Source organism: Oncorhynchus keta, chromosome 13 (genome assembly GCF_023373465.1).
Source record: "Oncorhynchus keta strain PuntledgeMale-10-30-2019 chromosome 13, Oket_V2, whole genome shotgun sequence".
NCBI lineage: Eukaryota > Metazoa > Chordata > Actinopteri > Salmoniformes > Salmonidae > Oncorhynchus > Oncorhynchus keta.
Genome location: NC_068433.1, coordinates 31704056 through 31774663, shown reverse-complemented (window position 1 = coordinate 31774663; position 70608 = coordinate 31704056). Strand labels below are relative to the sequence as shown.

Here is a 70608-nt window from a genome sequence, read left to right as displayed (position 1 = left end):
TTACAGCCTTTTTCTAAAATGTATTAAATAAAATTAATCTACACACAATAACCCATAATGACACAGCGTTAAGTAAAAAAAATATAAAAAAAATGTTAGCAAATTCATGTTTAAACCCATTTTATTTACATAGGTAATCAGACCCTTAGCTATGATACTCGAAATTGACCTCAGGTGCATCCTGTTTCCATTGATCATCCTTGGGATGTTTCTACAACTTGATTGATGTCCACCTGTGGTAAATTCAATTGATTGGACATGATCTGGAAAGGCACACACCTGTCTATATAAGATCCCACAGTTGACCGTGCATGTCAGAGAAGAGCCATGAGTTCGAAGGAATTGTCTGTAGAGCTCAGAGACAGGATTGTGTTGGCACAGATCTGGGGAATGGTACTCTAACATTTCTGCAGCATTGAAGGTCCCCATGAACACAGTGGCCTCCATTCTTAAATGGAAATAGTTTGGATCTACCAGGCCTTTAAGAGTGGCCAGACGGAAGCCACTCTTCAGTAAAAGGCACAACAGCCCACTTGGAGTTTGCCAAAAGGCACCTAAAGGACTCTCAGACTATGAGAAACTGGATTCTCTGGTCTGATGATTAAACTATTTGGCCTGAATCCCAAGCGCCACGTCTGAAGGAGACCTGGCACCATCCCTACGGTGAATCACGGTGGTGGCAGCATCATGCAATGGGGATGTTTCTCAGCGGCAGGGACTGGGAGACTAGTCGGGATCGAGGGAAAGATGAACAGAGCAAAGTACAGAGAGATCCTTGATGAAAACCTGCTCAGGACCTCTGACTGGGGTGACAGTTCACCTTTCAACAGGACAACAACCCTAAGCACACAGCGAAGACGCAGAAGTGGCATCTGGACAAGTCTCTGAATGTCCTTGAGTGAACCAGCCAGAGCCCAGACTTGAACCCAATCAAACATCTCTGGAGAGTCCTGAAAATAGCTGTGCAGCAACGCTCACCATCCAACCTGACAGTGCTTGAGAGGATCTGCAAAGAAGAATGGGATGAACTCGACTACAGCTTGTAGCGTCAAACCCAAGAAGACTCTGCTGTAATCGCTGCATATGTAAATATTATTAAAAAATAAAATGTCTAATCCTGTCTTTGCTTTGTCATTATGGGGTATTGTGTGTACAATGAGGAATAAGGCTAATGTAACAATGTGGAAAGACCTTAGCTACTGTCTCAAAAATCAATACTTTTTGAATTATCTCATTTTCTTATGTGTTTTCTGCTTTAATTTTCAAGGTTGGGGAGATCTTCTCAGCAGCAGGAGCTGCTTTCACCAAGTTAGGGGAGCTGACCATGCAACTGCACCCCGTAGCTGACTCCAGTCCCGCAGGGTGAGAATACACACACCAAGTTACAGATAGAGATAAATATCTGTATCGATTTATGTAGAGTTCTAAAATCAGACTAAACTTGGAAGTCTACTGATCATGACTTTACTTTCTGGGCTTGTGTCACTTGTAGCACACTGTACACATTACAATGATATGTGCTCCATCTTGAATATCCCCGCCAATAAGTCATTTTGCGTCATTACCAGAAAGCACTCGACACCCGCCCACGCCATGTCCACTCTCTTTTCGTCTCTGGACGTGTTCAAGGGCATCAATCGCTGATCACCAACTGACCAGACTAATCTACAAATTAATAATGTGTAGTTATTTAGGACGCTAGGTCATTTGTAGATCTGTGCAACTGCAATGTAGTCTAGTGGATCTGAAACGCCCTGTGTGTCGTTGCAGAGCTAAGTGGACGGACACTGAGATTGGGCAGCTGAGATCGGCCGTGGTGAGGTTTGGTGATGACCTGAACTCCCTCAGCGCTGTCATCAAGGAACGCACCGTGTAAGGCCCCCTCCCCCTGGTCTCTTTTCATTCCTAATGGCCCTCTATCATTGTAGTCCTTCACCCGGTCTTGGTCTCTTACCCCTTGTATGTCTCTTCGCTCCATTCGCGTCTGGGTGGCCAATGAGATGTTTTCAGAGGTAGCTCTAAAGTAATAGGAAGATAAGTCTATCAGTGACACAAGCCCTGATGAGCTAAACCATCACTAGATCTAAAATATCGCATTCAGATCTATTTAACCACACATGCATTGTACTATCCACATGCTAGTGCTAAAGATCTATCAATTCATGATGGTTTACTTAAAACATTTTTGTTGACAGGTTACTGGTTTAATCACCACCGCTAACCTGATCCTACCTTGTCTCCTCTTTCCAAAGGGTCCAGATTAAAAGTACAGTGAAGAGGAAGCTCTATGACGAGACTGGGATGCCCATTTCCACCGACTCCCCAAAAAAGACCGCCAAGAAGACTGCTGTTACCATAGCCACCACGGCAACCCCAACTGTCATTGCTGTGCCGACCTCACAGGTTGTCATGAAGGCAGGTGTCCAGGGAAATGTGACTCTGGCCATTCCCACCATGAAGAAACAGAAGTCTGCAGGTGAGTGGAGATGGATGAAGGAAGGAATCAATCAATACATTTTGTAGTTGCCATCTTGGCAATGATTTCTAATCAGTCCCACCTTCAGCCTTTTTTTAAATTTTACCTCAATATTGAAAGGATTATTTTTCAACAAAGTATGTGCAATGCAATTAGAAAAGTCCTTGCAGATCAAATTGAATAGTTTAACTGTGAATATTTAGTCTGTCTATTATATTTCAAACAATGGGATAAAGAAAAATACTTAGCTCTTCCTGCCTGTGTGTTCCAGCAGATGTGACTCTGAGTGCTCTGAATGACTCTGACGTTAACTCTGACCTGGTAGACATAGAGGGACTGGGAGAGGGATCCAACTCCAAGAAACTCAACTTCGATCAGGGTGAGAGGGAACGGGCTTATTTTGACTACTATCTAGTGATAATGCACAGCCTTTGCTATTGCCTGAATGAGGGGAAACCAATAATTACTGGTCTTCAAGACAGGAATCAAGAACTCTCCGGGAAGAAGAAAGGTGAGGGTGTATGTTTCATGATCAAACACTCATGGTGTGATTGTGATTAACATACAGAAAGTCCTTTTGTTCACCCGACCTAGAATACTACAATCAAATGCCGACCGTATTACCTCCCAAGAGAATTCTCTTCTGTCATAATCACAGCCCTGTATATTCCCCCTCAAGCTGATGCCACAATGGTCCTAAAAGAACTACACTGGACTTTATGCAAACTGGAAACTATATTTATTGTAGCTGGTGATTTTAACAAAGCAAATTTGAGGAAAACGCTACCCAAGTTTGACCAACACATTGACCATTGACTGTAATATTCGCGCTGGTCAAACATTGGACCGTCACTCAACTTTTCGAAATGCCTACAAGGCCCTCCCCCACACATTCTTCGGCAAATCTGATCGACTCCATTTTGCTCCGGAAATGTTCCGGGTAGCCTCTGAGAATAACATTGACGGATAACCACTGACTTAAAACCTACCCAAACCAGAAACTGGATGGATGGCAGCATTCGCACAGAAATGAAAGTGCGAACCACAGCATTTAACCATGGCAAGTGACTGGGAAAATGGGCGAATACAAACAGTGTAGTTATTCCATCTGTAAGGCAAACAGGCAAAACGTCAGTACAGAGACAAAGTGGAGTCGCAATTCAACGGCTCAGAAATGAGACGTACAGTTGAAGTCGGAAGTTTACATACACTTAGGTTGGAAATAAGAATTTCTTAACTTACTTGCCTAGTTAAATAAAGGTTACACGCACATCACACTGACCAAAAAGTTATTTTGTTGGCATTTACGTATATCCCCATTACCAGTAAAACATAATCAAAACCTATTTATTTCACTTACTTGCTTTTGTTTAGTCGTTTCATTCTCAACCAGCATTTCTATGGAATGCCGTTTTGGGTCTTTGCGTGTCAAAAAAGATATGACATCGGTTTCAGTAGCTAGGTGTCGTCTAAAACAACCCGAATTTATAAGAGTTCTTATTTGATTAATGGTGGCTGGATATCTGTGTGAAGCTAGCAACAATAAGGATGAGCCACAATAGTGGACTTTGCGGTTAGCCTTAGTATAATTATGCCATACTTTTATTTATCTGTATTCATTTGCATTACTGTCAATTACTTTTATTTTGAAGACAAATCTCAAATTCCACTAATGTGGCTAGCGTCACAACACAACCCAGTGCGGTCGAGCCTCACTAGCCAAATGAAGCTGCTTTAAAACGTTAGTTTTGGGCAACGGGGTTAAGTTGCTGATTAGCTATTTATTTTCATGCACAGAAGTTCAATTTAAATAGGTGAACAACAAGTGGCAACCAAGCTAATACTTACAAGGATTCCTAAATCATTGCTAAGAATAGTGAAACATTGTTTTCAGGCTGGTTGTATTGGTGCTCGCTACCCCAGAAGTTGCGGTTGAACAAATTATGCTTTGTTACCAACGCGGTATTGTAAACCCATCATTCGTGGCCGGTATTTGATTGTTTGGAGACTTTTGTACAGCTTTGACAGTGCTAGTCTTTTGACACGCAAAAACCCAAACGACCTTCCATAGTATGTATGTCGTGACGCTATTACCGCATAACTCCAGTAGGGCAACATCTGAAAAAATAGCATGCTTGGTAGTGTGTACCGGTGCTTGACCAGTCGGCGAAAGTCAACATCACCCACGACAGAGAACGGTTGATTGTCAAGGGCAATGAATTCCATTATCTTGGCTTTATTTATTTCACCAGGTAGGCTAGTTGAGAACAAGTTCTCATTTGCAACTGTGACCTGGCCAAGATAAAGCATAGCAAGTCGACACATACAACAACACAGAGTTACACATGGAAGAAACAAAAGTCAATAATACAGTTGAAAAGAAAGTCTATATTACAGTGAGTGCAAATGAGGTAAGATAAGGGAGTTAAGGCAATAAATAGGCCATGGTGGAGAAGTAATTACAATATAGCAATTAAACACTGGAATGGTATATGTGCAGAAGATGAATGTGCAAGTAGAGATACTGGGGTGCAAAGGAGCAAGATAAATAATGTATGAGGTAGGTAGATGGATTTCACCTTGGAGTTGCCTCGCTGAAAATGTCTTACTCTTTCAAATGACTGCTCGATCCACACAGCAGACATTGTGAGCTAGTTTAGGAATGCTGTGTTGCACGTATAGCGGCAAATTTTACATGGCGTCATTACATGTACCTACGTTATATAGGTTTGCACATCGGACGATTTCCGATATGATCACTGTTCATATATATTTTTTATTGTGCATCCCTAGTGTTTACAGACAATTTCATTCCCTCCCTATCCCATTCTGTCCCCACTTGCTTCAAGATGTCCACCATTGTTCCTGTACCCCAAAAAAGCAAAGCTAACTTAGTAATTTAGTTATCGCACCATAGCACTCGTCATCATGAAGTGCTTTGAGGCTAGTTCAGGACACCCTAGAACAACTTCAATTTGCTTACCACCCCAATAGATGCACTGCACACTGCCCTATCCCATCTGAACAAGAGGAATTTCTATGTAAGAATGCTGTTCATTGACTATAACTCCGCATTCAACACCATAGTACCCTCCAAGCTTATCATTAAGATGGGCTGCCCCCAGGTGGTGATGGTAGGAAACACCTCTGGAAAGCTTCAAGTTCCTCGGCGTACACATCATTATCTGAAATGGTCCACCCAGACGGACAATGTAGTGAAGGCGCAACAGCGCCTCTTCAACCTCAGGAGGCTGAAGAAAATGTGGCTTGGCCACAAAAACCATCAAACTTTAAGATGCACAATTGAGAGCATTCTGTCAAGCTGTATTACGACCTGGTATGGCAACTGCACCGCTCTCCAGAGGGTGGAGCGGTCTGCCCAACACATCACCGGGTGCAAACTACCTGCCCTCAGGGACACCTACAGTACCCAATGTCACAGGAAGGCCAAAAAGATCATCAAGGACATCAACCACCCGAGCTACTGCATGTTCACCCCGCTATCATCCAGAAGGCGAGGTCAGTACAGGTGCATCAAAGCTGGGACCAAGACAGAAGCAGATTTTCAACCTTAAGGCCATCTGACTTAAATAGCCATCACTAGCCGGCTTCCACCCGGTTATACAGCCCTGCACCTTAGAGGCTGCTGCCCTATACATAGACTTGGAATCCACTAGCCACTTTAATGGGACATGTCAATTTAATGTTTAAATACTGCTTTACTCATCTCATGTATATACTGTTATATTCTACTGTATTTTAGTCAATGCCACTGACATTGCCCAATCTATTTATATTTCTTAATTACATTTTAGATGTGTGTATTGTGATTCGTTTTTAGATACTACTGCACTGTTGGAGTTAGGAACATAAGCATTTTGCTACACCCACAATAACATCTGCTAAATGTGTATGTGACCAATAAAATTGGATTTGAAGCTATTACTATGAGGGGCAGCATATGTAGTTTAGCAGTTAAGAGTGTTGGGCCAATAACTAAGGTTGCTGGTTCGAATTCCAAAGCCCACTAGGTGGGGGAAAAATATTTCTGTCCCTGTGAGGAAGGTACGCTAAATTAAAAACTGCATAGGAAAAGTCTAAATAAACATGCCATAAATTGATCAAGAAGATATACCTTAGATCTTGCAGAAAATATGCTATAACTGAGTTTGTGGAAAGTCAGTTCTATAATCTTGCCAGAAAGATCCACAATTTTTTCCCCAACTAAAATGTTTTTCTTTGCTCCTCTCAAGACAACCTGAACCTCGACTCCAGCTTCATTATGAACTCGTGACCTGCCGCTCCTCTCTCGTTGACCAAGATGTTTTCATTAGCACCCTATTTCCTACATAGTGCACTACTTTTGACTGGAGCCTTATGGACCCTGGTCAAATGTAATCCACTAAATAGGGATTAGAGCGCAATTTGAGACGCAGCCCCCCGACATCTATGGACAACAGCCGAGATCCTTCAGATTTGATTTGGCAGATCTCTATGGGTGCATCTGAAATGGCACCTTATTCCCTGCTTTTTTTAGCCAAGGCCTATGAGGGGTGCAAATTTCTCTTGCATGAGGAATGTGTTGGATGTAAATAATGGTATTTTTATTTATTCATACATGATTGATTTGTACTACACAAAGCTAATGTGCAGAGCTGCATGGCCAAGGACTACAGTGTGTAGATTTTGCCATCTTGGTTTATGTCAATTATATGTGGGGTAGGTGGCCCTGCAAATTCCCATTTGACAATGCTGCAACTGCAAACTGTTGTTTCCAGAATCATGTACTTGTGAACCCAGTGTTGAGCTCACCAGCAAATTAAACTGGTATTTGAAAAGCATACTGGCTAATATAGATGAACACAATTGTATCAAAGGACAGGAATTAGTTTAGTGCCGTTTTCTGTTTGAAACGGTGGATTCTTATTGTTCAAAACATGACCCATGTAATTTTGGGGGGAAATATTTTCGGTAAGTTACTGAAACATTTGTAGTTTTATATAGAGGCGTACTCTAAAGACAATCAAATGACCTGTGCGATTTGCTGAATTATGTTGAATAAATTGACAAATTACCAACTAGAATTTTACTTTCAGGAGTCATGTCACTCAATGTGTAGTCTTTATTGAAATGAGATTTTATACAATTGAAAACACTGGTGGGCACAGTAAGTGTAAAAACAAAAACCACCAAATAGGTGCAGTGATGTTTTAGTGTCAGCCATATTAGTATGGCTCACACCCCTGGAGCAAATTAGGATTAAGTGCCTTTGCACTAGGGCAGAGATTTTTCACCTTGTTGGTTTAGGTATTTGAACCAGCAACCTTTTGGTTACTGGCTCAAAGCTCAAACTGCTAGAGTGATTAAATACTAGGGCTGTGAAATCAGGCCAATTTCCACCCATTTATGCTTACACTTTATAAAACGAAGTAATATATTCAAATTATCACCAGCCCTCAATAGTACACATGAGGGACAGCCAGGGACATAGTGGCATATTTTTAACACAGGGCTTCTTCTGATAAAACATAACTGAGTAAAATAAAAATGTCAGAATATGAACACAACAGGAATTGATGCCATTTTAGCTCCAGGTTGAGGAGTAGATAAAGATGTATTGTAGACAAGTGTGTGGCTGACTGGAGCAGCACAAGCCATACTGGCAGCCCAGAAAAGGGGCAGCTACCAGTAATGATGTGCTGCTAACGCCAGACACACTGGGGAGAGGAAGAGAGACCATCAGGCTGACTAAAGGAGAGCTCAACAGCCAGGCCAACTGACACACACTTAGAGGGGAGGCCAGCCAGGTTGACCACCCGGCCTTAGTCTGGAGACAGCCCACCATGCAGACTGACAGGCCTCAGTCACACAGACACTGCATTGGAAGGACCACCAGGCAGACCAAAACCCCTTGGTCCCTCCTACAGTATGCTTGGCTACAGACTAACAGCCTGGCTGGCCAGTAGGACCATCAGGCTCTTCTGGCTGACGCCAAAGGCCTCGCTCCAACATTAGGAAGAGACGTCTTTACCGGCATTTTGTGTTTTATGGCGACATATTTTTACACGTTTCACTCCCCACCACAAAGAATTTCCGCTTCAGTGATATATTCAAAAGAAGCTAGCAACTATTAAACAAACCAAAAGCTTCAGAAAGTATTCACACCACTTGACTTTCTCCACATTTTGTTGTGTTACAGCCAGAATTAAAAATGTATCAAATTGAGATTGTGTAAGCTACTGACACACACAAATGCACTGCTCGACAGAGACCGTACAGAGATGAGGTAGTCATTAAACACTTATTGCACACAGTGAGTCCATGCAATGTCAAAGTGGAATGATAATTATTAATTTTTTATTCATTCAAAGTGAAAAGCTGAAATGTCTTGAGTCAATAAGTGTTCAAACTCCTTTGTTATGGCAAGCCTAAATAAGTTCAGGAGTAAAAATGTGCTTAACAAGTCACGAGTTGCATGGATAATTGTGTTAACGTGTTTTTTTTTAATGACTACCTCATCTCTGTAACCCATACATACAGATAAATGTAAGGTCCCCCAGTCGAGCGGTGAATTTCAAACACAGATTCAACCACAAAGACCAGGGAGGAAGCACACCCACTGGTAGATGAGTAAAAAAAAAAACTTTTGGGTGGTGCAGTGATACCACCAGTCACGACAAAGAAACAGGCGTCCTTACAAACTCAGTTGCCGGAGAGGAAGGAAACCGCTCAGGGATTTCACGGGGTTAGAGCTTAATGGCTGTGATAGGTGAGGACGAACAACAACATTGGAGTTACTCCATAGTACTAATTTAAATGAGATATTGAAAAGAAGGAAGCCTGTACAGAAGAAAAAATATTCCAAAACATGCATCCTGTTTGCAATAAGGCACTAAAGTAAAACTGCAAAAAGTGTGGCAAAGAATTATGATTGGGATAAATCCAACAACACCAAGTACCACTCCTCATATTTTCAAGCATGGTGGTGGCTGCATCATGTTACATTTACATCATTTAGCAGACACTCTGTCCAGGATGACTAACAGTAGTGAGAGCATACATTTTTGTACTGGTCCCCGTGGGAATCGAACCCACAGCCCTGGCGTTGCAAACACCATGCTTGTCATTGGCAAAGACTAAGGAGTTTTCTTTTGTTGATAAAAAGAACAGAGCTTAGCACAGGCAAAACCTTGAAAATAGGAAAACCTAGTTTCCAACAGACACTGGGAGACATATTCACCTTTCAGCAGGACAATAACCTAAAACACAAGGCCAAACATACACTGGAGTTGTTTACCAAGATGACAATAATCAACAACCAACTTGACAGAGCCATTTTGTTTTGTTTTTAAGAATAATGTGCAAATCTTGTACAATCCAGGTGTACAAAGCTCTTAGATGTACCCAGAAAGACTGACAGCTGTAATTGCTGCAAAAGGTGATTTTAAAATGTACTGACTTACATACTTACATAAATGAGCTATTTCTGTATGACATTGTCCCTAAACGTGCTAAAATTTCTAAAAACATGCTTTCACTTTGTCATTATGGGGTACTATGTGTCGATGGGTGATAATCAATTGAATTCATTATGAATTCGGGCTGTAACAAAATGTGGAATAAGTCAATGGGTATGAATACTTTCTGTTGGCACTGTAAAACAGGCAAAAAACATGACATTGAGCCAACAGTAAAAGTGATAAGCTGACAACATTACAGGTTAAACTAACACTGACAACTGCCAGTGCAGATAAGGAGAGTTCTCCTTCAGAATGGAACATTGATAGACAGAATTGGAATCGCAGAAGTGTTCTTTTGGAATTGCAGTGATTCCAAGGGCTCCCAGCGGCAGCACATAATGATTTGGAGTTGCTTTTAGATACCTGCAAAACATGATGTGCTGCTAAAGGGTACCCAGGAGAGATGGCGAGAGAGAGAGAGAGGATTCTCCATGGTATAGAGCTGTGGAGATAAAGAAGAAAACAGATCATTAACATAACAATCTGACAAGATTCTCTCTCTCTCTCTCTCTCATACTTCAGTGGAAGAGATTCTTTAAATAACACAAAACCAAGATATTACATATCGGCCTATAACATTTTAAAGATATGTGATTTTTACACTCTGGTGGCAAATTGCTTCTAGAGTTTTAGAAACATGAGTTGTGAGTAGTACAACAATAGTTATGCTTTCTTAAGAAAACAATAAGAGACAGATGGTGAAATGATTTTCTTGGCAAATGCAATACCAAGTCAATTCTATGTAATTCATAGGAATTTAAATTAAACTGCAATTATAATACAACTTGATATACTTCACGTATTTGAGACCACAAAATGGATGGTGGGCAAGTGGACAAAATGGTGGATGATGATGAAAAAAAGAGAAGTTGGGGTAGAGAGGACACTTTCTGAACAGTTCACTAACTACACCAGGTGCATAAATGTATCTATTCAAACACTACATTGTATCAGAATGTTAGAAACCTAGTCTGTAAAAATATACTTAATAAAAATAACTATTTGTATAATACTTAGTCTTAATTTAAAGCCTGTCCCTTTTGCCTGTTTGACCCCATTTCTAGGTTTTACAGGTGGTATACTGATATGCTTCACGCAGAAGAACAATTTATACAAGACGGCCAAACAGGACAACATCCTCATACATTGAAAATAATTCTGATGATTTTAAATGGTTTTTGGTTTCTAAATAAAATATAAATGTCCCCTTTGCCAACAATAACACCCCCCAAAAAAAAACAAAATACATTATGTGCTGCAGATTGCCAAACTGAATCCCCAAAATAATGTGCTGAAATTAACGCGATTACCTCAATATGTAGAATGACAGTTATAAATTGTGCCATTTTGAAAACAGTGCCCATTCTAAACCATAGAGCATGTGAGGAGTCAGTTATTCTCATCAAGACAACTTCCCCACATCTAAAAATCTATCCCAATAGTAAAAACAGGAATAGGAGTTCATAAAAAAAAAAGATTTGACAGAACAGAAAAAAATGCCAGTTAAAACAAATAATAATTCATTTCATTATACTCTAATCATAGAAATGACAGACATCACCACAATAAATCACCCTATATGCAGCAGTAACCAATCGAACGTTTGGGACTTGTTGGGCCTCACTGTCATCAAGACAAGATTATCTTCAAACATGACTGTGCGGGTGTGTGTGTGTGAGAGAGAGTTTGTGAAAAGAAAATTAAGGAAAAGAGGGAGAGAGAATGGGAAAGGAGGGAGAAAAAAAGAAGAGGAAAAGGAGGGAGAAATAGAAGATAGAGGAAAAACAGGGCGAAGGAACCCCCAATAGAAGGTGTGACCTTGACATTCACGAGCAGCGATGCACCTGAGCTCCAGCTAACGTAGCAACCACAAGACACGCACACACACATCTCAGAGAGGAGGGAGAGGGGAATGAAAATAGGGGGAAGAGGCACAAGAGGCCTCGACTGTATGACTACAAGGGGTCCGTTCTTGGCACTAGCAGTTGAAATAGAACTGATGTGGCCCTCAAATAAGGCTAATCTTACACACAACGTGTTTAGTTGAATTTACATTTGAGACAAGACAAGAAATACATTTTTTGTGTTATCAAGATACAGAAGTCACTTGACCGTTTAAATAGAACTGATGTGGCCCTCAAATCTGGCTATGCTAACACGATTCCAGTTGCAGAACAGACAAGAGAAAACTCATACATAAATGACAATAGGTTTAGTTTTATTAAGACCTGTATATTTGGAATCCGGTTTGTGATCTGTTGAAAAGAAAGTAAAAAGACAAAATAGGAACAGACAGTGAAGCCAACTACTGAAATATGAACGAATCTGTAAAAATTGTGATAGTTGTTGTATCAAGTAAGAACAATATTTGTTTTTTTAGGAGGGGGGTCTCGCAAAAACTTTTTAGACTTAGAAAAGTTGGATTTCCAAGGCATAAAGTAGACCGAAATTAAACCTTTCACCAATATACTATTGATATGAATTCATATTAACAGAATGAACACCAATTGGCCATTATTTAAGACTTTAAACAAAACCACCACTTTAACCCTACAATGTGGAAGAGAGAAAAAGCATTTCAAGGTCAAATAGCATTTGTCCTAGTAGGACCAGACTAAAACCAAGCCAGTATTGATTAATGCCAAACTAATTCAACATTTTCATCAAATTAAAACAATGGAAAGACTAGAAGATAATTACATAGCCTACTAGCCTATTTCAGACTAGTGCCACACGACCACATTGATATTATTATTATTCATTCAGGAAAAGCAGGATGACATTATGAGTAGCTCATTAGAGATTTTAAAAAGCCAATGATCACGTCAGAACTCAGGCAGCAAGCATTTGTTCTCCCTCTCACTCTATATTGCCAGATAGGCTCATTCAAAATGAGTAAGGAGGGAGAGAGGGAGGGGGGGCAAGAGAGAACGAACGAAAAAGAGCGAAGCAGAAAGAGTGGTTGCAGAGGGACAGAAAGAGCGAGGGAGGGTAAGGGAGAGAGAATGAGAAAATGTGAGGCAGGAAGAGCGACAGACATACGAGGTAGTAGAAAATAATTTTCAGTGTTTCTCTCTGACATGGATAGGCTTGTCTCTCTCCATTCAAACCAGAGGCCATTTTAAAAGACCTGAAACAGAGGAGAAAATAAAGAAGAAAGGATTCACTTACCTTGGGTCCTTGTTCAAAATAATGGGAAAAGGAGGGAATGGTTGGGGGCCAATAACAGAATGTAAACACCCTCTTCAAATTAAATCTAGCCCACACCTTGTGTGTAGTAGCCTATTTCTCCTTATATTGATGCACCTCTGAAGGCCAATGTACTCTCTACACCCTCTCTCTCTACACACGCAAGCCTAAACTTCACCCATAACTCAATAAATAAATAGAAAATAAAAGAGAAAAAAATGACTAAAATGAGTCAAGGAAATGATCACTTGGGGAATAACAACATAGCCTAAATTAAGAAGAACAAAAAATGTCAAAGAAGCTTTGGGGGCTCCCTTTCCTAATGGGGAGGTTTTCTGAACCAAGTCCTAAAATTTGCCCCAAAAAACTTTAGTCCCCCTAGTACACCAGTATCTCTTCCTACGCCACACTCAGGTCTCCCTTGTAAAAAGAGGTCTTCTGACCTCAATGGGACTTTTTGGATAAAGGTTAAATAAATAAAAAGAAAATGCCTACTACACCCCAAGCCATAGTCCCAGTTACCCACCCTCCCCCCTTATTCACCTCCACCAGGCCCCAAGGCAGGCTCCTGTGCTGTGCTGTGCTGTGTGTGCAGTCTCTCTCGGCTCTACGCTGAAGCTAGTGAGGAGGCTTGGGGAACTTAGTAGGCATAAAAAGGCAAGGGGAGCCGTTACTCTTTTTCCCTCAGCATCACTTTCTACAATAAAAATTGTCATTTTCGGAGCGTGCGAAAAATCTGGAAAAAAAGCAGGGGGTCCTCAAGGTATCAGGGGTGATGGGTGTGAAATTTGGGGCTTGTGGGGGTAAAGGCCCGGCGGGAAAAAATTAATTTGCGAGGGTACGTTTGTCTAGTCTGGGCTGCACCAGTGCGAGCAGCAGCAGCCGCCACTCGCTTCGATTTTTTGTTGTCTTGCCAAGGCTTTCACTCCGCCAACGGAGGGAGAAAGAGAGAGGGAGGGAGAGAGAAAGGGAGGGGTGGGGGGCAAAAGAAGGAACAGGCTAGACTGCAGAAAAGCACAGAGAGCGAGGGAAATAAAAATTAAGGAAAGTGTCGTTGCGCGTTTGTGTGGTGGTTTTTGCCACAGCGACAATTCAGAGTTTTCGCACCAAAAAGGCATTAGCCACAAACCACAAATGAACGTCGCCGAGCTGAACAAAAAAAATAAGATACGACTACTTTCCAAGCTTGGCCCGAGTGCCATTTCTCATTAACAGAAAAGAAAAGGACGAGCACACAGGGGAAAAATACTAAAAAATGGCATATCCGAGTCTCTCCAATCCTTTGGGGTCTCTGGGCCAACATCATCGTTCGAACAGAAAAGCAGCAATCAAATAATTTGACTGGGTTCAGTGTAAGGAGTAGAAGGAAGAGAGCAAGCACACAAAGTAGAGAAAATTGAGTTCTGGATCTACAGATAGATTTACCAGGGACAGAAGGCCTCAACCATCCCCACACCCACACAAATGAGTGCACGTACAAACACGCTCGCACACACACGAAAATAAAGACAAAGAGCTAGAATGCCATCATCATAAATGTTTAGACTTAACACACAATTCAGACATTCTGATTCTAAAGTAAAACATCTCAAAGTTGACTTGGCTAAGCCCAACTACCTCTAAATAGGCACGTCTGTCTGGTTATTCTGGTAACTGTAGACAATCCGGACCAGTACAAAAGTTTAATCATTACATTATAGCAGTGTTTCCCAAACTCGGTCCTCTGGGCCCCAAGGGGTGCACTTTTGTTTTTTGCCCAATCACTACACAGCTGATTCAAATAATCAACTAACCACCAAGCTTGGATTATTTTAATAAACTGTGTAGCGCTAGGGCAAAAACAAAAACATGCACCCCTTGGAGCCCCGAGGACCAAGTTTGGGAAACACTGCATTAGAGTCTAAAAGAATACCACACATTTAACTGGCAAGCACAAATGAATCCAGTCACATAAAGTCATTATTAGCCTACCAGTATATGCCACAGGGTGTAAGCTAAGCAGACAATAGCCACTATATCCAACCTCAGAAAAAGTCTAAAATCCTTCCCACAGCATGCCAAGCACACAATCCAAATCCACTCAAACATGAAAATAGCTTAAAATATGATGCACACAAACCTGACAAAATGTACTGTGACAGATGCTTCAGAGAAAGACACCTACAACTATTCAGACATTCACCAGGGAATAAAGTGCGTATTAAACAGGGGCCATGATACAGCAATGCGCTGTCTTTTACCGTCTGACTTCCTTAACTCAAAATTAGGCCATGTTAAAATATGAGACATATTCACTGCATATAGAATGTTTTATGCATTTAAAAATCAACCTTTATTTGAAAGAACACCTGTTTCATAGCAGTACCACATGATAGACTGAATATATTGTGGTTTATTAGCAGAAGTCAAATGAGTCAGATTGTACATTTCTGCAGGTTGTGTGCTAAAATGACACACACTAGTTAGAAGATGGCAGATGTTTTAGCTATAGTACACAGAAATCTGAGCCTCCCGTAGCAAATATTACTGATCAGATACCAGATTCTAGATCATGCCTTATGCATGAATAGAGTTTAGGTTAAAAAGTTTGGTAGGGTCAGGGTGTGTCATTCAGCAAAATCGGTGGCATATTGTGAAGTAAATGCCTTTTCAAAACCTAGGCGCCTAGTTTGGGGTCACTATATTATTACTTATTTTTATATTCATTTACATGCATACATTTTAATTTACCATAAATTGCACCAGAAAAAACATTGAAAGTACATGAATGATTTGCTCCACACAATATGAATATATACTAGATTGCAGTTGAATGGATGGGTCTATATGATGTTCTGAAAAGGAGCAAAGGAAACATTTTTATTGTACAGTGGCAAGTGCAATACGTGGCATCAACGATGACGCAGTTACAAATGCAAGGTTCGATATGGTGGTCTCTGGTTTTCACTAGTAACAATTCAATGAATCTTTTTACATTGACCTATTCAACATCTCGTCCTATGCATTATTCTAAATATTTTGGAGACGTTTCATTAAACAAATTAAACTAAATGTATCTATCAACCAATACATTAAAATATTTAGATTGTGAACTTATGGCAAGAATAGGGTGAGATGTAGAAATTGTACTATTATTCACCGATTAATGCATTATTTCCGGTTTTAACTAAACTTGATGGTTGAACAGCATCGTTTATCAGAGAGCAATCTTAGCTAAAAGTAACGCGAAGGCTATCAACTTTGGCAACATAGCTAAAGGGCAAGGAGCAAGACAGGCAACTGTCGTCAGCTACAGGGAACTAGTTAGCTACTTAGTATAAATTGCACACCAAAAAAGTCACAATGGTTCAAGTTATCTACAATCGGTCAATGCAACTTTGTAACGTTCGATAACATTTGTCGATTTTTTTCTGTTTATCTATTCATATGATGTATCGTGTTTAGCTAGATGGCACAGTACGGGGTTGGGTCGACCAAAAAAAAAATGCTGATTCAGACAATGTCGTTGCGATTTCCCCCAGTTGATCGTTTACCCTACAGACTTAATTCAATTTAAAACGACTTATTCAACCGTTTGCTAACATTTTGTAACTTTACAATCAGTTTTATGATTATTTTCAAGCGAATATTTGATATGAACATATGGGGGTGGAGTAGATTGTCGAGGGGGGGTTGCATGAGCGAATTTGGGGGAGGGGTTCACGAAGCAAACCTATGGCACTCGCACTGAAACGGGGGTGTGACACCGACGTAGCATAACTCTGTCCTAACCATTAAATAGTTAGCAGCTAACGTTAGATTACAGTAACCTTAAATCAATTTACTTTAGCTAACTACATCGCTGAAGGTACTTTGCTAACGTTAGGAGATTCACTTTTAAGTCGCCTAAATCTTACTGCAGTGTTAAACTGCCATAAAGCTTTCAAAACGAGCTAGCGACGTAAGCTAAACGTGGCTATTCCACCAAAGAAACGTAGTAACTAACTAGCTTGTTAATTTAGCCGAGTTTCTAGTCATCCTATATAAGGTTAGCTACTAATCTATTTTGAGATTGAGTGAAAGTGTTTTGAAATACATGACGACGGTTGAAATTGTTAAATGTAGCTAGCTATATTTCCTGGCTAACAGCCCACAAAACAGTCGAAAACGTAAGTTAGCTAGTTAACTTAAATGTTTCTTTTTAGCTACCATTAGCTAAATGAAACTAATGTTATCTAGCCTGTAAAACAAGGCATGCTAAAAATGCTTACCACGAGAAAATACGTCCTCGTCCCATGAAGAAACGACCATTCATGCAACAAACAAAACAAATCCCCGTGTAAATGCAATTCAGAAAATATCAATTAATTCGTTAAATATCTTTTTCAACCAAGACATTCATTCTCTTGCAGCAGAAGTTTGAAAATGGCGCCAACGCCTCGCCTCGACAGCTCTACACACACTGGTGACACGGAGAAAAAGGGGAAAAAATAAATATAAATTTCAACGGTCGAATTTTAATTTTTAACAAAATGCATGAGGTGTGTGATCGTTAGCCCAATTCATATTGCTATTCACTTTTGCTTAAAATTGTTCCTATGATTTAATTTTATTTTTTTTGTTCAATTTTAATAACCGTCAAAGATTGTTCTAGTCGTAGAGCAGCACGGGAAATTACATAACCGGTTTTGTTTTGAATTTCCAAGCCGGGAAAGGGTGAAATGGGAGGATTTGTCTCCCCCTTGAGTTCACCAATGTATGCCTATGCATTTCACTCCTCAACTAGGCCAGAGATATAGTAGGTCTAGGCCCTAGAGGACATAAAACAACTTTGACTCCTATGGTAAATTATTTGTTTAACTGCCATTTAATATGCATTAGATATATTTTCAGATGAGAATAGCTGTCTTAAAAGTGTGTAAGATACTAACATTACGAAGTTCTCTCTCTTTCTGTGTGTACAAAGATGGAACTAAGCCTTTCAGTTGGCACCCTGCCTGCTACATTCTCCTGTTTCTTAGATACCTCGCTCAATTGATGGACAATAAATAGCTCTTCGTCCAATGTTGATACTTTTTTACAGGATCAGAGAGTGGAGGGGGGAGAGAGAGAGAGAGGGCAGGATAGAGAGAGAGAGTTGCACTGTTGTGTTTATTTTAGGAGCAATGAAAACATAAATGTCATAAAAACATTTCTGATAAATATATACTGTATATGCTCCTGTACAAGACCTCTACAACAGCCTGTATGTTAGGCCCCTGTAATGAGTCAAATGACAATAAGTTGATCTGTTTCAAAGAGATGGAATAGGGGTTGTGAATTTGTGAACATAGTGGATCGAGGGGCTAGATAGTCAGCAACATAGGAAATTCCATAGGGAAATATTATGTTATTAAAAAAAATATGTTTACACAAGTAGTTTTCCATCAATACAGCAGATTCTCTGTACTTACACAACCCAAATGACAGCTTAATAATTTACCCAGAGCTCAGAACTAAAGGCAACAACAATCTTAGGTCTTTACGGTCCGTCAGTCTCACCTCACCATAATTTGAGCAAACGGAAGGACAGAGTAGAGTAGGTTGCAGGATCCATAGTTCCTGACAAGTGCTTGTGACATCACTATAGTCTAGATTCTAGAATGTACAACCCCATTCCATTTTAAATAAAGTAGGTTGTTTTTGTGAATGAGTGGAGAGTATTTCTCAGATTTTAGGGTGTTGTACAATTTCTTTTCTCTGTGTGTGTGTTTAAACACTCAGCACTACATTAGTTAGGTTGACCTTTGGGTTGAGTTCAGGTGAATAGGGAGATTATTAACATTATTGCTAATCCAATTTGTTTACAAAGGCATGACCATTTTTTACTCTCTCTTTTTCACACACATGCACACACACATGCATTTTATTCTTCTCTCCTCGTGAGGGACCTACAATTAATTTCCATTCAAAATCCTATTTTCCCTAAACCTAACCCTATTCCTAACCCTAACCTTAACATGTAGCCCTAACCCAAACTCCTTACTCTAACCCTAATTCTAACCTTAACCCTAATTGCACCTCTAACCCTAAACCTAACCCCTAAACTTAAAATAGCCTTTGTCCTTATGGGGACGTGGGAAATGTGGCCACGTGGGAGAATCTTCCTTGATTTACTGTCCTTGTGGGCGCACACACACACACACAATTCAACAACACAATCTCATTGGACAGTAGCGTTATATTAAACATGTTTAATCCAGTCATATTTTACACATTTCCAAAATGTCAGACACAAGATGAACAGGAAATAGACCAATACAGTTCTCATCAAGGGCCGTCATCAAAAGATACAATAACAGATACCAAATCTGTCTCTGAGTTTTGTTTTCCTGAGGTATAACTTCCTTCAACTCAACAAATTCATGGAGAATTTTTTTTTTCATACAAAAAAACTATATAACAGAGTCCATCATTGTTTTGTTATGGTACAGTATCATAATCCTCATCCAGATCTACTCATCAACATTTGATCATCTCTAATGATCATATCTAATGTCCTTTGTGTCTCCAAACCGTTCCTTTTCACATCCTGAATTCTGCACCCAACCATTTATACTGTTCACAAAGGCCTGCTTCTGAATGAAATCCATGTAATGCAGAAGACTTCCGCCACCAACAACAACTCATCCTATGCCTGCCAGCATTGATCCCCCTCGGGATGAATAAAGTCTATCGAATTGAATTGAACTTATTCCACAGTATATCGGACCTTGGATTTGGTCATCCCTCTGAATAAATGTACAGCCGTTTTATTAGTCTCTTTGTTGTTACCCTTGTTATTGGCCATGCCCCCCTTCTCGCCCCTGTCGCCCCCTTCCTCCTCGTCTCCCGCTCTTCCCAGCTTCCTCAACGGCCAGAGGAGCCCATGATGCTGGTTGGCTGCAGTAGTGTCTGGCGGTGGGCAACAGGGGGCGCCACCCCCTTTCTCCTTGGTGAGGAAGTAGAGGAGTGCGTTGAGCCAGGCATTGAAAGAAGCCAGGGGCCGGGTGATCTTATAACACATGGATACCATCGTCATGGTGTGGCACGGGACACCTTTCTTCACTTTCAGGATGAGGAAGATAGTCCTGGTGACATGAAATGGGAAGAAGCAGAGGGCAAAGAGGAGTGTGATGGTGATGATTGTCTTGATGGATTTACGCCGTCGGTGGGCATATGGAGAGTGGGCGCCGAGAACTATCGACATCCCCTCTCCTCCTCCCTGAAGTCTTCCTCCTCCTACAACTCCAGCTCCATTCCCTCTCATTCCTCCTCCACGTCCCCCACCTCCTCCTCCACCCTCTCCTCTGCCTCGCTGTGACTGGGGCTGGGAGCGCAGGGTCCGGAATATTGTCAGAACCACATGTGAGTAGCACCAGGCGATGATAGAGAACGGGAGAAAGAACCCTAGAAGATGTAGGATGATTCCATATGGAACATAGTCTTGGAACTCCTTATCGATGGCATCGTCCCAACAGTTCTGATATGTTTCCACCTCCCCAGTACCGTTACTACTAACGGTGGCAGTGTTATTACTGGTAATCGCCATAGCCTCGCCCCCTACACCTCTCATCACGTGGCTCGTTTGGGCAAACCGGAATATGGGGCACGTAAGAGCGAAGACGACCCCCCACACCAACACACACGTCCCCTTGACCGCTCTCTTAGTCTCCAGTGTGATGGTCCTCATAGGGTAACATATCCCCAGGTAGCGATGGACAGATATACACGTCAGGAAGAATATAGAACAATACAGGTTGAAATAGAACAGAAAGCGGACCAAGCGGCACATGTAGTCCCCAAAGATCCATTGGTCACGCATCACATAGCTAGCCACCAGGAAGGGGAGTGACAACCCGTACATGAAGTCTGTGGAGGCTAGGTTGACCATGTAGATGAGGGAGGCATTCCAACGCTTGGTGCGTCTGAAGGAACGCCAGAGAATGATAAAGTTGAGGGAGATTGAGAAGAGGAAGGTGAAGGAGTAGCACAGAGGGAGGAAAATGTACTTGTAGGACTCGTCGATGCTGCAGGAGGGAGGGAGCGAGGGATTGACAGAGAAGGAGTTAAGGAGGTGGTGTACTCCTTCAACAATAATGTCATCATTGAGCGCAGGGGCGTCCATCGTTGTTGATGTCATGGTGACGTTGGGGTGCTTCCGTGTCAGTTGAGATTATGTCTCATCTTCCCATTCTACTGTTCCTTCTGGTTGCCTCTGTTTGATTTCTGAATATCCAATTCCCAGGTTCACTTATGTTGTCTTCACAATTCAAATTCTGTTTACCTGGAAAGAAAGAGAGAGGGTTGTTACAATCACTCATATTAATGAATTTTCATAGTATACTTCCCTGTACAGTGATTTGATATGGGTATACAGGTAACTGCCAAAATAACGGAAACACTTGAGTAAATGAGGGATACAAAGTACATTGAACACAAATACAAGTGCAACATGCCCAAATTTGTTTACATCCCTATTAGTTGGCATTTTAGCCTTTGTCAATATAATACATCCACTTCATATACATCCGCTGATTAAACAGCATGGGGACAATAAAAGGCCACTCTAAAATATGCAGTTTTGTCACACAACACAATGCCACAAATGTGTCAAGTTTTGAGGGTATGTGCAAATGTCATGGTGAGTGCAGGAATGTCCACCAAAGCTGTTGCCAGAGAATTCAATATTCATTTCTCTACCATAAGCCACCTCCAATGTCATTTTAGAGAATTTGGCAGTATATCCAACCGGCCTCACAACCGCAGACCACGTGTAACCACACAGCCCACAACCTCCACATCCGACTTCTTCACCTGCGGGATCGTCTGATGGGAGGGGGGGGCGGGTGCTGAGGAGTATTTCTGTCTGTAATAAAGCCCTTTTGTGGGGAAAAACTTATTCTGATTGGCAGGGACTGGCTTCCTATTGAGTGGGCCTGGCTCCCAAGTGGGTGGGCCTATGCCCTCCCAGGCCCACCCATGGCTGCGCCCCTGCCCAGTCATAGATTGGGGCCTAATTCTTTTATTGCAATTGTTGCATGTTACGTTTATATTTTTGTTCAGTATATATTGAAAGCAGGTGCTACCACACAGGTGTGGTTTCTGAGTTAATTAAGCAATTAACATCCCGTCATGCTTAGTCATGGAAAAAATGCTAGCAGACCATTATTTTGCCTACCAAAGCTATGGCCCCATTGGAATGACAATGCTCCCATCCACAGGGCAGGAGTGGTCACTAAAATGTTTGATGAGCATGAAAACGACATAAACCATATGTCATCTCAGTCACCAGATCTCAACCCAATTGAACACTTATGGGAGATTCTGGAGCTGCGCCTGGGACAGCATTTTCCACCACCGTCAACAAAACACAAGATTATGGAATTTCTTGTGTAAGAATGTTGTCCCATCCCTCCAATAGAGTTCCAGACACTTGTAGAATCTATGCCAAGGTGCATTGAAGCTGTTCTGGCTCGTGGTGGCCCAACGCCCTATTAAGACAATTTATGTTGGTATTTTCTTTATTTTGTCAGTTACCTGGAAGTCTGGAGTTATATAACTTTTAGCATACTCTAAACCCGGGGTATTCAACTCTTACCCTACAAGGTTCAGAGGATGCTGGTTTTCTGTTCTACCGGATAGTTAATTGCACATACCTGGTGTTCCAGGTCTAAATCAGACCCTGAATAAAGAGGAACAATGAAAAGAAATGCAGTGGAAATGGCTTCGAGGTCCACCATTGAGTTTGAGGGCTCTAAACGGTCATCGTCATCTTTTTCATTTCTTTCTTTCATTCAACATACACCATGAGGTGTCTTCCCAAGGTACTCTCCCTCCCTTCTTCCCCCTTGCTGACCGGTGACTCCCCCCAGCCCCTTACACAATCTCCAGTGTTGTTTGCCCTCCTGTACGACTATATGCTGCTGATTCAGTCTCTTCTCACTCCATTAACTCGACAATCAGTAACTACACTTCCCCTTGTCCTATCAGTCCATCCCTCCACCCCCCCCCCCGTTCATCTTTCGTTTCATTCCCCTCCACCATACAGTGACTCAATATGCATCCACCCATCCATTCCCACCTCCTCTTTGCCCTCATTTTCATACTCTTGATTCATTAACTTGTGTGTCATTGTATTTCTCCTCTTTCGTCTTGTACGTCATTCGTGAACATATGTGGGTCGCTTCACATTTGGCCCCCATCGACTGAACTCAAACTCATTCAAGCCCTACTATCCCATTATACTGTACGATCACCACATTGCTATCCCCTTGTCCAGTGCTTTGCACGTGCCCAGTTACGACCCCCTCCGCCCGCCCAATATACACACACACAAGCAGGTGCGAGTGGGCTACACATGATGTGTGTATGTCTGTGAGTGTGTGCAATCAACATCACTTCACACATTCAACGTAGAGGATTTAGGTAAATATAGGTCCTATGTACACCATAGGTGCAAAAGACAAATCATTCAAAATAATTAGCTAAATCCCTTCTTCATGACTACTCTATTTATCTGAGTGTTGAATATAATAGATACGAGCCATGCATTTTGAGAGTTGGGACATTACAATAATTATTTCAAAAAGTAAAAGCATTGTATTTGGGACGAATCATTCACTAAAACCCTAAACCTCAACTAAATATTGTAATAAATCATGTGGAAATTGAGCAAGTTGAGAAGAGTAAACTGCTTGGAGTAACCTTGGATTGTAAAACAGTCATGGTATGTTGATGGAACAGTAGCTCCATTATGAAGCACATTAACAACGCTATCAACAAGGCAGGTCCTACAGGCCCGAGTTTGTTTTGTCGCACCTGGACTACTGTCCGGTTGTGCGGTCAGGTGCCACAAAGAGGGATTTAGGAAAATTACAATTGGCCCAGAACAGGGCAGCACAGCTGGCCCTTAAATGTACATGGAGAGCTAACATTAATATGCATGTCAATCTCTCCTGGCTCAAAGTAGAGGTGAGATTGACTTCATCAGTACTTGTATTCGTGAGAAGTATTGACATGTTGAATGCACCGAGCTGTCTGTCTAAACTACTGGCACACAGCTCAGACACCCATGCATACCACACAAGACATGCCAACAGAGGTCTCTTCACAGTGCCCAAGTCCAGAACAGACTATGGGAGGTGCACAGTACTACATAGAGCCACGACGACATGGAACTCTATTCCACATAAAGTAACTTATACAAGCAGTAAAATCAGATTTTAAAAAACAGATGAAACTATGTCTTATGGAACAGCGGGGACTGTGAAGGGACAGACACACGCGTACACACACACATAATAACATACACACTCGTACATATGGATTTTATGTTGTAGATATGTGGTAGTAGAGAAGGCACACACTTAATGTGTTGTGAAATGTAATGTAATGGTTTTAATTGTATGTAACTGTCTTAATTTTGCTGAACCCCAGGAAGAGTAGCAGCTGCCTTGGCAAGAACTAATGGGGATCCATAATAAATACAAATAAATGGGGAATATTTTTACTGTGTGTGTCAGGTCTGGTCTCTTGGTTGTACTGTGTGTGTCAGGTCTGGTCACTTGGTTGTACTGTGTGTGTCAGGACTGGTCTCCTGGTTGTACTGTGTGTGTGTCAGGTCTGGTCTCCTGGTTGTACTGTGTGTGTGTGTCAGGTCTGGTCTTCTGGTTGTACTGTGTGTTTGTCAGGACTGGTCTCCTGGTTGTACCGTGTGTGTGTCAGGTCTGGTCTCCTGGTTGTACTGTGTGTGTGTCAGGTCTGGTCTCCTGGTTGTACTGTGTGTGTCAGGACTGGTCTCCTGGTTGTACTGTGTGTGTGTCAGGTCTGGTCTCCTGGTTGTACTGTGTGTGTCAGGACTGGTCTCCTGGTTGTACTGTGTGTGTGTCAGGTCTGGTCTCCTGGTTGTACTGTGTGTGTCAGGACTGGTCTACTGATTGTACTGTGTGTGTGTCAGGTCTGGTCTCCTGGTTGTACTGTGTGTGTCAGGACTGGTCTACTGATTGTACTGTGTGTGTGTCAGGTCTGGTCTCCTGGTTGTACTGTGTGTGTCAGGTCTGGTCTCCTGGTTGTACTGTGTGTGTCAGGACTGGTCTCCTGGTTGTACTGTGTGTGTCAGGACTGGTCCCCTGGTTGTACTATGTGTGTCAGGACTGGTCTCCTGGTTGTACTGTGTGTGTGTCAGGTCTGGTCTCCTGGTCGTACTGTGTGTGTCAGGTCTGGTCTCCTGGTTGTACTGTGTGTGTCAGGACTGGTCTCCTGGTCGTACTGTGTGTGTCAGGACTGGTCTCCTGGTTGTACTATGTGTGTCAGGACTGGTCTCCTGGTTGTACTGTGTGTGTGTCAGGTCTGGTCTCCTGGTCGTACTGTGTGTGTCAGGTCTGGTCTCCTGGTTGTACTGTGTGTGTCAGGACTGGTCTCCTGGTTGTACTGTGTGTGTCAGGTCTGGTCTCCTGGTTGTACTGTGTGTGTGTCAGGTCTGGTCTCCTGGTCGTACTGTGTGTGTCAGGTCTGGTCTCCTGGTTGTACTATGTGTGTCAGGACTGGTCTCCTGGTTGTACTGTGTGTGTGTCAGGTCTGGTCTCCTGGTCGTACTGTGTGTGTCAGGTCTGGTCTCCTGGTTGTACTGTGTGTGTCAGGACTGGTCTCCTGGTTGTACTGTGTGTGTCAGGTCTGGTCTCCTGGTTGTACTGTGTGTGTGTCAGGACTGGTCTCCTGGTCGTACTGTGTGTGTGGCAGGTCTGATCTCCTGGTTGTACTGTGTGTGTCAGGTCTGGTCTCCTGGTCGTACTGTGTGTGTGTCAGGTCTGATCTCCTGGTTGTACTGTGTGTGTCAGGTCTGGTCTCCTGGTTGTACTGTGTGTCAGGACTGGTCTCCTGGTTGTACTGTGTGTCAGGACTGGTCTCCTGGTTGTACTGTGTGTGTGTCAGGTCTGGTCTCCTGGTTGTACTGTGTGTGTCTGGTCTCCTGGTCTCCTGGTTGTACTGTGTGTGTGTCAGGTCTGGTCTCCTGGTTGTACTGTGTGTGTGTCAGGTCTGGTCTCCTGGTTGTACTGTGTGTGTCAGGACTGGTCTCCTGGTTGTACTGTGTGTGTCAGGACTGGTCTCTTGGTTGTACTGTGTGTGTCAGGTCTGGTCTCCTGGTTGTACTGTGTGTGTCAGGTCTGGTCTCCTGGTTGTACTGTGTGTGTCAGGTCTGGTCTCCTGGTTGTACTGTGTGTCAGGACTGGTCTCCTGGTTGTACTGTGTGTCAGGACTGGTCTCCTGGTTGTACTGTGTGTCAGGACTGGTCTCCTGGTTGTACTGTGTGTGTGTCAGGTCTGGTCTCCTGGTTGTACTGTGTGTGTCAGGTCTGGTCTCCTGGTTGTACTGTGTGTGTGTCAGGTCTGGTCTCCTGGTTGTACTGTGTGTGTGTCAGGTCTGGTCTCCTGGTTGTACTGTGTGTGTCAGGACTGGTCTCCTGGTTGTACTGTGTGTGTCAGGACTGGTCTCTTGGTTGTACTGTGTGTGTCAGGTCTGGTCTCCTGGTTGTACTGTGTGTGTCAGGACTGGTCTCCTGGTTGTACTGTGTGTGTCAGGACTGGTCTCCTGGTTGTACTGTGTGTGTGTCAGGTCTGGTCTCCTGGTTGTACTGTGTGTGTGTCAGGTCTGGTCTCCTGGTTGTACTGTGTGTGTCAGGACTGGTCTCCTGGTTGTACTGTGTGTGTCAGGACTGGTCTCTTGGTTGTACTGTGTGTGTCAGGTCTGGTCTCCTGGTTGTACTGTGTGTGTCAGGACTGGTCTCCTGGTTGTACTGTGTGTGTCAGGACTGGTCTCCTGGTTGTACTGTGTGTGTGTCAGGTCTGGTCTCCTGGTTGTTTTGTGTGTGTGTCAGGGCTGGTCTCCTGGTTGTACTGTGTGTGTCAGGTCTGGTCTCCTGGTTGTACTGTGTGTGTCAGGACTGGTCTCCTGGTTGTACTGTGTGTGTGTCAGGACTGGTCTCCTGGTTGTACTGTGTGTGTCAGGTCTGGTCTCCTGGTTGTACTGTGTGTGTCAGGTCTGGTCTCCTGGTTGTACTGTGTGTGTCAGGTCTGGTCTCCTGGTTGTACTGTGTGTGTGTCAGGTCTGGTCTCCTGGTTGTACTGTGTGTGTCAGGTCTGGTCTCCTGGTTGTACTGTGTGTGTCAGGTCTGGTCTCTTGGTTGTAGTGTGTGTGTCAGGTCTGGTCTCCTGGTTGTACTGTGTGTGTCAGGACTGGTCTCCTGGTTGTACTGTGTGTGTGTCAGGACTGGTCTCCTGGTTGTACTGTGTGTGTCAGGTCTGGTCTCCTGGTTGTACTGTGTGTGTCAGGTCTGGTCTCCTGGTTGTACTGTGTGTGTCAGGTCTGGTCTCCTGGTCGTACTGTGTGTGTCAGGTCTGGTCTCCTGGTCGTACTGTGTGTGTGGCAGGTCTGATCTCCTGGTTGTACTGTGTGTGTGTCAGGTCTGGTCTCCTGGTCGTACTGTGTGTGTCAGGTCTGGTCTCCTGGTTGTACTATGTGTGTCAGGACTGGTCTCCTGGTTGTACTGTGTGTGTGTCAGGTCTGGTCTCCTGGTCGTACTGTGTGTGTCAGGTCTGGTCTCCTGGTTGTACTGTGTGTGTCAGGACTGGTCTCCTGGTTGTACTGTGTGTGTCAGGTCTGGTCTCCTGGTTGTACTGTGTGTGTGTCAGGACTGGTCTCCTGGTCGTACTGTGTGTGTGGCAGGACTGGTCTCCTGGTTGTACTGTGTGTGTGGCAGGTCTGATCTCCTGGTTGTACTGTGTGTGTGTCAGGTCTGGTCTCCTGGTTGTACTGTGTGTGTGTCAGGTCTGGTCTCCTGGTTGTACTGTGTGTGTCAGGTCTGGTCTCCTGGTTGTACTGTGTGTCAGGACTGGTCTCCTGGTTGTACTGTGTGTCAGGACTGGTCTCCTGGTTGTACTGTGTGTGTGTCAGGTCTGGTCTCCTGGTTGTACTGTGTGTGTCAGGTCTGGTCTCCTGGTTGTACTGTGTGTGTGTCAGGACTGGTCTCCTGGTTGTACTGTGTGTGTCAGGTCTGGTCTCCTGGTTGTACTGTGTGTGTCAGGACTGGTCTCCTGGTTGTACTGTGTGTGTGTCAGGACTGGTCTCCTGGTTGTACTGTGTGTGTCAGGTCTGGTCTCCTGGTTGTACTGTGTGTGTCAGGTCTGGTCTCCTGGTTGTACTGTGTGTGTCAGGTCTGGTCTCCTGGTTGTACTGTGTGTGTGTCAGGTCTGGTCTCCTGGTTGTACTGTGTGTGTCAGGTCTGGTCTCCTGGTTGTACTGTGTGTGTCAGGTCTGGTCTCTTGGTTGTAGTGTGTGTGTCAGGTCTGGTCTCCTGGTTGTACTGTGTGTGTCAGGACTGGTCTCCTGGTTGTACTGTGTGTGTGTCAGGACTGGTCTCCTGGTTGTACTGTGTGTGTCAGGTCTGGTCTCCTGGTTGTACTGTGTGTGTCAGGTCTGGTCTCCTGGTTGTACTGTGTGTGTCAGGTCTGGTCTCCTGGTCGTACTGTGTGTGTCAGGTCTGGTCTCCTGGTCGTACTGTGTGTGTGGCAGGTCTGATCTCCTGGTTGTACTGTGTGTGTGTCAGGTCTGGTCTCCTGGTCGTACTGTGTGTGTCAGGTCTGGTCTCCTGGTTGTACTATGTGTGTCAGGACTGGTCTCCTGGTTGTACTGTGTGTGTGTCAGGTCTGGTCTCCTGGTCGTACTGTGTGTGTCAGGTCTGGTCTCCTGGTTGTACTGTGTGTGTCAGGACTGGTCTCCTGGTTGTACTGTGTGTGTCAGGTCTGGTCTCCTGGTTGTACTGTGTGTGTGTCAGGACTGGTCTCCTGGTCGTACTGTGTGTGTGGCAGGACTGGTCTCCTGGTTGTACTGTGTGTGTGGCAGGTCTGATCTCCTGGTTGTACTGTGTGTGTGTCAGGTCTGGTCTCCTGGTTGTACTGTGTGTGTGTCAGGTCTGGTCTCCTGGTTGTACTGTGTGTGTCAGGTCTGGTCTCCTGGTTGTACTGTGTGTGTCAGGACTGGTCTCTTGGTTGTACTGTGTGTGTCAGGTCTGGTCTCCTGGTTGTACTGTGTGTGTCAGGACTGGTCTCCTGGTTGTACTGTGTGTGTCAGGACTGGTCTCCTGGTTGTACTGTGTGTGTGTCAGGTCTGGTCTCCTGGTTGTACTGTGTGTGTGTCAGGACTGGTCTCCTGGTTGTACTGTGTGTGTCAGGTCTGGTCTCCTGGTTGTACTGTGTGTGTCAGGGCTGGTCTCCTGGTTGTACTGTGTGTGTGTCAGGACTGGTCTCCTGGTTGTACTGTGTGTGTCAGGTCTGGTCTCCTGGTTGTACTGTGTGTGTCAGGTCTGGTCTCCTGGTTGTACTGTGTGTGTCAGGTCTGGTCTCCTGGTTGTACTGTGTGTGTGTCAGGTCTGGTCTCCTGGTTGTACTGTGTGTGTCAGGTCTGGTCTCCTGGTTGTACTGTGTGTGTCAGGTCTGGTCTCTTGGTTGTAGTGTGTGTGTCAGGTCTGGTCTCCTGGTTGTACTGTGTGTGTCAGGACTGGTCTCCTGGTTGTACTGTGTGTGTGTCAGGACTGGTCTCCTGGTTGTACTGTGTGTGTCAGGTCTGGTCTCCTGGTTGTACTGTGTGTGTCAGGTCTGGTCTCCTGGTTGTACTGTGTGTGTCAGGTCTGGTCTCCTGGTCGTACTGTGTGTGTCAGGTCTGGTCTCCTGGTCGTACTGTGTGTGTGGCAGGTCTGATCTCCTGGTTGTACTGTGTGTGTGTCAGGTCTGGTCTCCTGGTCGTACTGTGTGTGTCAGGTCTGGTCTCCTGGTTGTACTATGTGTGTCAGGACTGGTCTCCTGGTTGTACTGTGTGTGTGTCAGGTCTGGTCTCCTGGTCGTACTGTGTGTGTCAGGTCTGGTCTCCTGGTTGTACTGTGTGTGTCAGGACTGGTCTCCTGGTTGTACTGTGTGTGTCAGGTCTGGTCTCCTGGTTGTACTGTGTGTGTGTCAGGACTGGTCTCCTGGTCGTACTGTGTGTGTGGCAGGACTGGTCTCCTGGTTGTACTGTGTGTGTGGCAGGTCTGATCTCCTGGTTGTACTGTGTGTGTGTCAGGTCTGGTCTCCTGGTTGTACTGTGTGTGTGTCAGGTCTGGTCTCCTGGTTGTACTGTGTGTGTCAGGTCTGGTCTCCTGGTTGTACTGTGTGTCAGGACTGGTCTCCTGGTTGTACTGTGTGTCAGGACTGGTCTCCTGGTTGTACTGTGTGTGTGTCAGGTCTGGTCTCCTGGTTGTACTGTGTGTGTCAGGTCTGGTCTCCTGGTTGTACTGTGTGTCAGGACTGGTCTCCTGGTTGTACTGTGTGTGTCAGGTCTGGTCTCCTGGTTGTACTGTGTGTGTCAGGACTGGTCTCCTGGTTGTACTGTGTGTGTGTCAGGACTGGTCTCCTGGTTGTACTGTGTGTGTCAGGTCTGGTCTCCTGGTTGTACTGTGTGTGTCAGGTCTGGTCTCCTGGTTGTACTGTGTGTGTCAGGTCTGGTCTCCTGGTTGTACTGTGTGTGTGTCAGGTCTGGTCTCCTGGTTGTACTGTGTGTGTCAGGTCTGGTCTCCTGGTTGTACTGTGTGTGTCAGGTCTGGTCTCTTGGTTGTAGTGTGTGTGTCAGGTCTGGTCTCCTGGTTGTACTGTGTGTGTCAGGACTGGTCTCCTGGTTGTACTGTGTGTGTGTCAGGACTGGTCTCCTGGTTGTACTGTGTGTGTCAGGTCTGGTCTCCTGGTTGTACTGTGTGTGTCAGGTCTGGTCTCCTGGTTGTACTGTGTGTGTCAGGTCTGGTCTCCTGGTCGTACTGTGTGTGTCAGGTCTGGTCTCCTGGTCGTACTGTGTGTGTGGCAGGTCTGATCTCCTGGTTGTACTGTGTGTGTGTCAGGTCTGGTCTCCTGGTCGTACTGTGTGTGTCAGGTCTGGTCTCCTGGTTGTACTATGTGTGTCAGGACTGGTCTCCTGGTTGTACTGTGTGTGTGTCAGGTCTGGTCTCCTGGTGTACTGTGTGTGTGTCAGGTCTGGTCTCCTGGTCGTACTGTGTGTGTCAGGTCTGGTCTCCTGGTTGTACTATGTGTGTCAGGACTGGTCTCCTGGTTGTACTGTGTGTGTGTCAGGTCTGGTCTCCTGGTCGTACTGTGTGTGTCAGGTCTGGTCTCCTGGTTGTACTGTGTGTGTCAGGACTGGTCTCCTGGTTGTACTGTGTGTGTCAGGTCTGGTCTCCTGGTTGTACTGTGTGTGTGTCAGGACTGGTCTCCTGGTCGTACTGTGTGTGTGGCAGGACTGGTCTCCTGGTTGTACTGTGTGTGTGGCAGGTCTGATCTCCTGGTTGTACTGTGTGTATGTCAGGTCTGGTCTCCTGGTTGTACTGTGTGTGTGTCAGGTCTGGTCTCCTGGTTGTACTGTGTGTGTCAGGTCTGGTCTCCTGGTTGTACTGTGTGTCAGGACTGGTCTCCTGGTTGTACTGTGTGTCAGGACTGGTCTCCTGGTTGTACTGTGTGTGTCAGGTCTGGTCTCCTGGTTGTACTGTGTGTGTCAGGTCTGGTCTCCTGGTTGTACTGTGTGTGTGTCAGGTCTGGTCTCCTGGTTGTACTGTGTGTGTCAGGTCTGGTCTCCTGGTTGTACTGTGTGTGTCAGGACTGGTCTCCTGGTTGTACTGTGTGTGTCAGGACTGGTCTCTTGGTTGTACTGTGTGTGTCAGGTCTGATCTCCTGGTTGTACTGTGTGTGTCAGGACTGGTCTCCTGGTTGTACTGTGTGTGTCAGGACTGGTCTCCTGGTTGTACTGTGTGTGTGTCAGGTCTGGTCTCCTGGTTGTACTGTGTGTGTGTCAGGTCTGGTCTCCTGGTTGTACTGTGTGTGTCAGGACTGGTCTCCTGGTTGTACTGTGTGTGTCAGGACTGGTCTCTTGGTTGTACTGTGTGTGTCAGGTCTGGTCTCCTGGTTGTACTGTGTGTGTCAGGACTGGTCTCCTGGTTGTACTGTGTGTGTCAGGACTGGTCTCCTGGTTGTACTGTGTGTGTGTCAGGTCTGGTCTCCTGGTTGTACTGTGTGTGTGTCAGGACTGGTCTCCTGGTTGTACTGTGTGTGTCAGGTCTGGTCTCCTGGTTGTACTGTGTGTGTCAGGACTGGTCTCCTGGTTGTACTGTGTGTGTCAGGACTGGTCTCCTGGTTGTACTGTGTGTGTCAGGTCTGGTCTCCTGGTTGTACTGTGTGTGTCAGGTCTGGTCTCCTGGTTGTACTGTGTGTGTCAGGTCTGGTCTCCTGGTTGTACTGTGTGTGTGTCAGGTCTGGTCTCCTGGTTGTACTGTGTGTGTCAGGTCTGGTCTCCTGGTTGTACTGTGTGTGTCAGGTCTGGTCTCTTGGTTGTAGTGTGTGTGTCAGGTCTGGTCTCCTGGTTGTACTGTGTGTGTCAGGACTGGTCTCCTGGTTGTACTGTGTGTGTGTCAGGACTGGTCTCCTGGTTGTACTGTGTGTGTCAGGTCTGGTCTCCTGGTTGTACTGTGTGTGTCAGGTCTGGTCTCCTGGTTGTACTGTGTGTGTCAGGTCTGGTCTCCTGGTCGTACTGTGTGTGTCAGGTCTGGTCTCCTGGTCATACTGTGTGTGTCAGGTCTGGTCTCCTGGTCGTACTGTGTGTGTCAGGTCTGGTCTCCTGGTTGTACTGTGTGTGTGTGTCAGGACTGGTCTCCTGGTCGTACTGTGTGTGTGGCAGGTCTGATCTCCTGGTTGTACTGTGTGTGTGTCAGGTCTGGTCTCCTGGTCGTACTGTATGTGTCAGGTCTGGTCTCCTGGTTGTACTGTGTGTCAGGTCTGGTCTCCTGGTTGTACTGTGTGTGTCAGGACTGGTCTCCTGGTCGTACTGTGTGTGTCAGGACTGGTCTCCTGGTTGTACTATGTGTGTCAGGACTGGTCTCCAGGTTGTACTGTGTGTGTGTCAGGTCTGGTCTTCTGGTCGTACTGTGTGTGTCAGGTCTGGTCTCCTGGTTGTACTGTGTGTGTCAGGACTGGTCTCCTGGTCGTACTGTGTGTGTCAGGACTGGTCTCCTGGTTGTACTGTGTGTGTCAGGACTGGTCTCCTGGTTGTACTGTGTGTGTGTCAGGTCTGGTCTCCTGGTCGTACTGTGTGTGTCAGGTCTGGTCTCCTGGTTGTACTGTGTGTGTCAGGACTGGTCTCCTGGTTGTACTGTGTGTGTCAGGTCTGGTCTCCTGGTTGTACTGTGTGTGTGTCAGGACTGGTCTCCTGGTCGTACTGTGTGTGTGGCTGGTCTGATCTCCCGGTTGTACTGTGTGTGTGGCAGGTCTGATCCCTGGTTGTACTGTGTGTGTGTCAGGTCTGGTCTCCTGGTTGTACTGTGTGTGTGTCAGGTCTGGTCTCCTGGTTGTACTGTGTGTGTCAGGTCTGGTCTCCTGGTTGTACTGTGTGTCAGGACTGGTCTCCTGGTTGTACTGTGTGTGTGTCAGGTCTGGTCTCCTGGTTGTACTGTGTGTGTCAGGTCTGGTCTCCTGGTTGTACTGTGTGTGTGTCAGGTCTGGTCTCCTGGTTGTACTGTGTGTGTGTCAGGTCTGGTCTCCTGGTTGTACTGTGTGTGTCAGGACTGGTCTCCTGGTTGTACTGTGTGTGTCAGGACTGGTCTCTTGGTTGTACTGTGTGTGTCAGGTCTGGTCTCCTGGTTGTACTGTGTGTGTCAGGACTGGTCTCCTGGTTGTACTGTGTGTGTCAGGACTGGTCTCCTGGTTGTACTGTGTGTGTGTCAGGTCTGGTCTCCTGGTTGTACTGTGTGTGTGTCAGGTCTGGTCTCCTGGTTGTACTGTGTGTGCCAGGACTGGTCTCCTGGTTGTACTGTGTGTGTCAGGACTGGTCTCTTGGTTGTACTGTGTGTGTCAGGTCTGGTCTCCTGGTTGTACTGTGTGTGTCAGGACTGGTCTCCTGGTTGTACTGTGTGTGTCAGGACTGGTCTCCTGGTTGTACTGTGTGTGTGTCAGGACTGGTCTCCTGGTTGTACTGTGTGTGTCAGGTCTGGTCTCCTGGTTGTACTGTGTGTGTCAGGTCTGGTCTCCTGGTTGTACTGTGTGTGTGTCAGGTCTGGTCTCCTGGTTGTACTGTGTGTGTGTGTCAGGACTGGTCTCCTGGTTGTACTGTGTGTGTCAGGTCTGGTCTCCTGGTTGTACTGTGTGTGTCAGGTCTGGTCTCCTGGTTGTACTGTGTGTGTCAGGTCTGGTCTCCTGGTTGTACTGTGTGTGTGTCAGGTCTGGTCTCCTGGTTGTACTGTGTGTGTGTGTCAGGACTGGTCTCCTGGTTGTACTGTGTGTGTCAGGACTGGTCTCTTGGTTGTACTGTGTGTGTCAGGTCTGGTCTCCTGGTTGTACTGTGTGTGTCAGGACTGGTCTCCTGGTTGTACTGTGTGTGTCAGGACTGGTCTCCTGGTTGTACTGTGTGTGTGTCAGGACTGGTCTCCTGGTTGTACTGTGTGTGTCAGGTCTGGTCTCCTGGTTGTACTGTGTGTGTCAGGTCTGGTCTCCTGGTTGTACTGTGTGTGTCAGGTCTGGTCTCCTGGTTGTACTGTGTGTGTGTGTGTCAGGACTGGTCTCCTGGTTGTACTGTGTGTGTCAGGTCTGGTCTCCTGGTTGTACTGTGTGTGTCAGGTCTGGTCTCCTGGTTGTACTGTGTGTGTCAGGTCTGGTCTCCTGGTTGTACTGTGTGTGTGTCAGGTCTGGTCTCCTGGTTGTACTGTGTGTGTGTCAGGACTGGTCTCCTGGTCGTACTGTGTGTGTGGCAGGTCTGATCTCCTGGTTGTACTGTGTGTGTGTCAGGTCTGGTCTCCTGGTCGTACTGTGTGTGTCAGGTCTGGTCTCCTGGTTGTACTGTGTGTGTCAGGTCTGGTCTCCTGGTTGTACTGTGTGTGTCAGGACTGGTCTCCTGGTGTACTGTGTGTGTCAGGACTGGTCTCCTGGTTGTACTATGTGTGTCAGCTGGTCTCCTGGTTGTACTGTGTGTGTGTCAGGTCTGGTCTCCTGGTCGTACTGTGTGTGTCAGGTCTGGTCTCCTGGTTGTACTGTGTGTGTCAGGACTGGTCTCCTGGTTGTACTGTGTGTGTCAGGTCTGGTCTCCTGGTTGTACTGTGTGTGTGTCAGGACTGGTCTCCTGGTCGTACTGTGTGTGTGGCTGGTCTGATCTCCCGGTTGTACTGTGTGTGTGGCAGGTCTGATCCCCTGGTTGTACTGTGTGTGTGTCAGGTCTGGTCTCCTGGTTGTACTGTGTGTGTGTCAGGTCTGGTCTCCTGGTTGTACTGTGTGTGTCAGGTCTGGTCTCCTGGTTGTACTGTGTGTCAGGACTGGTCTCCTGGTTGTACTGTGTGTGTGTCAGGTCTCGTCTCCTGGTTGTACTGTGTGTGTGTCAGGTCTGGTCTCCTGGTTGTACTGTGTGTGTGTCAGGTCTGGTCTCCTGGTTGTACTGTGTGTGTCAGGACTGGTCTCTTGGTTGTACTGTGTGTGTCAGGTCTGGTCTCCTGGTTGTACTGTGTGTGTCAGGACTGGTCTCCTGGTTGTACTGTGTGTGTCAGGACTGGTCTCCTGGTTGTACTGTGTGTGTGTGTGTCAGGTCTGGTCTCCTGGTTGTACTGTGTGTGTGTCAGGTCTGGTCTCCTGGTTGTACTGTGTGTGTCAGGACTGGTCTCCTGGTTGTACTGTGTGTGTCAGGTCTGGTCTCCTGGTTGTACTGTGTGTGTCAGGACTGGTCTCCTGGTTGTACTGTGTGTGTCAGGACTGGTCTCCTGGTTGTACTGTGTGTGTGTCAGGACTGGTCTCCTGGTTGTACTGTGTGTGTCAGGTCTGGTCTCCTGGTTGTACTGTGTGTGTCAGGACTGGTCTCCTGGTTGTACTGTGTGTGTGTCAGGTCTGGTCTCCTGGTTGTACTGTGTGTGTCAGGTCTGGTCTCCTGGTTGTACTGTGTGTGTCAGGTCTGGTCTCCTGGTTGTACTGTGTGTCAGGTCTGGTCTCCTGGTTGTACTGTGTGTGTCAGGTCTGGTCTCCTGGTCGTACTGTGTGTGTCAGGTCTGGTCTCCTGGTCATACTGTGTGTGTCAGGTCTGTTCTCCTGGTTGTACTGTGTGTGTCAGGTCTGGTCTCCTGGTTGTACTGTGTGTGTGTGTCAGGACTGGTCTCCTGGTCGTACTGTGTGTGTGGCAGGTCTGATCTCCTGGTTGTACTGTGTGTGTGTCAGGTCTGGTCTCCTGGTCGTACTGTGTGTGTCAGGTCTGGTCTCCTGGTTGTACTGTGTGTGTCAGGACTGGTCTCCTGGTCGTACTGTGTGTGTCAGGACTGGTCTCCTGGTTGTACTATGTGTGTCAGGACTGGTCTCCTGGTTGTACTGTGTGTGTGTCAGGTCTGGTCTCCTGGTCGTACTGTGTGTGTCAGGTCTGGTCTCCTGGTTGTACTGTGTGTGTCAGGACTGGTCTCCTGGTTGTACTGTGTGTGTCAGGTCTGGTCTCCTGGTTGTACTGTGTGTGTGTCAGGACTGGTCTCCTGGTCGTACTGTGTGTGTGGCTGGTCTGATCTCCCGGTTGTACTGTGTGTGTGGCAGGTCTGATCCCCTGGTTGTACTGTGTGTGTGTCAGGTCTGGTCTCCTGGTTGTACTGTGTGTGTGTCAGGTCTGGTCTCCTGGTTGTACTGTGTGTGTCAGGTCTGGTCTCCTGGTTGTACTGTGTGTCAGGACTGGTCTCCTGGTTGTACTGTGTGTGTGTCAGGTCTGGTCTCCTGGTTGTACTGTGTGTGTCAGGTCTGGTCTCCTGGTTGTACTGTGTGTGTGTCAGGTCTGGTCTCCTGGTTGTACTGTGTGTGTGTCAGGTCTGGTCTCCTGGTTGTACTGTGTGTGTCAGGACTGGTCTCCTGGTTGTACTGTGTGTGTCAGGACTGGTCTCTTGGTTGTACTGTGTGTGTCAGGTCTGGTCTCCTGGTTGTACTGTGTGTGTCAGGACTGGTCTCCTGGTTGTACTGTGTGTGTCAGGACTGGTCTCCTGGTTGTACTGTGTGTGTGTCAGGTCTGGTCTCCTGGTTGTACTGTGTGTGTGTCAGGTCTGGTCTCCTGGTTGTACTGTGTGTGTCAGGACTGGTCTCCTGGTTGTACTGTGTGTGTCAGGACTGGTCTCTTGGTTGTACTGTGTGTGTCAGGTCTGGTCTCCTGGTTGTACTGTGTGTGTCAGGACTGGTCTCCTGGTTGTACTGTGTGTGTCAGGACTGGTCTCCTGGTTGTACTGTGTGTGTGTCAGGACTGGTCTCCTGGTTGTACTGTGTGTGTCAGGACTGGTCTCCTGGTTGTACTGTGTGTGTCAGGACTGGTCTCCTGGTTGTACTGTGTGTGTGTCAGGACTGGTCTCCTGGTTGTACTGTGTGTGTCAGGTCTGGTCTCCTGGTTGTACTGTGTGTGTCAGGTCTGGTCTCCTGGTTGTACTGTGTGTGTCAGGTCTGGTCTCCTGGTTGTACTGTGTGTGTGTCAGGTCTGGTCTCCTGGTTGTACTGTGTGTGTCAGGTCTGGTCTCCTGGTCGTACTGTGTGTGTCAGGTCTGGTCTCTTGGTTGTAGTGTGTGTGTCAGGTCTGGTCTCCTGGTTGTACTGTGTGTGTCAGGACTGGTCTCCTGGTTGTACTGTGTGTGTGTCAGGACTGGTCTCCTGGTTGTACTGTGTGTGTCAGGTCTGGTCTCCTGGTTGTACTGTGTGTGTCAGGTCTGGTCTCCTGGTTGTACTGTGTGTGTCAGGTCTGGTCTCCTGGTCGTACTGTGTGTGTCAGGTCTGGTCTCCTGGTCATACTGTGTGTGTCAGGTCTGGTCTCCTGGTCGTACTGTGTGTGTCAGGTCTGGTCTCCTGGTTGTACTGTGTGTGTGTGTCAGGACTGGTCTCCTGGTCGTACTGTGTGTGTGGCAGGTCTGATCTCCTGGTTGTACTGTGTGAGTGTCAGGTCTGGTCTCCTGGTCGTACTGTATGTGTCAGGTCTGGTCTCCTGGTTGTACTGTGTGTGTCAGGTCTGGTCTCCTGGTTGTACTGTGTGTGTCAGGACTGGTCTCCTGGTCGTACTGTGTGTGTCATGACTGGTCTCCTGGTTGTACTATGTGTGTCAGGACTGGTCTCCTGGTTGTACTGTGTGTGTGTCAGGTCTGGTCTCCTGGTCGTACTGTGTGTGTCAGGTCTGGTCTCCTGGTTGTACTGTGTGTGTCAGGACTGGTCTCCTGGTCGTACTGTGTGTGTCAGGACTGGTCTCCTGGTTGTACTATGTGTGTCAGGACTGGTCTCCTGGTTGTACTGTGTGTGTGTCAGGTCTGGTCTCCTGGTCGTACTGTGTGTGTCAGGTCTGGTCTCCTGGTTGTACTATGTGTGTCAGGACTGGTCTCCTGGTTGTACTGTGTGTGTGTCAGGTCTGGTCTCCTGGTCGTACTGTGTGTGTCAGGACTGGTCTCCTGGTCGTACTGTGTGTGTGGCTGGTCTGATCTCCCGGTTGTACTGTGTGTGTGGCAGGTCTGATCCCTGGTTGTACTGTGTGTGTGTCAGGTCTGGTCTCCTGGTTGTACTGTGTGTGTGTCAGGTCTGGTCTCCTGGTTGTACTGTGTGTGTCAGGTCTGGTCTCCTGGTTGTACTGTGTCAGGAGGTCTGGTCTCCTGGTTGTACTGTGTGTGTGTCAGGTCTGGTCTCCTGGTTGTACTGTGTGTGTCAGGTCTGGTCTCCTGGTTGTACTGTGTGTGTGTCAGGTCTGGTCTCCTGGTTGTACTGTGTGTGTGTCAGGTCTGGTCTCCTGGTTGTACTGTGTGTGTCAGGACTGGTCTCCTGGTTGTACTGTGTGTGTCAGGACTGGTCTCTTGGTTGTACTGTGTGTGTCAGGTCTGGTCTCCTGGTTGTACTGTGTGTGTGTCAGGACTGGTCTCCTGTTGTACTGTGTGTGTCAGGACTGGTCTCCTGGTTGTACTGTGTGTGTCAGGTCTGGTCTCCTGGTTGTACTGTGTGTGTGTCAGGTCTGGTCTCCTGGTTGTACTGTGTGTGTCAGGTCAGGTCTGGTCTCCTGGTTGTACTGTGTGTGTCAGGACTGGTCTCCTGGTTGTACTGTGTGTGTCAGGACTGGTCTCCTGGTTGTACTGTGTGTGTCAGGTCTGGTCTCCTGGTTGTACTGTGTGTGTCAGGGTCTGGTCTCCTGGTTGTACTGTGTGTGTCAGGACTGGTCTCCTGGTTGTACTGTGTGTGTGTCAGGACTGGTCTCCTGGTTGTACTGTGTGTGTCAGGTCTGGTCTCCTGGTTGTACTGTGTGTGTCAGGTCTGGTCTCCTGGTTGTACTGTGTGTGTCAGGTCTGGTCTCCTGGTTGTACTGTGTGTGTGTGTGTCAGGACTGGTCTCCTGGTTGTACTGTGTGTGTCAGGTCTGGTCTCCTGGTTGTACTGTGTGTGTCAGGTCTGGTCTCCTGGTTGTACTGTGTGTGTCAGGTCTGGTCTCCTGGTTGTACTGTGTGTGTGTCAGGTCTGGTCTCCTGGTTGTACTGTGTGTGTGTCAGGACTGGTCTCCTGGTTGTACTGTGTGTGTCAGGTCTGGTCTCTGGTTGTACTGTGTGTGTCAGGTCTGGTCTCCTGGTTGTACTGTGTGTGTCAGGACTGGTCTCCTGGTTGTACTGTGTGTGTCAGGACTGGTCTCCTGGTTGTACTGTGTGTGTGTCAGGACTGGTCTCCTGGTTGTACTGTGTGTGTCAGGTCTGGTCTCCTGGTTGTACTGTGTGTGTCAGGTCTGGTCTCCTGGTTGTACTGTGTGTGTGTCAGGTCTGGTCTCCTGGTTGTACTGTGTGTGTGTGTGTCAGGACTGGTCTCCTGGTTGTACTGTGTGTGTCAGGTCTGGTCTCCTGGTTGTACTGTGTGTGTCAGGTCTGGTCTCCTGGTTGTACTGTGTGTGTCAGGTCTGGTCTCCTGGTTGTACTGTGTGTGTGTGTCAGGTCTGGTCTCCTGGTTGTACTGTGTGTGTCAGGTCTGGTCTCAGGACTGGTCTCCTGGTGTACTGTGTGTGTGGCAGGTCTGATCTCCTGGTTGTACTGTGTGTGTGTCAGGTCTGGTCTCCTGGTCGTACTGTGTGTGTGTCAGGTCTGGTCTCCTGGTTGTACTGTGTGTGTCAGGTCTGGTCTCCTGGTTGTACTGTGTGTGTCAGGACTGGTCTCCTGGTCGTACTGTGTGTGTCAGGACTGGTCTCCTGGTTGTACTATGTGTGTCAGGACTGGTCTCCTGGTTGTACTGTGTGTGTGTCAGGTCTGGTCTCCTGGTCGTACTGTGTGTGTCAGGTCTGGTCTCCTGGTTGTACTGTGTGTGTCAGGACTGGTCTCCTGGTTGTACTGTGTGTGTCAGGTCTGGTCTCCTGGTTGTACTGTGTGTGTGTCAGGACTGGTCTCCTGGTCGTACTGTGTGTGTGGCTGGTCTGATCTCCCGGTTGTACTGTGTGTGTGGCAGGTCTGATCCCCTGGTTGTACTGTGTGTGTGTCAGGTCTGGTCTCCTGGTTGTACTGTGTGTGTGTCAGGTCTGGTCTCCTGGTTGTACTGTGTGTGTCAGGTCTGGTCTCCTGGTTGTACTGTGTGTCAGGACTGGTCTCCTGGTTGTACTGTGTGTGTGTCAGGTCTGGTCTCCTGGTTGTACTGTGTGTGTGTCAGGTCTGGTCTCCTGGTTGTACTGTGTGTGTGTCAGGTCTGGTCTCCTGGTTGTACTGTGTGTGTCAGGACTGGTCTCTTGGTTGTACTGTGTGTGTCAGGTCTGGTCTCCTGGTTGTACTGTGTGTGTCAGGACTGGTCTCCTGGTTGTACTGTGTGTGTCAGGACTGGTCTCCTGGTTGTACTGTGTGTGTGTGTGTCAGGTCTGGTCTCCTGGTTGTACTGTGTGTGTGTCAGGTCTGGTCTCCTGGTTGTACTGTGTGTGTCAGGACTGGTCTCCTGGTTGTACTGTGTGTGTCAGGTCTGGTCTCCTGGTTGTACTGTGTGTGTCAGGACTGGTCTCCTGGTTGTACTGTGTGTGCCAGGACTGGTCTCCTGGTTGTACTGTGTGTGTGTCAGGACTGGTCTCCTGGTTGTACTGTGTGTGTCAGGTCTGGTCTCCTGGTTGTACTGTGTGTGTCAGGACTGGTCTCCTGGTTGTACTGTGTGTGTGTCAGGTCTGGTCTCCTGGTTGTACTGTGTGTGTCAGGTCTGGTCTCCTGGTTGTACTGTGTGTGTCAGGTCTGGTCTCCTGGTTGTACTGTGTGTGTCAGGTCTGGTCTCCTGGTTGTACTGTGTGTGTCAGGTCTGGTCTCCTGGTCGTACTGTGTGTGTCAGGTCTGGTCTCCTGGTCATACTGTGTGTGTCAGGTCTGGTCTCCTGGTCGTACTGTGTGTGTCAGGTCTGGTCTCCTGGTTGTACTGTGTGTGTGTGTCAGGACTGGTCTCCTGGTCGTACTGTGTGTGTGGCAGGTCTGTTCTCCTGGTTGTACTGTGTGTGTGTCAGGTCTGGTCTCCTGGTCGTACTGTGTGTGTCAGGTCTGGTCTCCTGGTTGTACTGTGTGTGTCAGGACTGGTCTCCTGGTCGTACTGTGTGTGTCAGGACTGGTCTCCTGGTTGTACTATGTGTGTCAGGACTGGTCTCCTGGTTGTACTGTGTGTGTGTCAGGTCTGGTCTTCTGGTCGTACTGTGTGTGTCAGGTCTGGTCTCCTGGTTGTACTGTGTGTGTCAGGTCTGGTCTCCTGGTTGTACTGTGTGTGTCAGGTCTGGTCTCCTGGTTGTACTGTGTGTGTCAGGTCTGGTCTCCTGGTTGTACTGTGTGTGTGTCAGGACTGGTCTCCTGGTCGTACTGTGTGTGTGGCTGGTCTGATCTCCCGGTTGTACTGTGTGTGTGGCAGGTCTGATCCCCTGGTTGTACTGTGTGTGTGTCAGGTCTGGTCTCCTGGTTGTACTGTGTGTGTGTCAGGTCTGGTCTCCTGGTTGTACTGTGTGTGTCAGGTCTGGTCTCCTGGTTGTACTGTGTGTCAGGACTGGTCTCCTGGTTGTACTGTGTGTGTGTCAGGTCTGGTCTCCTGGTTGTACTGTGTGTGTCAGGTCTGGTCTCCTGGTTGTACTGTGTGTGTGTCAGGTCTGGTCTCCTGGTTGTACTGTGTGTGTGTCAGGTCTGGTCTCCTGGTTGTACTGTGTGTGTCAGGACTGGTCTCCTGGTTGTACTGTGTGTCAGGACTGGTCTCTTGGTTGTACTGTGTGTGTCAGGTCTGGTCTCCTGGTTGTACTGTGTGTGTCAGGACTGGTCTCCTGGTTGTACTGTGTGTGTCAGGACTGGTCTCCTGGTTGTACTGTGTGTGTGTCAGGTCTGGTCTCCTGGTTGTACTGTGTGTGTGTCAGGTCTGGTCTCCTGGTTGTACTGTGTGTGTCAGGACTGGTCTCCTGGTTGTACTGTGTGTGTCAGGACTGGTCTCTTGGTTGTACTGTGTGTGTCAGGTCTGGTCTCCTGGTTGTACTGTGTGTGTCAGGACTGGTCTCCTGGTTGTACTGTGTGTGTCAGGACTGGTCTCCTGGTTGTACTGTGTGTGTGTCAGGACTGGTCTCCTGGTTGTACTGTGTGTGTCAGGTCTGGTCTCCTGGTTGTACTGTGTGTGTCAGGTCTGGTCTCCTGGTTGTACTGTGTGTGTGTCAGGTCTGGTCTCCTGGTTGTACTGTGTGTGTGTGTGTCAGGACTGGTCTCCTGGTTGTACTGTGTGTGTCAGGTCTGGTCTCCTGGTTGTACTGTGTGTGTCAGGTCTGGTCTCCTGGTTGTACTGTGTGTGTCAGGTCTGGTCTCCTGGTTGTACTGTGTGTGTGTCAGGTCTGGTCTCCTGGTTGTACTGTGTGTGTGTGTCAGGACTGGTCTCCTGGTCGTACTGTGTGTGTGGCAGGTCTGATCTCCTGGTTGTACTGTGTGTGTGTCAGGTCTGGTCTCCTGGTCGTACTGTGTGTGTCAGGTCTGGTCTCCTGGTTGTACTGTGTGTGTCAGGTCTGGTCTCCTGGTTGTACTGTGTGTGTCAGGACTGGTCTCCTGGTCGTACTGTGTGTGTCAGGACTGGTCTCCTGGTTGTACTATGTGTGTCAGGACTGGTCTCCTGGTTGTACTGTGTGTGTGTCAGGTCTGGTCTCCTGGTCGTACTGTGTGTGTCAGGTCTGGTCTCCTGGTTGTACTGTGTGTGTCAGGACTGGTCTCCTGGTTGTACTGTGTGTGTCAGGTCTGGTCTCCTGGTTGTACTGTGTGTGTGTCAGGACTGGTCTCCTGGTCGTACTGTGTGTGTGGCTGGTCTGATCTCCCGGTTGTACTGTGTGTGTGGCAGGTCTGATCCCCTGGTTGTACTGTGTGTGTCAGGTCTGGTCTCCTGGTTGTACTGTGTGTGTGTCAGGTCTGGTCTCCTGGTCGTACTGTGTGTGTCAGGTCTGGTCTCCTGGTTGTACTGTGTGTGTCAGGTCTGGTCTCCTGGTTGTACTGTGTGTGTCAGGACTGGTCTCCTGGTCGTACTGTGTGTGTCAGGACTGGTCTCCTGGTTGTACTATGTGTGTCAGGACTGGTCTCCTGGTTGTACTGTGTGTGTGTCAGGTCTGGTCTCCTGGTCGTACTGTGTGTGTCAGGTCTGGTCTCCTGGTTGTACTGTGTGTGTCAGGACTGGTCTCCTGGTTGTACTGTGTGTGTCAGGTCTGGTCTCCTGGTTGTACTGTGTGTGTGTCAGGACTGGTCTCCTGGTCGTACTGTGTGTGTGGCTGGTCTGATCTCCCGGTTGTACTGTGTGTGTGGCAGGTCTGATCCCCTGGTTGTACTGTGTGTGTGTCAGGTCTGGTCTCCTGGTTGTACTGTGTGTGTGTCAGGTCTGGTCTCCTGGTTGTACTGTGTGTGTCAGGTCTGGTCTCCTGGTTGTACTGTGTGTCAGGACTGGTCTCCTGGTTGTACTGTGTGTGTGTCAGGTCTGGTCTCCTGGTTGTACTGTGTGTGTCAGGTCTGGTCTCCTGGTTGTACTGTGTGTGTGTCAGGTCTGGTCTCCTGGTTGTACTGTGTGTGTGTCAGGTCTGGTCTCCTGGTTGTACTGTGTGTGTCAGGACTGGTCTCCTGGTTGTACTGTGTGTGTCAGGACTGGTCTCTTGGTTGTACTGTGTGTGTCAGGTCTGGTCTCCTGGTTGTACTGTGTGTGTCAGGACTGGTCTCCTGGTTGTACTGTGTGTGTCAGGACTGGTCTCCTGGTTGTACTGTGTGTGTGTGTGTCAGGTCTGGTCTCCTGGTTGTACTGTGTGTGTGTCAGGTCTGGTCTCCTGGTTGTACTGTGTGTGTCAGGACTGGTCTCCTGGTTGTACTGTGTGTGTCAGGTCTGGTCTCCTGGTTGTACTGTGTGTGTCAGGACTGGTCTCCTGGTTGTACTGTGTGTGTCAGGACTGGTCTCCTGGTTGTACTGTGTGTGTGTCAGGTCTGGTCTCCTGGTTGTACTGTGTGTGTGTCAGGTCTGGTCTCCTGGTTGTACTGTGTGTGTCAGGACTGGTCTCCTGGTTGTACTGTGTGTGTGTCAGGACTGGTCTCCTGGTTGTACTGTGTGTGTCAGGTCTGGTCTCCTGGTTGTACTGTGTGTGTCAGGTCTGGTCTCCTGGTTGTACTGTGTGTGTCAGGTCTGGTCTCCTGGTTGTACTGTGTGTGTCAGGTCTGGTCTCCTGGTTGTACTGTGTGTGTGTCAGGTCTGGTCTCCTGGTTGTACTGTGTGTGTCAGGTCTGGTCTCTTGGTTGTACTGTGTGTGTCAGGTCTGGTCTCCTGGTTGTACTGTGTGTGTCAGGACTGGTCTCCTGGTTGTACTGTGTGTGTGTCAGGACTGGTCTCCTGGTTGTACTGTGTGTGTCAGGTCTGGTCTCCTGGTTGTACTGTGTGTGTCAGGTCTGGTCTCCTGGTTGTACTGTGTGTGTGTCAGGTCTGGTCTCCTGGTTGTACTGTGTGTGTCAGGTCTGGTCTCCTGGTTGTACTGTGTGTGTCAGGTCTGGTCTCCTGGTTGTACTGTGTGTGTGTCAGGTCTGGTCTCCTGGTTGTACTGTGTGTGTCAGGACTGGTCTCCTGGTTGTACTGTGTGTGTCAGGACTGGTCTCCTGGTTGTACTGTGTGTGTCAGGACTGGTCTCCTGGTTGTACTGTGTGTGTCAGGTCTGGTCTCCTGGTTGTACTGTGTGTGTGTCAGGTCTGGTCTCCTGGTTGTACTGTGTGTGTCAGGACTGGTCTCCTGGTTGTACTGTGTGTGTCAGGACTGGTCTCCTGGTTGTCATAAGAAAGTATGGCACATAGAGAGAGTGGCAATAAATGTAACTGTAATAAATCTATAAATGGAAACAGCATAAATACCTAAATCCCTGCAATCTGTGAGCTTTGTAAGCAAAATAAAGGACATACCTGTTGAAATGAGCTGTGGTTCAAAGCGCTCTTCCTTTATCCCTGTTCTCCAAGTTAGAAAAACAGAGTCCAAAAAAACGAAAAGAATGAAGATACCAGTGAAGACCACGGGTAAAATGGTGAATATATAAGAGCAAAATGACCAATCAAGAAGATACCAGTGAAGACCACGGGTAAAATGGTGAATATATAAGAACAAAATGACCAATCAAGAAACTCTGTGTTGGAAAGTCTATCTCGCTCTTGACATAATGAGTCACCTTCAGGTCTGCCTCCTGTCTACCTGTTTTTGGCTCCTCTAACTCATCCCTGTCTGCCTCGTGTCTTTGTCGGTGTGACACAGTCCCTCCCTCCCACCCTCTCTCTCCTCTTGTCCCTCTATCTTTCCCTCCCTCCCCTGTCCCCCTCTCTTCCTCCCATTCTGCTGATCTAGACATTTGGCTAAGGCAAACTCTAACCAGGGCTGAAGTCACACACACACACACACACACACACACACACACACACACACACACACACACACACACACACGCACGCACACACACACAGACGGCAATGTATACAATTTACATCTGTGCTAAATACATTATGTAAATAGCTACTGTACATGTACACTTAATCCATCTCTAGATACAGGTACATACATACATACATACATACAAAGCAGCACTAGCACACCTACACACAATATGTATCCTTGACAACCTGTTTATTTCATGCAAAATTATTGTAGAATAATACAACGTCAACAGTGACGTCAAACTCATGTAACCCGGACAAAATCCCAATGCGCCTTGTGTTGGTGTTTTATGACAACAGTACCAAATGAGTGAGGCTTGGTCAGGCATCTTGTCGGTCGGCTGGTAGGTACATTGTTGTCATATTACAACAGTATGCAGGTTAATATAGTATTCCATACCCTTTACTTTCCCTGCTATTTCAGTAGACCCAAGGCATTGAGTTGAGCTGTGCTCACATTACTGTGTGTGTGTGTGTGTGTCTGTTTGGTTTAGTAATGCCCCTTTCTCTGACTGACTCATTCAACGATCATCATACATACATTAAAACATCGACGAGAATAGAAGACATAGCTGTGTCCCGGCAACATAAAAATCAAAACAAACAATGAAACGTGTCCCGGCAACAAGAATTTTTTAAAAAACAATCGGTAACACTTTATTCAAACTCTACGTCGTAACGCTCAAGGACAAGAAATCTTCGGACATTTGTTATGATAACGTATGACGCATAGTTCAAATAATGTGCTACCAAACGATCATTGCATTTCAAAATGTGGATGACAATGGACATTTGAACTAGACTGATCCATGGGTAGCAATAGCAGCTTATTAATCCCTTATAATATTACCGTTATTTTCCCCCTAAAACACTTACAATACAACAACATTAACAGTCCAGACATACACGTTTCCCTTTATAAAAACACAAAAAAAAAAAAACACAGAGCAAAACCGGTTGATATGATGTCATAATAAATGTGAAACTGGGTGTGATGACGTCATTTCAACCAGTTTTGCTCACTGGGAAATGAAAACAAAATGCTGTGCAATTCAATCCAAAAAAGTATTTAGGAGTGATGCAGTCTCTTCACATTGATTTGATTCGTCCATTAATTTCAAGCACCGGTGTCCGTCATGTGACCTGTGACCTGATCTCTGACACCGGGATTCCATTTTATTAGACGATGACCGTAGAACTTAGAATGATTAGAATGATTCTATGGTGATGGGCCTTCTGAAAGTGTCGTCCATAGAGTATATAATACACAAGAGTGGCTTGTCATAGACCTGCATAGCTCTAGATTGTGCTGATAATGGCAGCCATCTTGGTCAGGGTTCTATATGTGATTCTAAGGTGACGTCAGAGTGATGTCATATCCTGTACCTCCAGCAGCATAGCATCCTGTTCTGTCCTCAGCTGGTCCCGAGTCTGAAGATGAACCACCAGCTCTGTGCTAAGGTCTGATGGGCGAGGCACAGAGATGCGCACGGGCACACAAACACAAACAAAATGTCAGATCAAACATGTAAGATCAAATGCAGTTGTACAGATCATTTGACAAAGGTGAAAAACAGGTAAAATAATAAAGGTTGGTATAACTTATAAATGAAAAAGGTGAAATATAAATTAGCCTATATCTAAAATATACACTGAGTATACAAAACAGGAACACCTTCCTAATATTGAGTTGCACCTGCTTTTGCCCTCAGAACAGTCTCAATTTGTCGGGGCATGAACTCTACAAGGTGTCAAAAGCGTTCCATGCTGGCCCATGTTGACTCCAATGCTTCCCACAGTTGTGTGAAGTTGGCTGGATGTCCTTTGGGTGGTGGACCATTCTTCATACACTCTGGAAACTGTTTAGTGTGAAAAACCCAGCAGCGTTGCAGTTCTTGACACTCAAACCATACCCCGTTCAAAGGCACTTAAGTCTTTTGTCTTGCCCATTCACCCTCTGAATGGCCCATATACACAATCTATGTCTCACTTGTCTCAAGGCTTAAAGATCCATCTTTAACCGGTCTTCTCCCCTTCATCTACACTGATTGAGGTTGATTTAACCCGGTGACATCAATAAGGGATCATAGCTTTCACCTGGTCAGTCTATGTCATGGAAAGAGCAATGTTTTGTACACTCACAGTGTAAATATGCAATATATCCTGTGTAGTATCTAAGTGACCACTCACCTTGTATAGCCTTGTTGAGAGAGTTTTGGTGGGCGTTGAGCTCTTTGAGACTGAAGGCTTGCAGGTCACTTCGGTCCAGCCTTCTATTCTTCAACAGCTGATTACAACAAGCTGGGCTCTGAGACACAGGGGACAGAGTGAATAACAGAATGTAAGAGAACACCTAATAACAAAACACTGTGCACCCCAAGGGCAGTACTATAATCTTCCTAGCCACTCCTGTAGATATGATGGGTATTGTATCAGATGGCAAGGAGAAGCAAGTGCCTATCCTATAGGAGTGCAGAGGGGGTAGGGGCTAGGAGTTGATTTGGGATTCAGGTCCCTCCTGCCCTCCCGCTCTCACCTCCTGTTTCTGCTCGGTCCTCAGCTTGTTTCTGAGCGCGTTCAGTGCAGCCTTGAAGCCTGATGATTTGCTCTTGGCTGCAGGGAGGGCAGGGAACTTGGGCTGCTGGCGCACCTGCACACTGGAACCGCTCTTACCAACCATTTTGGAATTCTTGAAAGGACAGAAACAAAACAAAAATGGCATTATGGTTGAGATCTGGAAAACAAGAAAACAAGTGTCTTTCACAATTCTATGATATATCCTGCATCACTCTAGCTGTACCACTCTATCTATGACCAGCCTTACCTTTTGAGTGTGTGTGCTTACCTTCACACTAACCTTTTTGCCAGTATCCTCATCTTCTTCTTCGCTTCCGCTGTCATTGATGAAGCACAGCTGGAGGTTCATCTGATTCGAAAGACTGATGAGGAAAACAATCTTTTTGGTTAGTAAGTAGTGAAATGACCCTGGCATTGATACATACACATGATTACAAGAGAAGGTGGAAAGTTTTTAAGTTCCTCGGCGTACACATCACGGCGTACACATCACGGACAAACTGAAATTGTCCACCCACACAGACAGTGTGGTGAAGAAGGCACAAAAGAGGCAGAAGAAATTTGGCTTGTCACCTAAAACCCTCACAAACTTTTACAGTTGCACAATTGAGAGCATACTGTCAGGCTGTATCACCGATTGGTACGGCAACTGCACCGCCCACGACCGCAGGGCTCTCCAGAGAGTGGTGCGGTCTGCACAATGCATTACTGGGTTCAAACAACCTGCCCTCCAGGACATCTACAGCACCCGATATCACAGGAAGGCCAAAAAGATAATCAAGGACAACAACCACCCGAGCCACTGCCTTCTTCAACCCGCTACCATCCAGAAGGTGAGGTCTGTACAGGTGCATCAAATCTGGGACCGAGAGACTAAAAAACAGCTTCTATCTCAATGCCATCAGCCATGGAATCATGTAGTAACCCCCAAAAAAGTGTTAAACAAATCAAAATATATTTTATATTTGAGATTCTTCAAATAGCCACCCTTTGCCTTGATGACAGCTTTGCACACTCTTGGCATTCTCTCAACCAGCTTGACCTGGAATGCTTTTCCAACCATCTTGAAGGAGTTCCCACATATGCTGAGCACTTGTTGGCTGCTTTTCCTTCACTTTTTCCGACTCATCCCAAACCATCTCAATTGAGTTGAGGTCGGGGGATTGTGGAAGCCAGGTCATCTGATGCAGCACTCCATCACTCTCCTTCTTGGTAAAATACCCCTTACATATCTTGGAGATGTGTTGGATCATTGTCCTGTTGAAAAACAAATGATAGTCTCACTAAGCCCAAACTAGATGGGATGGCGTATAACTGTAGAATGCTGTGGTAGCCATGCTGGTTAATTGTCCCTTGAATTAAAAAAAAAAAAATCACAGACAGTGTCACCAGCAAGGCACCTCCACACCATAACACCTCCTCCTCCATGCTTTACTGTGGGAAGCACACATGCGGAGATCATCCGTTCGCACACACTGCGTCTCACAAAGACAAGGTGGTTGGAACAAAAAATCTCAAATTTGGACTCAAGAACAAAGGACAAATTTCCACCAGTCCATTGCTCGTGTTTCTTGGCCCAAGTCTCTTCTCATTATTGGTGTCCTTTAGTAGTGTTTTCTTTTGCAGCAATTTGACCATGAAGGCCTGATTCACGCAGTCTCCTCTGAACAGTTGATGTTGAGATGTGTCTGTTACTTGAACTCTGTGAAGCATTTATTTGGGCTACAATTTCTGAGGCTGGTAACTAATGAATATTCTCTGCAGCAGAGGTAACTCTTGGTCTTCCATTCCTGTGGCGGTCCTCATGAGAGACAGTTTCATCATAGCGCTTGATGATTTTTGCGACTGCACTTGAAGAAACTTTCAAAGTTCTTGAAATGTTCCATATTGACTGACCTTCATATCTTAAAGTAATGATGGACTGTCATTTCTCTTTGCTTATTTGAGCTGTTGTTGACATTATATGGACTTCTGTATACCCCCTTAACTTGTCACAACACAACTGATTGGCTCAAACACATTAAGAAAGAAAGACATTCCACAAAATAACTTTTAAGAAGGCACACCTGTTAATTGAAATGCATTCCAGGTGACTACCTCATGAAGCTGGCTGAGAGAATGCCAAGAGTGTGCAAAGCTGTCATCAAGGCAAAGGGTGGCTATTTGAATCATCTCAAATATAAAATACATTTGGATTCATTTAACCCTTCCTTGGTTCTACATGATTCCATATGTGTTATTTCATAGAAAATAGTCAAAATAAAGAAAAACCCTCGAATGAGTAGGTGTTCTAAAACTTTTGACCGGTAGTGTATGTATATACTGTTTTTATACCATCTATTGCATCTTGCCTATGCCGCTCTGTCATTGCTCATCCATGTATTTATATGTATATATTCTTATTCCATTCCCTTACTTAGATTTGTGTGTATTAGGTAGCTGTTGTGGAATTGTTAGATTACTTGTTAGATATTGCTGCACCGTCGGAACGAGAAGCACAAGCACTTCGCTACACTAGTTATAACATGTGCTAACCATGTGTACGTGACCAATCCATTTTTATTTGATACCACTCCTCCAGGGAGCTAGCTTTCTTGGATTCTTTCTTGGATTATTGACCACAAGGATGTGAGTTCGCTTCTTGCCTCGAACCTTATGCTCCTCCCTTTCATTACACTGGTGTCAGAAGTGGGATTTGTTCATGATTCTATCAGCCTGGGTATTATACTATTAGCACATAATTAACAACACTGTCACAACACAATGTTACGTAGACGACACCGTGCTTCGTACCGCGAGGTTAGGGCTGTCACGCGGCTATTGCAGTCCTCCTCGCCTCTGTCCTCCCAGCTCTCCTTACTCTTCCCTTGCTCCCTGTCTCCTGGCCGGTTCATGGACAGCGTCTTCCCTCTCTCTCTCTCCTCCGGCCGGCTTGCTGACAATTTCTTACCTCGTTCAAGGACACTGGAAGACTGGAGATGAATCAGATATACAGTCGTGAAAAAGTAAGTACACCCTCTGGAAAGTGGTCTATTTTGAATCATTTTTTAAACATATTTGGACACATGGATATTTGAGCTATTTTCCAACCACATTCATTGATAAAGGGAACTCAATTTAACAAATCGCACACCAATAAATGTACTTTGAAAATGTTATGCAATTAAAATAAACCAAAATGCAGTTTCGTTATGCAGACAAAATGTGAACACCCCTCCCTTTACCTTCACCTAAAATGGCTAAAATTAGGATCAGGCACCAAAACAGGTGCAAATTATTAGGAAATCATTAGAGAGTACCTTGGGAGAGTCCAGACTTCTATAAAGATTATAAACTTGGTCTGGTTTGGTCTTAACCCTATGGGTGTTGTAACACATCACGCAAAGATCCAAAAACCTATCCGAGGCCCCCAGAAGAAAGATGATTGATGCCTGTGAGTCTGGGAGGGGTTACAAATCCATTTCCCAGCAATTCGAAGTACATAGTTCCACTGTCCGACGGATCCACTGTCCGACGGAAAATTCCAGACCACTGGCAATCCACCTAGGACAGGTTGTCCCACCAAATTCACCCCACGAGCTGACCGAAAGATGCTCATAGAAGTCTCTAAATACCCCAAGGTAACATCAAGGGATCTACAGGCCTCTCTTGCTACAATCAATATTGAAGTCAGCTGTCAGAAAGAGACTGCACCATCTTGGCCTACATGGGAGGTCAGGAAGGAAGAAGCCTCTGCTTTCAAAAAAGAATATCAAGACAAGACTGACATTTTCCAGACAACACCTGGGTAAAGACCAAAACTACTGGAACAATGTGCTCTGGACAGATGAGTCAAAGTTGTTTGGTGGAGTTGTTTGGCCGCAATGCCAGACGCCATCTTTGGCAAAAAAAAAAAAAACACTGCCTTTGAACAGAAGAACCTCATACCAACCGTAAAGCATGGAGGCGGTGACATTATGGTTTGGGGCTGCTTTGCTGCCTGAGGGCCTGGCCAAGTTGCCATCATTTAGTCAACCATGTATTACATATTGTACCAGAGAATCCTTGAGGAGAATGTGAGGCCATCTGTCAAAAAGCTGAAGCTGAATCGAACATGGATCTTGCAACAGGACAGTGATCCAAAACACACAAACTAATCTACAACAGAATGTCTCAAAAAGAAGAAATGGAGGGTTATGGAATCGCCGAGTCAAAGCCGAGCTCTCAATCCTGTCGAAATGTTGTGGGGGGACTTGAAGCGGGTCGTGCATGCCAGAAATCCCTTGAATATAACACAGTTGAAGCAGTACTGTAAAGAAGAGTTGGAAAAAATCCTTGCAGTCGATATGAGAGACTGATAGACAGTTACAAGTAATGGCTACATTAAGTTATTTCAGCCGAAGGGAGCAACACCAGCTACTGAAGCTATGGATGTACTTATTTTTTCCCACACTATGGAATTACATTTCTGTTGACTTTCGATGAATAAATGACGGCAAAGTATAATCTTTCAGTTTCATTTGTTAAATTAGGTTACCTTTATCTGTCAATAGTGTTGAAGTGAATATTACATATCCATCTGTCCAAATACTTCCTAAAAAGTCTAACTTTCCAGGGGGGGGGTACTTGCTTTTTCACATGACTGTAGGTAGCACAAGTTATACAGAGCAAGTTATGGAGAGCCTCTCCTGTGTGTAAGTTTAATTGTTTTTTTTAATGAGCTGCCTTATTGGCCAGGTCTCCCTTGTAAAAGAGGTATTCTGACCTCAATGGGACTTCCTGGATAAATAAAGGTTAAAATGATAATGGATTTTTTAAAAAGTTAATATTGTTTTGCAGTGCTGTGTAGTCTCTTTCAACACAACACTAGCCACTGAATAGAGCAGGTGCCTGACATTGCATTCAGGCACCATGTTTTTTGTACAACACTGTGTCCCTGACAGATGCACACTTCTCTCCCATAAATAGACAACTGTGTCACCTGTCCACATCCATAAGTAACAGACAGCATTCAACTATGACCCTTTACCTTTGTTATTTCTTCTCACTCCTCTCCCCTTCCCCCTCTACTCTCCACTACCTGTCCAAAAACACCTGTCCCCAGCACTCAACTGTGACCTCTGACCTTTGTTTTCTTCTCTCTCTTCTCCTCTTCCTGTTTCTCCAGCTCTGCGATGCGAAGGCTCAGCGCCTCCCAATGCATTATGGGTAGGCCCAGGTCATCCTCTCCGTATGAGCCCTCCTGCCACACCAACGCAGCTCCCTCCGCATCTTCATCATCATCCTCTTCATCATCTTCCTCTTCAGCCTCGTCGCTCTGTTTCTCCTCTTCCTCCGTCTCGTCGCTCTCTTTCTCCTCTCCCTGCTCCCTCTCTCTCTCCTTCTCTCCCTCCATCTCTTGTGTCAGTAGGAGAGAGTGCCAGCGTGTGTAGACTTCACTGCGCTCTGGGTTGGATGGTTGTCTAAGATAAAGATAATATAGTTGTCTATTAATACATAATAAACACGTTATAAAGAACTATAGAAACCTACTGGTTACTAAGCTGTTATAACACCTATATTACACTACTTGGTGGTAGGCAGTGCTTCATTTGTAAATCAGGAGGTGCTGGAACCAAAAACGAGTGCGAGACGGGGGTGACCTGGGGAGCTCTGAGGTACTGAAAAAAGAAAAAAAATCACCTTTATAATAAAGCATTTCATGCATATCATCACATTTGCGTAGTGACACAAAGCAGTAGAGTAGAGGCACTTACAGAAGTTGCACACATGGGGAAAAATGGGGTCCGGGAAAAATGTGGTATTTTATAAACGCATTTCATGCAATTCTAAATCATTTTACATGATTGGAGACATTTGCAGAATTTTTTAAAGACCATAGAAATGATCGAAATGACAGTCTACTTTGACACTGACAAACTGAGAATCTGAGATCAATAAAAATTACCTTAAATCCATCAGATGAATGGTCAGATGAAGCAGATGCTAAGCTACAGGACTGTTTTGCTAGCACAGACTGGAATATGTTCTGGGATTCCTCCAATGGCAATGAGGAGCATCTGTCATTGGCTTCATAAATAAGTGCATCGATGACGTCGTCCCCATAGTGACCGTACGTACATAACCCAACCAGAAACCATGGATTACAGGCAGCATCCGCACTGAGCTAAAGGCTAGAGCTGCCGCTTCAAGGAGCGGGACTCTAACCCGGAAGCTTATACGAAATCCTGCTATGCCCTCAGACGAACCATCAAACAGGCAAAGCGTCAATACAGGACTAAGATCGAATAGTACTACACCGGCTCTGACGCTCGTCGGATGTGGCAGGGTCTGCAAACCATTATAGACTACAAAGGGAAGCACAGCTGAGAGCTGCCCAGTGACATGAGCCTACCAGACGAGCTAAATTACTTATATGCTCGTTTCGAGGCAAATAACACTGAAACATGCATGAGAGCACCAGCTGTACTGGAAGACTGTGTGATCATGCTCTCCGCAGCCGATATGAGTAAGACCTTTAGACAGGTCAACATTCACAAGGCCGCAGGGCCAGACGGATTACCAGGACGTGTACTGCAAGCATGACCTGACCAACTAGCAAGTGTCTTCACTGACATTTTCAACCTCTCCCTGTCCGAGTCTGTAATACCAGCATGTTTTAAGCAGACCACCATAGTGCCTGTGCCCAAGAACACTAAGGTAACCTGTCTAAATGACTACCGACCCATAGCACTCACATCTGTAGCCATGAAGTGCTTTGAAAGGCTGGTCATGGCTCACATCAACATTATTATCCCAGAAACACTAGACCCACTCCAATTTGCATACCGCCCCAACAGATCCACAGATGATGCAGTCTCTATTGCACTCCAAACGGCCCTTTCCCACCTGGACAAAAGGAACACCTATGTGAGAATGCTATTCATTGACTACAGCTCAGCGTTCAACACCATAGTGCCCTCAAAGCTCATCAATAAGTTAAGGACCCTGGGACTAAACACCTCCTTCTGCAACTGGATCCTGGACTTCCTGATGGGCCGCCCCCAGGTGGTAAGGGTAGGTAACAACACTGTGCTCAGCCCCTTCCTGTACTACCGTTCACTCATGACTGCACGGCCAGGCACGACTCCAACACGGCATTAAATTTGCCGATGATCACCGACAACAACAAGACAACCTATAGGGAGGTCAGAAACCTGGCCGTGTGGTGCCAGGACAACAACTTCTCCCTCAACGTGATCAAGACAAAGGAGATGATTGTGGATTACAGGTAAGGAGGACCGAGCATGCCCTCATTCTCATCGACGGGGCTGCAGTGGAGCAGATTGAGAGCTTCAAGTTCACTTCACTGCCACTCTCTGTTGTCATCTATGCATAGTCATTTTAATTAACTCTACCTACATGTACATACTACCTCAACTAACCGGCACCCCCCTGTATATATTGTTATTTTTACTGCTCCTCTTTAATTACTTCTTACCTTTATCTCTTATTCTTATCCATATTGTTTTAAACTGCACTGTAGGTTAGGGGCTCGTAAGTACGCATTTCACTGTAAGGTCTACTTCGGCACATCTGACTAATAAAATTGGATTTGATTTGATCAACAGCATAGGCCTACGTGTGTGGAGACACATATTGTAGGCTACAATATGAGGATGAAATTATAGTCCTAAAAATGCTATTCAGTTTCACTCACTCACCCAATGATGCGCAGTTCACTCACCGGTGATGGCCGATGCTTCCGTGCCAAAAGCCTACAGTGCATTCGGAATGTATTCAGACCCCTTGACTTTTTCCACATTTTGTTACGTTACAGTCGTTTTCTAAAATTGAATAAAACTTTTTTTTCTCCCCTCATCAATCTACACACAACACCCCATAATGACCAATCATATACAGGTTTTTAGAGATTTTAGCAAATGTATTAAAAATAAAGAACTGAAATGCCTTATTTACATAAGTATTCAGAGCCTTAGCTATGAGATTGGAAATTGAGGTCAGGTACATCCTGTTTCCATTGATCATCATTAACATGTTTCAACAACTTGATTGGAGTCCACTTGTGGTTAATTCCATTGATTTGACATGATTTGGAAATGCACACACCTGTCTATATCAGGTCCCACAGTTGACAGTGCATGTCAGAGCAAAAACCAAGCCATGATGTCGAAGAAATTGTCTGTAGAGCTCCGAGACAGGATTGTGTCGAGACACAGATCTGGGGAAGGGTACCAAGGCATTTCTGCAGCATTGAAGGTCCCCAAGAACACAGTGGCCTCCATCATTCTTAAATGGAAGAAGGAGGGAACCCCCAAGACTCTTCCTAGAGCTGGCTTCCCGGCTAAACTGAGCAATTGGGGGAGTAGGACCTTGGTCAGGGAGGTGACCAAGAACCCGATGGTCACTCTGACAGAGTGCCAGAGTTCCTCTGTGGAGATGGGAGAAACTTCCAGAAGGACGACCATCTGGAGGAAACCTGGCACCATCCCTATGGTGAAGCATGGTGGTGGCATCATCATACTGTGGGGATGTTTTTCAGTGGCAGGGACCGGAAGACTAGTCAGGATTGCGGGTGAAAGATGAACGAAACAAAGTACATCGAGATCCTTGATGAAAACCTGCCCCAGAGTGCTCAGAACCTCAGACCGGGGCGAAGGTTAACCTTCCACCAGGACAACGACCACAGCTAGACAACGAGACAAGTCTCTGAATGTCAAGACAAGTCTCTGAATGTCCTTGAGTGTCCCAGCCAGAACCTGGACTTGAACCTGATCAAACATCCCTGTAGAGACCAGTGGCGATTTTAGCATGTACATTTAGGTGGGACAAAACCAAAAAAACATGTGGGATGCATACCAGCAAAGCCACTACACAACACAACACTAAACAGTACATTAATTACACTATAACGGTGACAAACGGTTCCCACAAACTGTTAGGGCCAACACCTTACCACTGCTACACCTGGCTTTCAGCGGAGCCTTTTCTGGCAGTGAAACAGTTCATTCAGCCTCATTTACTGCATTTATTTATAAAACATAGCTGATATGCCTGACGTGCTTAAACAAATGTGGTTTCTACTGACAATTGAAATGTACAAACTATGGCATAAGGGAACGTCAAGCGGATAAGAGGCAATCCGTAATTTCGATTAAGACATTAATGAGCGACTGACGGTTGCTTTGTAATGCTTGCAGTTAGCCACTGATTCTTTCCAAACCACTTATTGTTTAATTTGCAATTTCCAACTTGTTGTGTAATGTATATGTCTAATGGCCGATGAGCGCCGATACATTTTATCTATAATTTCTCTTCATTATTTATCTTCATATGACAAGGATTAAAAAGGATTTGTCAGTAGATTGTCGACTTGATTCATGTTGATAACTGCTAGCTAATATTTTGAAAGTAAGATTTTGACATGATCAGTCCAATCAAAGCTCCTGTACATATAACGTGATTTGACGTAATTTTATCTGTGGCCAATGACCTTGAGCCTTCTTAGAAGGGCTCTTCTAATGTAACTCTACAGCTGGACCCAAAGGGCTTAAATGTTCGATGTCTACCCTTACTAAGGAATTAGATTTGGCCTGTGAAGTAGTGTCCCCATGAGTGACAGAACACTGAGCCAATCATGGCGCAATGCTCCTATTTTCTGCTGGCTTGCCCCACCACCACCACAGAAAACCCTGAGCTAGGCTGAAACACCTGAATTTTGGAGCTGCTTACTCAAGAAAACAAAAAAGAGACCATGTTTGTATGTGGCTTTATTAACTCAATGATATATATTTATTTTTACATTGTTTGCAAACTGATATGTGACACGTACTAATGCCAAAATAACATGCAAAATAGGCAAGCCCCACAAAAAATGTGGAGCCCCACCTGCCCTGAATGATGGGTTGCCACTGGTAGAGACCTGACTCTCCCCAACCAACCTGACAGAGCTTGAGAGGATCTGCAGAGAAGAATGGGAGAAACTCCCCAAATACATGTGTGCTAAGCTTGTAGCGTCATACCCAAGAAGCCTCTAGGCTGTAATTGCTGCCAAATGTGCTTCAACAAAGTACTGAGTAAAGGGTTTGAATACATATGTAAATGTGATATTTATATTTTATATTTGTAATTAATTTGCAAAATATTCTAAAAACCTGTTTTTGCCTTGTCATTATTATTATTATTTTTTATTTACCTAGGCAAGTCAGTTAAGAACACATTCTTATTTACAATGACAGCCTAGGAACAGTTGGCAAACTGCCTTGTTCAGGGGCAGAACGACAGAGTTGTCAGCTCTGGGATTCAATCTAGCAACCTTCCGGTTACTGGCCCAACACTCTAACCACTAACCTACCTGCAACCCCAATATTATGTGGTATTGTGTGTTAGATTGATGAGGGAAAAAACAATTTAATAAATGTTAGAATAAGTATGTAACGTAATTTATTTATTTTTTAAGTCAAGGGGTCTGAATACTGAATACTTTCCGAATACACTGTATATCTCACTCGTTTTACTTTGTAAAAAAATATTTGGAAGTTTATCAAATATTTTGTTAGGCTAGAGCAGACAGATTAGAGACTTCTCTTTTCAGCAGGAGCTATTTGGTTTCCAACCTGTGTTTTCCTGCAAATGTATTTGAAATATTGCGAAAGGCCTGTTTTGTCTGCACGCTGTACACTGACAGATTTGCTGCATGTTCCTGACTCTAGGCTATGTATTGTTATTGGGCTACACACAATCCACAGCTAGGCTATTTTTTAAAAGACGCTATTGACCTCTGTGGCTAAATGATGGGCATTTTCATGGTGTAGTAGGCTATTCTGAATTATTTCATTATTTCCATTGAACAGACAGCAGTTATTCTATAACTTTGGCAAATGTATTTCAATTTATCAGGGGCAGTGGTGGAAAAAGCCCACAATTGTCATACTTGAGTAAAAGTAAAGATACCTTAATAGAAATGACTTAAGTAAAAGTGAAAGTCACCCAGTAAAATACTACTTGAGTGAAAGTCTAAAAGTATTTGGTTTTAAATATACTTAAGTATCAAAAGTAAATGTAATTGCAAAAATGTGTACATTATTTTCTTTAGGAATGCAGTGAAGTAAAAGTAAAAGTTGTCAAACATATACATAGTAAAATAAAGTACTGATACTCCAAAAACTACTTAACTTCTTATGGCTGGGGTGCAGTATTGAGTAGCTTGGATGAATAAGGTGCCCAGATTAAACTGCCTGCTACTCAGGCCCAGAAGCTAAGATATACATATTATTAGTTGGATAGAAAACACTCTGAAGTTTCTAAAACTGTTTGAATGATGTCTGTGAGTATAACAGAACTCATATGGCAGGCAAAAACCTGAGAAAAAATCCAACCAGGAAGTGGAAAATCTGAGGTTAGTAGTTTTTCAACACTTCGCCTTTCCAAGGTACAGTGTAAATTTGGTCCGATTGCACTTCCTAAGGCTTCCACTAGATGTCAACAGTCTTTATGACTTTGTTTGAGGCTTCTACTGTGAAGGGGGAGAGAATGAGAGCTGTTTCAACCAGAGGTCTGGCAGAATGCTATGAGCTCAGTCTCGCGTGCTCCCGTGAGAGTGACCTGCGTTCCATTGCATTTCTGAAGACAAAGGAATTGTCCGGTTGGAATATTATTGAAGATTTATGTTAAAAACACCCTAAAGATTAATTCTATACATCGTTTGACATGTTTCTACGAACTGTAATGGAACTTTTTGAGTTTTCGTCTGGACCTCGTGCTCGTGCATCATGAATTTGGATTTGTGAACTAAACGAACGAACACAAAGGAGGTATTTGGACATAGATTATGGACTTTACAAAACAAACATTTATTGTGGAACTGGGATTCCTGTGAGTGCATTCTGATGAAGATCATCAAATGTAAATTAATATTTATAATGCTATTTCTGACTAATGTTGACTCCACAACATGGTGGGTATCTGTATGGCTTGTTTTTGTGTCTGAGCGCTGTACTCAGATTATTGCATGGTGTTGGCTTCTTCCATAAAGTAAAAAAAAAAAATCTGACACAGCGATTGCATTAACAATAAGTATATCTATAATTCCACGCATAACACTTGCATCTTTTATCAATGTTTATTATGAGTATTTTTGTAAATTAAAGTGGCTCTCTGCAAAATCACAGGATGTTTTGGAAGCAAAACATTACTGAACATAACACTCCAATGTAAACTGAGATGTTTTGATATAATTAGGAAATGTATCGAGCAAAACATATATGTATTGTGTAACATGAAGTCCTATGAGTGTTATCTGATGAACATCATCAAAGGTTAGTGATTCATTTTATCTCTATTTCTGCTTTTTGTGACTCCTCTCTTTGGCTGGAAAAATGGCTGTTTTTCTGTGACTAGGTGCTGACCTAACATAATCATATGGTTTGCTTTCGTCATAAAGCCTTTTTGGGACTAACAACACCTTACACCTTTATCTTTAAAATGGTGTATAATACATGTATGTTTGAGGAATTTTAATTATGAGATTTCTGTTGTTTGAATTTGGCGCCCTGCACTTTCATTGGCTGTTGTCATATCGATCCTGTTAACGGGATTTCAGCCGTAAGAAGTTTAAATAGTACTTTAAAGTATTTTTTCCTAAGTACTTTTTACACCACTGATCATGGGTGCCTGTTACGACTTCCGCCGAAGTTGGTGCCTCTTCTTGTTCGGGCGGCGTTCGGTGGTCGTCCTCACCGGCTTTCTCGCTGCCACAGATCCATGTTTCTTTTTTCCATTTGTTATGTCTTGATTGTACACACCTGGTTCCCATTACGTTATTATTATTTCCCTATTTAACCCTCTGGTTCTCATTACGTCTTGTGCGTGATTGTTCCTGGTCTTGTGGTAGGGCTTGTTATCCCTGCATGGATTTATTTGGCCGAGTAAATAGTACGTTATTTTACTCAGTTCTGTGTCCTGCGCTTGACTCCGTCCTCACCTCTGCACAACTGACACATGACAGTGCCTCAGCTCCTCCAGAACCCCTTGCGCTATGATTAACGAAGAGGGAACTCGAATGAACTTTGAACGCTTTTAATTATATTTTTTACATCGCAAAAAGTTACTTATTTTTCATGACACAAGATGTACCGGACCCGGCCAAATACGTTCCGGAATAAAACAGTCAAACGGAGGTGATCCTGTTCCGGCAGGATCCGGCTAAGATTAATCACTTGGTAGGCCTTCGACTTCAATTATATGCAGGGAGAACATTTGACTTTAAAGAAGCCATCCACATTATTCAAATGATTATATTTTGGGACGAATTGAAGTTAAGAGTCCAAAAGAGAGTTTCAGAAAGTTTGTTTTTGTTAAACGGTAAGGTAACACATGGAATGCCTGGAAACAGAATATTGAGCGTTTCAACTTTATAATGTACCAGTGTAAGTAACTTACAGCCTCACTTACCAGTGGGTCTATGTGGCCATCCAAACTGCACTCTGAAATGTGTATAGATCAAGACAGACTGCAGAATAATTTAAATAGAAAATAAAGACAGTTACGTAAACGCTGTTAGGGAAAATAGTTTTAAGACTGATTGATGTACGCCATAGTAACAGTAGCCTATATAGTGATAATAGGCCCAAGATGTAGCCTAGAGAAGAAGCGAAGTAAAACAAACACGTGACACGTATCAATAGTTGTAGCCTATATGCATAATGTTTAGTTAGTCAGTGGTTGATCGTGTAACCCAATAGCTATTTGGAATCGCTTACCAATTTCCCAGGGGAGTAGAAATCACAGCTTCTTGCGCTGTCAAACCGGGGGAGAGGATTCTTGTGTCCACATAACTTTCCCTTCTTCCTTGAGCGAAAACTCTTCCTAGTTTCCCTTTATTCTCCTTCCTTCTTCCTGAGTTTCCACACTTTTTTTCTTTCCCCGTTCCTTTATCTCAACTTCTCGCTCACTGTAACGGGAGAAGGGTGTTGAACTGCAAGATTATGGGAAGCTTGTTTACGCGGCTTTGAAGTTACAACCAGTGGGAAATGTACTTTAGTAGCCTAATGTTATAGCTGGTTAGTAGCTGAGCATCTCCAAGAAATCCACGAATTCTTGCGCCAAAACAATCGAAACAAAAGCGTAAACCTTCAGGAATTTCACGGCTTTTCAGTAGGGACATTAGAGAGGAGGGGTGGAGAGAGACGGGCTGAATAAGTAACGAAAATTGCCAGGTGTCGTATTTCAGTTTTCTAACAGACTACTGAAATTCAAATGGTAGAAGAAAGTAGGATTTGATTCTGTAAGTTTTCATTCTGATCGATAGGGAGATGATTACTAAGAATACAATTCACGATGTTAGTAAGCCTAAATAAAGTTATGTTCCCCCTTGTGTTTGTAGTATTTGGGACTAGTATTCTGCCAGCAGCACAAATAATAACGTCACTTTGTATGGTAATCAGTAATCCTTAAAAATAAAAGCCCTCATTTCTAAACCTTGCAATGTGGATAACTCATTCAAAAGATATTACATTAGAATCCATGTCTATTTGTATTGTGCTTATGAGCAAATGCAATACATAATTTATGGAAACAATTACAAATGTGCTTCTAAAAACATTTTAAGGTACTGTCAAGTCTATGTTCAGACTGGTATGTTCACAATATTGGGTTGTAGAGCAAAAATGATTATATGTGCAGATGTAAAAGTGGGGCTGGGAATACTCAGTGAGGTCTGTAGAATCTATATGGGGTTATTTCTTGGACTGCGGTCTAAATACCCAGCAGCACTCCACTCCACCTATTCCATTGGTCCCAATGCAATACACTGTAGGCCTATAAAAGACACATTGGCTTGTGGAGAGAGAACTGTTCTATGTGCCGGGTAAAAGTGGGGTTGGGATTACTCATTAGGGTCTGTAGAATCTATGTATGGTGTTATTTCATGGGGGCTGTGATCTAAATACCCTGCAGCACTGTCTACTTCGCCCATTCCATTGGCCACAATGCAATATACTGTATTTGAATCACCAAAGACATTTTGGGCTGTAGATTAAGTATTGGTCTGAAAATAGTGAAGATGATCCCTGTCAACAACCCTAAGTCATTTCAACTACTTAAAATAAACAGTGCAGGTTGAACCACATTAATTTACTACATTCACCAATTTCATAAAATGTCAGTTAATTCAAGGTCTAACAAACTATGATACATTCATTCGTTTCAGTCCCCACTTTTCATGAAATGTATCGGCTTAGAAATTCATGGTTTGACATACCCTATGATACATTCATTGATTTCAATCACCCATTCCATGAAATGTGTCAATTAAAAATGCCTGCTCTGACACTATGATACATTCAGTCATTTGAATCACTCATCGAATAAATCCATAAAATGAGTGATGGGCACCGATATGGAACATGTTGAGTCAGGTCAAAAAGTATTGTCACGTTTGATAAAGATGAGCAAAAAAAGAATAAAATAAATAATCCAAATACTGAGCTTTATTGTATTACAAAAGAAATGGGACAATTATATTATTTTATGCTAATACAATTGCTCAGATATAGAGATCATTTAGTCATTTTTGACACTCTTGTTTTCAATACCTCACCTTGCGAGCATACTTATTTTTCACCATAATTTGCAAATAAATTCATAAAAAATCCTTCAATGTGATTTTCTGGATTTTTTTTATCATTTTGTCTGTCCTAGTTGAAGTGTACCTATGATGAAAATTATAGGCCTCTCTCATATTTTTAAGTGGGAGAACTTGCACAATTGGTGGCTGACTAAATACTTTTTTGCCCCACTGTATATAGCCAGAAGCAGGCCGTTCGACACAGTCCCCCTCCAAAACCAAATCAAATCAAAATCAAATCAAATGTATTTCTCACATAGCAGATGTTAATGTGAGTGTAGCGAAATGCTTGTGCTTCTAGTTCAGACACTGCAGTAATAACCAATGAGTAATCTAACCTAACAATTCCAAAACTACTACCTTATACACAAGTGTAAAGGGATAAAGAATATGTACATAAAGATAGATGAATGAGTGATGGTACAGAACGGCATAGGCAAGATGCAGTAGATGGTATCGAGTACAGTATATACGTATGAGATGAGTAATGTAGGGTATGTAAACAAAGTGGCATAATTTAAAGTGGCTAGTGATACATGTATTACATAAAGATGCAGTAGATGATATAGAGTACAGTATATACATATACATATGAGATGAGTAATGTAGGGTATTAAACATTATATTAAGTAGCATTGTTTAAAGCGGCTAGTGGATGATAGCGGGGTGAACAGGCAGTGGCTCGGGTGGTTGTTGTCCTTGATGATCTTTATGGCCTTCCTGTGACATCGGGTGGTGTCGGTGTCCTGGAGGGCAGGTAGTTTGCCCCCGGTGATGCGTTGTGCAGACCTCACTACCCTCTGGAGAGCTTTACGGTTGTGGGTGGAGCAGTTGCAGTACCAGGCGGTGATACAGCCCGACAGGATGCTCTCGATTATGCATCTGTAGAAGTTTGTGAGTGCTTTTGGTGACAAGCCAAATTTCTTCAGCCTCCTGAGGTTGAAGAGGCGCTGCTGCGCCTTCTTCACAACGCTGTCTGTGTGGGTGGACCAATTCAGTTTGTCCGTGATATGTACGCCGAGGAACTTAACTTACTACCCTCTCCACGACTGTCCCATCGATGTGGATAGGGGGGGTGCTCTCTACTAACCATATTTGGTTCGTAGAGACCCTACTGAGTATCTGCCACCCCACGTTAGCTGAGACAGGTAGAAACGTTTTCTCTCTACAAGCCAATATGTATCCCATGTACAGCACAGGAGGTTGGTGGCACCTTAATTGGGGAGAACGGGCTGGTGGTAATGACTGGAATGACTAGGCGGGATGGTAACAAATATATCAAACACATGGTTTCCAGGTGTTTGATGCCATTCCATTTGCTCCATTCCGGCCATTATTATGGGCCGTTCTCCCTCAGCAGCCTCCTGTGATGTACAGTCTATTGCAGGGTATTGCATTGGGGGGCTATGGAGGGTGTGGGGAAGCCAGCAGCAGGCTGTGCGACACAGTCCCTCTCAAAAACAAACCATATTTGGTCAGTAGAGACCATACTGAGTATTTTCCATCCCATTCAGCTGAGACAGGTAAAACAGTTCTCTTTACAGCCCAATATTCTCAACATACCAGTGTCAACATAGTTTTTTGTCATTATTGGTCTTCTCAAAAAAAACTTAACCATATTTTACATTTGTTTTCATAAATTACTTATTGCCTTTTCTTGTTGACACATTAAAAGTAACCACTTGTTAAAACAATATTTATTTTGCAATGTTTTTATTTTGAAGGTTTCGTCATTACCATACAAACATGATGTCATAATGTGTGCTGGTAGCAGAATACTAATCAAGAAGTCACGCCAGAAAGTCCAACAAATTTATATGTATTTATTTAACTAGGCAAGTCAGTTATTAAGAATTAATTCTTATTTACAATGACAGCCTACTCCAGCCAAACCACACTGGGCCAATTGTGTGCCACCCTATGGGACTCCCAATCACAGCCAGATGTAATACAGCCTGGATTTGAACCAGGTATTTTAGTGATGCCTCTTGCACTGAGATGCAGTGCCTTAGACTGCTGCGCCACTCAATATATGACAGAGGTATTCAACAACACACTCAGAAAAAAATATGGAAAGCTACAGCTATGGCCTAGGCCTACTGTAGCCCCAAAATAGTTTAGGTAGGCTATTTACTGTAGGCCTACTATTAACAATTACATGCATTGTGAAAGTTTCCCTCCAACTAGTATTTGAAATTAACCTCCGACTTGCTATGAGTTCTCCTTCGAGTCGCTATGCGTCGATACTACAAAAATGTAAATTCTTAAGCCCTTACCATGTACAGTGTCTTGGAAAAGTATTATTTGGATTTCATGTAATGGACATACACAAAATAGTCCAAATTGGTGAAGTGAAATGAAAAAAATTACTTGTTTCCAAATATTCAAAAAAATAAAATAAAAACTGAAAAGTAGTGCGTACATATGTATTCACCCCCTTTGCTATGAAGCTGCTACATCAGAGGCAACAAAGAGACCAAAGATAACCCTGAAGGAGCTGCAAAGCTCCACAGTGGAGATAGGAGTATCTGTCCATAGGACCACTTTAAGCCGTACACTCCACAGAGCTGGGCTTTACAGAAGTGGCCAGAAAAAAGCCATTGCTTAAAGAAAATTATTTATTTATTTATTTCACCTTTATTATTGATTTATTTCACCTTTATTTAACCAGGTAGGATCGTTGAGAATAAGTTCTCATTTGCAACTGTGACCTGGCCAAGATAAAGTGTAGCAATTCGACACATACACCAACACAGAGTAACACATGGAATAAAGAAAACATAGTCAATAATACAGTAGAACAAAAGAAAACAAAAAGTATAAGTTAAGGAAATAAATAGGCCATGGTGGCAAAGTAATTACAATATAGCAATTAAACACTGGAATTGTAGATCGGCAGAAGGTGAATGTGCAGGTAGAGATACTGGGGTGCAAAGGAGCAAAATAAATAAATACCAGTATGGGGATGAGGTAGGTAGATAGATGGGCTGGCTGTTTACAGAAGGGCTATGTACAGGTGCAGTGATCTGTAAGCTGCCCTGACAGCTGGTGCTTAAAGCTAATGAGGGAGATGTGAGTCTCCAGCTTCAAAGATTTTTGCAATTTGTTCCAGTCATGGGCAGCAGAGAACTGGAAGGAAAGATGACCAAAGGAGGAATTGGCTTTGGGGGTGACCAGTGAGATATACCTGCTGGAGTGCGTGCTACGAGGGGGTGCTGCTATGGTGACCAGTGAGCTGAGATAAGGCGGGGCTTTACCTAGCAGAGACTTGTAGATAACCTGTAGCCAGTGGGTTTGGCGACGAGTATGAAGCGAGGGCCAACAAACGAGAGCGTACAGGTCGCAATGGTGGGTAGTGTATGGGGCTTTGGTGACGAAATGGATGGCACTGTGATAAACTGCATCCAGTTGGTTGAGTAGAGTGTTGGAGGCTATTTTATAGATGACATCACCGAAGTCGAGGATCGGTAGGATGGTCAGTTTTACAAGGGTATGTTTGGCAACATGAGTGAAGGATGCTTTGTTTGCGATATAGGAAGCCGATTCTAGATTTAATTTTGGATTGGAGATGCTTAATGTGAGTCTGGAAGGAGAGTTTACAGTCTAACCAGACACCCAGGTATTTGCAGTTGTCCACGTATTCTAAGTCGGAGCCGTCCAGAGTAGTGATTCTGGACGGACGAGCAGGTGCGGGCAGTGATCGATTACATAGCATGCATTTAGTTTTACTTGCGTTTAAGAGCAGTTGGAGGCCACGGAAGGAGAGTTGCATGGCATTGAAGCAAGTGAACCAAGGCTGTCGAGTCTGCCAATAAGAATGTTGTGATTGACAGAGTCGAAAGCCTTGGCCAGGTCGATGAATACGGCTGCACAGTAATGTCTCTTATCGATGGCGGTTATGATGTCGTTTAGAACCTTGAGCGTGGCTGAGGTGCACCCATGACCAGCTCTGAAACCAGATTGCATACCGGAGAAGGTATGGTGGGATTCGAAATGGTCAGTAATCTGTTTGTTAACTTGGCTTTCGAAGACCTTAGAAAGACAGGGTAGGATAGATATAGCTCTGTAGCAGTTTGGGTCTAGAGTGTCACCCCCTTTGAAGAGGGGGATGACCGCGGCAGCTTTCCAATCTTTGGTAATCTCAGACGATACGAAAGAGAGGTTGAACAGGCTAGTAATAGGGGTTGCAACAATTTCGGCAGATAATTTTAGAGAGGGTCCAGATTGTCTAGCCTGGCTGATTTGTAGGCGTCCAGATTTTGCAGCTCTTTCAGAACATCAGCTATCTGGATTTGGGTAAAGGAGAAATGGTGGGGGCTTCTGCGGGTTGCTGTGGAGGGTGCCGGGCAGTTGACCAGGGGTAGGGGTAGCCATGTGGAAAGCATGGCCAGTCGTAGAGAAATGCTTATTGAAATGCTCAATTATAGTGGATTTATCGGTGGTGACAGTGTTTCCTAGCCTCAGAGCAGTGGGCAGCTGGGAGGAGGTGCTCTTATTCTCCATGGACTTTACAGTGTCCCAGAACTTTTTTGAGTTAGTACTACAGGATGCAAATTTCTGTTTGAAAAAGATTGCCTTAGCTTTTCTAACTGCCTGTGTATATTTGTTCCTGACTTCTCTGAAAAGTTGCATATCACGGGGGCTATTCGATGCTAATGCAGAACGCCACAGGATGTTTTTGTGCTGGTCAAGAGCAGACAGGTCTGGAGTGAACCAAGGGCTATATCTATTCCTAGTTCTACATGCTTATTTAAGATGGTGAGGAAGGCACTTTTAAAGAATAGCCAGGCATCATCTACTGACAGGATGAGGTCAATGTCATTCCAGGATACCCCGGTCAGGTCGATTAGAAAGGCCTGCTCGCAGAAGTGTTTCAGGGAGCGTTTGACAGTCATGAGGGGTGGTCGTTTGGTCGCAGACCCATTACGGATGCAGGCAATGAGGCAGTGATCGCTGATATCTTGATTGAAAACAGCAGAGGTATATTTGGAGGGCGAATTAGTTAGGATGACATCTATGAGGGTGCCCGTGTTTACTGATTTGGGGTTGTACCTGGTAGGTTCATTGATAATTTGTGTGAGATTGAGGGCATCAAGCTTAGTTAAAGGCATGTGGGAGACTCCCCAAACATATGGAAGAAGGTACTCTGGTCAGATGAGACTAAAATTGAGCTTTTTGGCCATCAAGGAAAGCGCTATGTCTGGCGCAAATCCAACAACTCTCATCACCCCGAGAACACCATCTCCACAGTGAAGCATAATGGTGGTTTTACATCGGCAGGAACTGGGAAACTGGTCAGAGTTGAAGGAATGATGGACGGCGCTAAATACAGGGAAATCCTTGAGGGAAACCTGATTTGAGACTGGGCCGGAGGTTCACCTTCCATCAGGACACTCGAGTGGTTTAAGGGGAAACATTTAAATGTCTTGGAATGGCCTAGTCAAAGCCCAGACCTCAATCCAATTGAGAATCTGTGGTATGACTTAAAGATTGCTGTACACCAGCGGAACTCATCCAACTTGAAGGAGCTGGAGCAGTTTTGCCTTGAAGAATGGGCAAAAATCCCAGTGGCTAGATGTGCCAAGCTTATATCGAAATACCCCAAGAGACTTGCAGCTGTAATTGCTGCAAAAGGTGGCTCTTCAAAGTATTGACTTTGGGGGGTGAATAGTTACGCACGCTCAAGTTTTCTGTTTTTTTGTCTTATTTCTTGTTTGTTTCACAATAAATATATTTTGCATCTTCAAAGTGGTAGTCATTTTGTGTAAGTCAAATGATACAAACCCCCAAAAAATCCATTCTAATTCCAGGTTGTCAGGCAACAAAATAGGAAAAATGCCAGGGGAGGTTTATAATTTCACAAGCCACTGGACCTATGTTTGTCCCCTGTTGTTGCGTACCTTTCTTTGTTTGCTGAAAAACCATACTTTTTGATAAAACGTTAATAAAATACAACCACCTACTGTTTCCTCATTGCTTTCGCTCTAAGATGGCAACTCAGCGCAAATGCCCCTGTGCCAATTGAATCTCAACAAGGAATCTGTCCATGGTTGTATTTGATTAACCTATTATTAATAAGTATCCCAATGGGCAAAAATGTCCATTCAACGTCTAGTTTTGATTTATATATGGTTGAGTTGTCAACTAACGTGAATTCTACATGAAATCAACAACAAATGTCACCATTTCATTTAATTTAGGTTAAAAGCTGGGTGAGCATTTTTTAAAAAAGCCCTTACATTGATTACTTTTTCCAAATCCAATCAGTTAATTCACATCATCGCTTAGATTTATTTGGTTGAA

At 44.9% G+C, this 70608-nt stretch overlaps 3 protein-coding genes across 9 annotated transcripts in view; 1 reads left to right on the top strand and 2 right to left on the bottom strand.

Annotated features, from left to right (window-relative positions):
* The window catches only part of zgc:92664 (uncharacterized protein LOC436695 homolog), an 11456-nt gene extending 3891 nt beyond the window's left edge, over positions 1 to 7565 (top strand). The window contains exons 2-7 of one of the 6 annotated variants that reach the window (XM_035783926.2): positions 1268 to 1362; positions 1771 to 1872; positions 2253 to 2476; positions 2748 to 2855; positions 2959 to 2987; positions 6730 to 7565. In XM_035783926.2, the coding sequence (XP_035639819.1) occupies positions 1268 to 1362; positions 1771 to 1872; positions 2253 to 2476; positions 2748 to 2855; positions 2959 to 2987; positions 6730 to 6738 (567 nt within the window). In that variant the 3' untranslated portion in view covers positions 6739 to 7565. The remainder of the gene's footprint in view (positions 1 to 1267; positions 1363 to 1770; positions 1873 to 2252; positions 2477 to 2747; positions 2856 to 2958; positions 2988 to 6729) is intronic. The other 5 variants (XM_035783927.2, XM_035783924.2, XM_035783925.2 and 2 more) reach the window with 5 other exon arrangements.
* An 11835-nt stretch (positions 7566 to 19400) lies between these two features.
* si:dkey-6n21.13 (P2Y purinoceptor 3) lies at positions 19401 to 45930 on the bottom strand. Its single transcript, XM_052459994.1, has 2 exons — positions 45606 to 45930; positions 19401 to 21469 (listed from the first exon to the last, which is right to left on the bottom strand). Exon 2 carries the CDS (start codon positions 21323 to 21325, stop codon positions 19895 to 19897), a length of 1431 nt encoding a protein of 476 aa, XP_052315954.1. The 5' UTR covers positions 21326 to 21469; positions 45606 to 45930; the 3' UTR covers positions 19401 to 19894.
* Positions 45931 to 46297: 367 nt separating this feature from the next.
* On the bottom strand, positions 46298 to 63054 carry si:dkey-6n21.12 (schwannomin-interacting protein 1). Of its 2 annotated transcripts, none has more exons than XM_035783922.2 (7): positions 62441 to 63054; positions 53806 to 54142; positions 51495 to 51673; positions 48970 to 49063; positions 48661 to 48813; positions 48315 to 48432; positions 46298 to 47587 (listed from the first exon to the last, which is right to left on the bottom strand). In XM_035783922.2, exons 2-7 carry the CDS (start codon positions 54073 to 54075, stop codon positions 47487 to 47489), a joined length of 915 nt encoding a protein of 304 aa, XP_035639815.1. In that variant the 5' UTR covers positions 54076 to 54142; positions 62441 to 63054; the 3' UTR covers positions 46298 to 47486. The 2 variants fall into 2 exon arrangements, with proteins under 2 accessions (XP_035639815.1, XP_035639816.1); XM_035783923.2 differs by having other exon boundaries at positions 48982 to 49063; positions 62441 to 63051.
* Between the last annotated feature and the right edge of the window lie 7554 nt (positions 63055 to 70608).

Bases quoted from the DNA above. Each gene is read 5' to 3' on its own strand.
- si:dkey-6n21.13 (XM_052459994.1), bottom strand. From the start codon at position 21,325: ATGACATCAACAACGATGGACGCCCCTGCGCTCAATGATGACATTATT.
- si:dkey-6n21.12 (XM_035783922.2), bottom strand. From the start codon at position 54,075: ATGGAGGGAGAGAAGGAGAGAGAGAGGGAGCAGGGAGAGGAGAAAGAG. The intron at 49,064-51,494 runs GTACGAAGCACG...TTTCCTCATCAG, and splicing joins GTGACAGCCCTAACCTCGCG to TCTTTCGAATCAGATGAACC. The intron at 48,814-48,969 runs GTAAGCACACAC...TGTCCTTTCAAG, and splicing joins GCAAAAAGGTTAGTGTGAAG to AATTCCAAAATGGTTGGTAA.